The sequence below is a fragment of the Neoarius graeffei genome, chromosome 4 (genome assembly GCF_027579695.1).
Source record: "Neoarius graeffei isolate fNeoGra1 chromosome 4, fNeoGra1.pri, whole genome shotgun sequence".
Lineage (NCBI taxonomy): Eukaryota > Metazoa > Chordata > Actinopteri > Siluriformes > Ariidae > Neoarius > Neoarius graeffei.
This window is the reverse complement of record NC_083572.1, coordinates 633,326-705,414: the sequence shown is the minus strand read 5'-3', so window position 1 is coordinate 705,414 and position 72,089 is coordinate 633,326. Positions and strand designations below refer to the sequence as shown.

Here is a 72,089-nt window from a genome sequence, read left to right as displayed (position 1 = left end):
AGGCCCCTAATGAGTTTGTCGGTTTTCTTATTAGGGGCCAAGCAGCGAAGCTGGCGAAGGCCCCTAATGAGTTTGTCGGTTTTCTTATTATTATTATTATTATTATTATTATTATTATAGACAATTCAACTTTCTCCTTAGGGATGTCTATGGCAGCCCATAGAACCATACATAGGAAAATGCTCAAATTTGGCACACACATTCTGGACAGTCTCATGATTCTCCACAACAAATTCTAGGTCCCGACCCCCAACCCTCTAGCGCCACCAGCAGGTCAAAGTTGCAGGTACATTTCTGGTTGTAACTTTTGAACCGTTGGTCCGATTTTTAAAAACTTGGTATCCCTGGAATCCTTGGGTCAAGACGAATCCAAAGCACCCCATGACGTCATTTTCCGCCCATATAGTTTTCCCGCCATTTTGAATTTTGTGAAAATCAATTAAAATGCTTCTCCTCCCTCAATTTTGGACCAATTTCTCCCAAACTTGGTAAATGGCAACTTTGGACAAAGCTGCACAAGAAACTTACCCGGTTTTTAGAATTTCATAAGCGTTTGCCCGTGGCAGCCAATCAAATTTGGCTGCGCAGACGCCAAACAGGAAGTGTGCTCATATCTCGGCCGCACTTTGGAGTATCTTAACGAAACTTGGTGGCATTATGCCCCACCCATCCAAAAAGGGCCACAAAAAATTTGGAACAAATTGGCTGCTAGGGGGCGCTATAACTAGGAAAAATGACTTTTGGCTCATATCTCATGATGCCTTTTGGGTAGAAACAAAATTCCACTGCGTCTGGAATCCTTGCGTCAAGTCGAATCTATCGCACACTATGACGTCATATTCTGCCTTGAGGATTTTCCGCCATTTTGAATTTTGTTAAAATCAATGAAATTCTATGGCAACCCATAGAACCGTCTGACTAGAGGTTTTCAAATTTGGCACACTGATTCTAGGCTGTCTCAAGGGTCTTGTCAGCAAATTTCAGCTCACCACCTCAAACTCTCTAGCGCCACCAACAGGTCAAAGTTACAGGTACATTTCTGCTTGTTACTTTTGATCCGTACTTCTGATCGTCAAAATCTAAGTATCCATGGGATCCGTGGGTCAACACGAATCCAACGCACCCTATGACGTCATATTCCCCCTTATATATTTTCCGCCATTTTGAATTTTGTGAAAATCAATTAAAATGCTTCTCCTCCTTCAATTTTTGACCAATTCCTTCTAAACTTGGTATATGGCAACTTTGGATTAAGCTGCACATAAAACTTACCCGGTTTTTTGAATTTCGTAAGCGTTTGGCTGTGGCGGCCAATCAAATTTGGCCGTGCAGATGTGAAACAGGAAGTGTGCTCATATCTCGGCAGCCCTTTGACCTTTCTTAACCAAACTTGGTGGGATTATGCCCCACCCCTCCAAAAGGTCCCGTACCTCATTTGGTGCACATTGGCCATTAGGGGGCGCTATAACTTTCCAAAATGTATTTTGGCTCATATATCATTGAGCTCATATCTCAGCAGTCTTTTTGCACACACACACGCGCACACCTAGTACACTTGAAGTAATTTCAGCCATCACAGTCAATCGATTTTGACGGTGAAGCCGTGCATGCCTCTATCCATCTGGTTGGTGGTACATTTCTGCTTGTAAACACTTCCCGTGCGTGCCTCTGACCGTCTGCCTGGTCAGTTCTTTCTGTTGCCTTGGCAACTTAGGCTGGGTCACACTGCTTGGCCCCGCATTGCTGCTTGCAGCTATATTTATTATTATTATTATTATTATTATAGACAATTCAACTTTCTCCTTAGGGATGTCTATGGCAGCCCATAGAACCGTATGTAGGAAAATGCTCAAATTTGGCACACACATTCTAGACAGTCTCAGCATTCCCCACAACAATTTTTAGGTCCCGATCCCCAACCCTCTAGCGCCACCAGCAGGTCAAAGTTGCAGGTACATTTCTGCTTGTAACTTTTGAACCGTTGGTCCGATTTTCAAAAACTTGGTATCCCTGGAATCCTTGGGTCAAGACGAATCCAAAGCACCCCATGACGTCATTTTCCGCCCATATAGTTTTCCCGCCATTTTGAATTTTGTGAAAATCACTTAAAATGCTTCTCCTCCCTCAATTTTTGAGCAATTTCTCCCAAACTTGGTACATGGCAACTGTGGACTAAGCTGCACAAGAAACTTACCCGGATTTTAGAATTTCATAAGCGTTTGGCCGTGGCAGCCAATCAAATTTGGCTGCGCAGACGCCAAACAGGAAGTGTGCTCATATTTCAGCCGCCCTTTGGCGTATCTTAACGAAACTTGGTGAGATTATGCCCCACCCCTCCCGGAAGGAACACAAAAAAATTGGAACAAATTGGCTGCTAGGGGGCGCTATAACTAGGAAAAATGTCTTTTGGCTCATATCTCATGATGCGTTTGGGGCAGAAACAAAATTCCACTATCTCTGGAATCCTTGGGTCAAGACGAATCTATCGCACCCTATGACGTCATATTCTGCCTTGAGGATTTTCCGCCATTTTGAATTTTGTTAAAATCAATGAAATTCTATGGCAACCCATAGAACCGTCAGACGAGAGGTATTCAAATTTGGCACACTGATTCTAGGCTGTCTCAAGGTTCTTGTCACCAAATTTCAACTCACCACATCAAACTCTCTAGCGCCACCAACGGGTCAAAGTCGCAGGTACATTTCTGCTTGTTACTTTTGAACCATAGGTCTGATCGTCAAAAGCTTAGTATCGCTGGAATCGTTCCTTCAGTCCGAATCCAACGCTCCCTGTCTCGTCATATTCCACCTGGTAGATTTTCCGCCATTTTGAATTTTGTGAAAATCAATTAAAATGCTTCTCCTCCCTCAATTTTTGACCAATTTTTCCCAACCTTGGTACTTGGCAAGGATGGACGAAGCTGCACAAGAAACTTACCCGGTTTTTAGAATTTCTTATGCGTTTGGCCGTGGCATCCAATCAAATTTGGATGCGCAGACGCCAATCAGGAAGTGTGCTCATATCTCGGCCGTCCTTTGGCGTATCTTAACGAAACTTGGTGGCTTTATGCCCCACGCCACCCCAAAGGAAAACAAAACATTTGGACCAAATAGGCCGCTAGGGGGCGCTATAACTAGGAAAAATGATTTTTGGCTCATATCTCATGATGCGTTTTGGGCAGAAACAAAATTCCACTATCTCTGGAATCCTTCCGTCAAAACGAATCCAACACGCCCTATGGCGTCATATTCCACCAGGTAGATTTTCCAAAATTTTGAAATTTGTGAAAATCTATTAAAATCCTTCTCCTCCCTCAATTTTTGACCAATTTCTCCCAAACTTGGTAGATAGTAACTTTAGACTAACTGTCTGCCTGGTCAGTTCTTTCTGTTGCCATGGCAACTTAGGCTGGGTCACACTGCTTGGCCCCGCATTGCTGCTTGCAGCTATATTTAGGGGCCAAGCAGCGAAGCTGGCGAAGGCCCCTAATGAGTTTGTCGGTTTTCTTATTATTATTATTAGGGGCCAAGCAGCGAAGCTGGCGAAGGCCCCTAATGAGTTTGTCGGTTTTCTTATTATTTATTATTATTATTATTATTATTCAACTTTCTTCTCCTATGGGATGTCAATGGCAGCCCATAGAACCACACATAGGAAAATGCTCAAATTTGGCACACACATTCTAGACAGTCTCAGCATTCCCCACAACAATTTTTAGGTCCCCACCCCCAACCCTCTAGCGCCACCAGCAGGTCAAAGTTGCAGGTACATTTCTGGTTGTAACTTTTGAACCGTTGGTCCGATTTTCAAAAACTTGGTATCCCTGGAATCCTTGGGTCAAGACGAATCCAAAGCACCCCATGACGTCATTTTGCGCCGATATAGTTTTCCCGCCATTTTGAATTTTGTGAAAATCAATTAAAATGCTTCTCCTCCCTCAATTTTGGACCAATTTCTCCCAAACTTGGTAGATGGCAACTTTGGACTAAGCTCCACAAGAAACTTACCCGGTTTTTAGAATTTCATAAGCGTTTGGCCGTGGCAGCGAATCAAAATTGGAGGCGCAGACGCCAAACAGGAAGTGTGCTCATATTTCGGCCGCCCTTTGGCGTATCTTAACGAAACTTGGTGGGTTTATGCACCACCCCTCCATGAAGGACCCCAAAGAATTTGGAACAAATTGGCTGCTAGGGGGCGCTATAACTAGGAAAAATGTCTTTTGGCTCATATCTCATGATGCGTTTTGGCTAGAAACAAAATTCCACTGCCTATGGAATCCTTGGGTCAAGACGAATCTATCGCACCCTATGACGTCATATTCTGCCTTGAGGATTTTCCGCCATTTTGAATTTTGTTAAAATCAATGAAATTCTATGGCAACCCATAGGACCGTCTGACGACAGGTTTTCAAATTTGGCACACTGATTCTAGGCTGGCTCAAGGTTCTTGTCAGCAAATTTCAACTCACCACCTCAAACTCTCTAGCGCCAACAACAGGCCAAAGTTGCATGTACATTTCTGCTTGTTACTTTTGAACCGTATGTCTGATCGTCAAAGTCTGTGTATCGCTGGAATCCTTGGGTCAAAACGAATCCAACGCATCCTATGTCGTCATATTGCGCCTTGGATATTTTCCGCCATTTTGAATTTTGTGAAAATCAATTAAAATGCTTCTCCTCCTTCAATTTTTGGCCAATTCGTTCCAAACTTGGTATATGGCAACTTTGGACTAAGCTGCACATAAAACTTACCCGGTTTTTTGAATTTCATAAGCGTTTGGCCGTGGCAGCCAATCAAATTTGGCCGTGCAGATGCGAAACAGGAAGTGTGCTCATATCTCGGCGGCCCTTTGACCATTCTTAACCAAACTTGGTGGGATTATGCCCCACCCCTCCAAAAGGGCCCATACCACATTTGGTGCACATTGGCCATTAGGGGGCGCTATAACTTTCCAAAATGTGTTTTGGCTCATATATAATTGAGCTCATATCTCAGCAGTCTTTTAGCACACACACACACACACACACACACACACACACACACCTAGTACACTTGAAGTAATTTCAGCCATCACAGTCAATCGAATTTGACGGTGAAGCCGTGTATGCCTCTAACAATCTGGTTGGAGGTACATTTCTGCTTGTAAACACTTCCTGTGCGTGCCTATGACCGTCTGCCTGGTCAGTTCTTTCTGTTGCCATGGCAACTTAGGCTGGGTCACACTGCTTGGCCCCGCATTGCTGCTTGCAGCTATATTTATTATTATTAGGGGCCAAGCAGCGAAGCTGGCGAAGGCCCCTAATGAGTTTGTCGGTTTTCTTCTTCTTATTATTATTATTATTATTATTCATCTTTCTTCTCCTATGGGAAGTCAATGGCAGCCCATAGAGCCACACATAGGAAAATGCTCAAATTTGGCACACACATTTTAGACAGTCTCAGCATTCCCCATAACAATTTTTAGGTCCCGACCCCCAACCCTCTAGCGCCACCAGCAGGTCAAAGTTGCAGGTACACTTCTGCTTGTAACTTTTGAACCGTTGGTCCGATTTTCAAAAACTTGGTATCCCTGGAATCCTTGGGTCAAGACGAATCCAAAGCACCCCATGACGTCATTTTCCGCCCATATAGTTTTCCCGCCATTTTGAATTTTGTGAAAATCACTTAAAATGCTTCTCCTCCCTCAATTTTTGACAAATTTCTCCCAAACTTGGTAGATGGCAACTGTGGACTAAGCTGCACAAGAAACTTACCCGGATTTTAGAATTTCATAAGCGTTTGGCCGTGGCAGCCAATCAAAATTGGCTGCGCAGACGCCAAACAGGAAGTGTGCTCATTTTTCGGCCGCCCTTTGGCGTATCTTAACGAAACTTGGTGAGATTATGCCCCACCCCTGCATGAAGGAACCCAAAAAAATTGGAACAAATTGGCTGCTAGGGGGCGCTATAACTAGGAAAAATGACTTTTGGCTCATATCTCATGATGCGTTTGGGGTAGAAACAAAATTCCACTATCTCTGGAATCCTTGGGTCAAGACGAATCTATCGCACCCTATGACGTCATATTCTGCCTTGAGGATTTTCCGCCATTTTGAATTTTGTTAAAATCAATGAAATTCTATGGCAACCCATAGAACTGTCTGACTAGAGGTTTTCAAATTTGGCACACTGATTCTAGGCTGCCTCAAGGTTCTTGTCAGCAAATTTCAACTCATCATCTCAAACTGTCTAGCGCCACCAACAGGTCAAAGTTGCAGGTACATTTCTGCTTGTTACTTTTGAACCGTACTTCTGATCGTCAAAATCTAAGCATCTTTGGGATCCTTGGGTCAACCCGAATCCAACGCACCCTATGGCGTCATATTCCGCCTGGTATATTTTCCGCCATTTTGAATTTTGTGAAAATCAATTAAAATGCTTCTCCTCCCTCAATCTTTGACCAATTCCTTCCAAGCTTGGTAGATGGCAACTTTGGACTAAGCTGCACATAAAACTTACCCGGTTTTTCGAATTTCATAAGCGTTTGGCCGTGGCGGCCAATCAAATTTGGCAGTGCAGATGTGAAACAGGAAGTGTGGTCATATCTCGGCAGCCCTTTGACCTTTCTTAACCAAACTTGGTGGGATTATGCCCCACCCCTCCAAAAGGTCCCATACCACATTTGGTGCACATTGGCCATTAGGGGGCGCTATAACTTTCCAAAATGTATTTAGGATCATATATCATTGAGCTCATATCTCAGCAGTCTCTTAGCACACACACACACCTAGTACACTTGAAGTAATTTCAGGCATCACAGTCAATCGATTTTGACGGTGACACCGTGCATGCCTCTACCCATCTGGTTGGAGGTACATTTCTGCTTGTAAACACTTCCTGTGTGTGCCTCTGATCGTCTGCCTGGTCAGTTCTTTCTGTTGCCATGGCAACTTAGGCTGGGTCATGCTGCTTGGCCCCGCATTGCTGCTTGCAGCTATATTTATTATTCAACTTTCTTCTCCTATGGGATGTCAATGGCAGCCCATAGAACCACACATAGGAAAATGCTCAAATTTGGCACACACATTCTAGACAGTCTCAGCATTCCCCACAACAATTTTTAGGTCCCCACCCCCAACCCTCTAGCGCCACCAGCAGGTCAAAGTTGCAGGTACATTTCTGCTTGTAACTTTTGAACCGTTGGTCCGATTTTCAAAAACTTGGTATCCCTGGAATCCTTGGGTCAAGACGAATCCAAAGCACCCCATGAAGTCATTTTCCGCCCATATAGTTTTCCCGCCATTTTGAATTTTGTGAAAATCAATTAAAATGCTTCTCCTCCCTCAATTTTGGACCAATTTCTCCCAAACTTGGTAGATGGCAACTTTGGACTAAGCTCCACAAGAAACTTACCCGGTTTTTAGAATTTCATAAGCGTTTGGCCGTGGCAGCCAATCAAAATTGGAGGCGCAGACGCCAAACAGGAAGTGTGCTCATATTTCGGCCGGCCTTTGGCGTATCTTAACGAAACTTGGTGGGTTTATGCCCCACCCCTCCATGAAGGACCCCAAAGAATTTGGAACATATTGGCTGCTAGGGGGCGCTATAACTAGGAAAAAAGTCTTTTGGCTCATATCTCATGATGCGTTTTGGCTAGAAACAAAATTCCACTGCCTATGGAATCCTTGGGTCAAGACAAATCTATCGGACCCTATGACGTCATATTCTGCCTTGAGGATTTTCCGCCATTTTGAATTTTGTTAAAATCAATGAAATTCTATGGAAACCCATAGAACCGTCTGACGACAGGTTTTCAAATTTGGCACACTGATTCTAGGCTGGCTCAAGGTTCTTGTCAACAAATTTCAACTCACCACCTCAAACTCTCTAGCGCCAACAACAGGCCAAAGTTGCATGTACATTTCTGCTTGTTACTTTTGAACCGTATGTCTGATCGTCAAAATCTGTGTATCGCTGGAATCCTTGGGTCAAAACGAATCCAACGCATCCTATGCCGTCATATTCCGCCTTGTATATTTTCCGCCATTTTGAATTATGTGAAAATCAATTAAAATGCTTCTCCTCCCTCAATTTTTGACCAATTCCTTCCAAACTTGGTAGATGGCAACGGTGCACTAAGCTGCACAAAAAACTTACCCGGTTTTTCGAATTTCATAAGCGTTTGGCCGTGGCTGCCAATCAAACTTGGATGTGCAGACGCGAAACAGGACGTGTGCTCATTTCTCGGCAGCCCTTTGATCTTTCTTAACCAAACTTGGTGGGATTATGCCCCACCCCTCCATAAGTGCCCATACCACATTTGGTGCACTTTGGCCATTAGGGGGCGCTATAACTTTCCAAAATGTGTTTTGGCTCATATATAATTGAGCTCATATCTCAGCAGTCTTTTAGCACACACACACACACACACACACACACACACCTAGTACACTTGAAGTAATTTCAGCCATCACAGTCAATCAAATTTGACGGTGAAGCCGTGCATGCCTCTACCCATCTGGTTGGAGGTACATTTCTGCTTGTAAACACTTCCTGTGCGTGCCTATGACCGTCTGCCTGGTCAGTTCTTTCTGTTGCCATGGCAACTTAGGCTGGGTCACACTGCTTGGCCCCGCATTGCTGCTTGCAGCTATATTTAGGGGCCAAGCAGCGAAGCTGGCGAAGGCCCCTAATGTGTTTGTCGGTTTTCTTATTATTAGGGGCCAAGCAGCGAAGCTGGCGAAGGCCCCTAATGAGTTTGTCGGTTTTATTATTATTATTATTATTATTATTATTATTATTATTCAACTTTCTTCTCCTATGGGATGTCAATGGCAGCCCATAGAACCACACATAGGAAAATGCTCAAATTTGGCACACACATTCTAGACAGTCTCAGCATTCCCCACAACAATTTTTACCTCCCCACCCCCAACCCTCTAGCGCCACCAGCAGGTCAAAGTTGCAGGTACATTTCTGCTTGTAACTTTTGAACCGTTGGTCCGATTTTCAAAAACTTGGTATCCCTGGAATCCTTGGGTCAAGACGAATCCAAAGCACCCCATGACGTCATTTTCCGCCCATATAGTTTTCCCGCCATTTTGAATTTTGTGAAAATCAATTAAAATGCTTCTCCTCCCTCAATTTTGGACCAATTTCTCCCAAACTTGGTAGATGGCAACTTTGGACTAAGCTCCACAAGAAACTTACCCGGTTTTTAGAATTTCATAAGCGTTTGGCCGTGACAGCCAAACAAAATTGGAGGCGCAGACGCCAAACAGGAAGTGTGCTCATATTTCGGCCGGCCTTTGGCGTATCTTAACGAAACTTGGTGGGTTTATGCCCCACCCCTCCATGAAGGACCCCAAAGAATTTGGAAAATATTGGCTGCTAGGGGGCGCTATAACTAGGAAAAAAGTCTTTTGGCTCATATCTCATGATGCGTTTTGGCTAGAAACAAAATTCCACTGCCTATGGAATCCTTGGGTCAAGACGAATCTATCGCACCCTATGACGTCATATTCTGCCTTGAGGATTTTCCGCCATTTTGAATTTTGTTAAAATCAATGAAATTCTATGGAAACCCATAGAACCGTCTGACGACAGGTGTTCAAATTTGGCACACTGATTCTAGGCTGGCTCAAGGTTCTTGTCAGCAAATTTCAACTCACCACCTCAAACTCTCTAGCGCCAACAACAGGCCAAAGTTGCATGTACATTTCTGCTTGTTACTTTTGAACCGTATGTCTGATCGTCAAAATCTGTGTATCGCTGGAATCCTTGGGTCAAAACGAATCCAACGCATCCTATGCCGTCATATTCCGCCTTGTATATTTTCCGCCATTTTGAATTATGTGAAAATCAATTAAAATGCTTCTCCTCCCTCAATTTTTGACCAATTCCTTCCAAACTTGGTAGATGGCAACGGTGCACTAAGCTGCACAAAAAACTTACCCGGTTTTTCGAATTTCATAAGCGTTTGGCCGTGGCTGCCAATCAAACTTGGATGTGCAGACGCGAAACAGGACGTGTGCTCATATCTCGGCAGCCCTTTGATCTTTCTTAACCAAACTTGGTGGGATTATGCCCCACCCCTCCATAAGTGCCCATACCACATTTGGTGCACTTTGGCCATTAGGGGGCGCTATAACTTTCCAAAATGTGTTTTGGCTCATATATAATTGAGCTCATATCTCAGCAGTCTTTTAGCACACACACACACACACACACACACACACACACACACACACACACCTAGTACACTTGAAGTAATTTCAGCCATCACAGTCAATCGAATTTGACGGTGAAGCCGTGCATGCCTCTAACCATCTGGTTGGAGGTACATTTCTGCTTGTAAACACTTCCTGTGCGTGCCTATGACCGTCTGCCTGGTCAGTTCTTTCTGTTGCCATGGCAACTTAGTCTGGGTCACGCTGCTTGGCCCCGCATTGCTGCTTGCAGCTATATTTAGGGGCCAAGCAGCGAAGCTGGCGAAGGCCCCTAATGAGTTTGTCGGTTTTCTTATTATTATTATTATTATTATTATTATTCATCTTTCTTCTCCTATGGGAAGTCAATGGCAGCCCATAGAGCCACACATAGGAAAATGCTCAAATTTGGCACACACATTTGAGACAGTCTCAGCATTCCCCATAACAATTTTTAGGTCCCGACCCCCAACCCTCTAGCGCCACCAGCAGGTCAAAGTTGCAGGTACATTTCTGCTTGTAACTTTTGAACCGTTGGTCCGATTTTCAAAAACTTGGTATCCCTGGAATCCTTGGGTCAAGACGAATCCAAAGCACCCCATGACGTCATTTTCCGCCCATATAGTTTTCCCGCCATTTTGAATTTTGTGAAAATCACTTAAAATGCTTCTCCTCCCTCAATTTTTGACAAATTTCTCCCAAACTTGGTAGATGGCAACTGGGGACTAAGCTGCACAAGAAACTTACCCGGATTTTAGAATTTCATAAGCGTTTGGCCGTGGCAGCCAATCAAATTTGGCTGCGCAGACGCCAAACAGGAAGTGTGCTCATATTTCGGCCGCCCTTTGGCGTATCTTAACGAAACTTGGTGAGATTATGCCCCACCCCTGCATGAAGGAACAAAAAAAAATTGGAACAAATTGGCTGCTAGGGGGCGCTATAACTAGGAAAAATGACCTTTGGCTCATATCTCATGATGCGTTTGGGGTAGAAACAAAATTCCACTGCCTATGGAATCCTTGGGTCAAGACGAATCTATCGCACCCTATGACGTCATATTCTGCCTTGAGGATTTTCCGCCATTTTGAATTTTGTTAAAATCAATGAAATTCTATGGAAACCCATAGAACCATCTGACGACAGGTTTTCAAATTTGGCACACTGATTCTAGGCTGGCTCAAGGTTCTTGTCAGCAAATTTCAACTCACCACCTCAAACTCTCTAGCGCCAACAACAGGCCAAAGTTGCATGTACATTTCTGCTTGTTACTTTTGAACCGTATGTCTGATCGTCAAAATCTGTGTATCGCTGGAATCCTTGGGTCAAAACGAATCCAACGCATCCTATGCCGTCATATTCCGCCTTGTATATTTTCCGCCATTTTGAATTATGTGAAAATCAATTAAAATGCTTCTCCTCCCTCAATTTTTGACCAATTCCTTCCAAACTTGGTAGATGGCAACGTTGCACTAAGCTGCACAAAAAACTTACCCGGTTTTTCGAATTTCATAAGCGTTTGGCCGTGGCTGCCAATCAAACTTGGATGTGCAGACACGAAACAGGACGTGTGCTCATATCTCGGCAGCCCTTTGATCTTTCTTAACCAAACTTGGTGGGATTATGCCCCACCCCTCCATAAGTGCCCATACCACATTTGGTGAACTTTGGCCATTAGGGGGCGCTATAACTTTCCAAAATGTGTTTTGGCTCATATATAATTGAGCTCATATCTCAGCAGTCTCTTAGCACACACACACACACACACACACACACACACACACACACACACACCTAGTACACTTGAAGTAATTTCAGCCATCACAGTCAATCGAATTTGACGGTGAAGCCGTGCATGCCTCTAACCATCTGGTTGGAGGTACATTTCTGCTTGTAAACACTTCCTGTGCATGCCTATGACCGTCTGCCTGGTCAGTTCTTTCTGTTGCCATGGCAACTTAGGCTGGGTCACGCTGCTTGGCCCCGCATTGCTGCTTGCAGCTATATTTATTATTATTATTAGGGGCCAAGCAGCGAAGCTGGCGAAGGCCCCTAATGAGTTTGTCGGTTTTCTTATTATTATTATTATTATTATTATTATTCAACTTTCTTCTCCTATGGGATGTCAATGGCAGCCCATAGAACCACACATAGGAAAATGCTCAAATTTGGCACACACATTCTAGACAGTCTCAGCATTCCCCACAACAATTTTTAGGTCCCCACCCCCAACCCTCTAGCGCCACCAGCAGGTCAAAGTTGCAGGTACATTTCTGCTTGTAACTTTTGAACCGTTGGTCCGATTTTCAAAAACTTGGTATCCCTGGAATCCTTGGGTCAAGACGAATCCAAAGCACCCCATGACGTCATTTTCCGCCCATATAGTTTTCCCGCCATTTTGAATTTTGTGAAAATCAATTAAAATGCTTCTCCTCCCTCAATTTTGGACCAATTTCTCCCAAACTTGGTAGATGGCAACTTTGGACTAAGCTCCACAAGAAACTTACCCGGTTTTTAGAATTTCATAAGCGTTTGGCCGTGGCAGCCAATCAAAATTGGAGGCGCAGACGCCAAACAGGAAGTGTGCTCATATTTCGTCCGCCCTTTGGCGTATCTTAACGAAACTTGGTGGCTTTATGCCCCACCCCTCCATGAAGGACCCCAAAGAATTTGGAACAAATTGGCTGCTAGGGGGCGCTATAACTAGGAAAAAAGTCTTTTGGCTCATATCTCATGATGCGTTTTGGCTAGAAACAAAATTCCACTGCCTATGGAATCCTTGGGTCAAGACGAATCTATCGGACCCTATGACGTCATATTCTGCCTTGAGGATTTTCCGCCATTTTGAATTTTGTTAAAATCAATGAAATTCTATGGAAACCCATAGAACCGTCTGACGACAGGTTTTCAAATTTGGCACACTGATTCTAGGCTGGCTCAAGGTTCTTGTCAGCAAATTTCAACTCACCACCTCAAACTCTCTAGCGCCAACAACAGGCCAAAGTTGCATGTACATTTCTGCTTGTTACTTTTGAACCGTATGTCTGATCGTCAAAATCTGTGTATCGCTGGAATCCTTGGGTCAAAACGAATCCAACGCATCCTATGCCGTCATATTCCGCCTTGTATATTTTCCGCCATTTTGAATTATGTGAAAATCAATTAAAATGCTTCTCCTCCCTCAATTTTTGACCAATTCCTTCCAAACTTGGTAGATGGCAACGTTGCACTAAGCTGCACAAAAAACTTACCCGGTTTTTCGAATTTCATAAGCGTTTGGCCGTGCCTGCCAATCAAACTTGGATGTGCAGACGCGAAACAGGACGTGTGCTCATTTCTCGGCAGCCCTTTGATCTTTCTTAACCAAACTTGGTGGGATTATGCCCCACCCCTCCATAAGTGCCCATACCACATTTGGTGCACTTTGGCCATTAGGGGGCGCTATAACTTTCCAAAATGTGTTTTGGCTCATATATAATTGAGCTCATATCTCAGCAGTCTTTTAGCACACACACACACACACACACACACACACCTAGTACACTTGAAGTAATTTCAGCCATCACAGTCAATCGAATTTGACGGTGAAGCCGTGCATGCCTCTAACCATCTGGTTGGAGGTACATTTCTGCTTGTAAACACTTCCTGTGCGTGCCTATGACCGTCTGCCTGGTCAGTTCTTTCTGTTGCCATGGCAACTTAGTCTGGGTCACGCTGCTTGGCCCCGCATTGCTGCTTGCAGCTATATTTATTATTCAACTTTCTTCTCCTATGGGAAGTCAATGGCAGCCCATAGAACCACACATAGGAAAATGCTCAAATTTGGCACACACATTCGAGACAGTCTCAGCATTCCCCACAACAATTTTTAGGTCCCCAGCCCCAACCCTCTAGCGCCACCAGCAGGTCAAAGTTGCAGGTACATTTCTGCTTGTAACTTTTGAACCGTTGGTCCGATTTTCAAAAACTTGGTATCCCTGGAATCCTTGGGTCAAGACGAATCCAAAGCACCCCATGACGTCATTTTCCGCCCATATAGTTTTCCCGCCATTTTGAATTTTGTGAAAATCACTTAAAATGCTTCTCCTCCCTCAATTTTGGACCAATTTCTCCCAAACTTGGTAGATGGCAACTTTGGACTAAGCTGCACAAGAAACTTACCCGGTTTTTAGAATTTCATAAGCGTTTGGCCGTGGCAGCCAATCAAAATTGGAGGCGCAGACTCCAAACAGGAAGTGTGCTCATATTTCGGCCGGCCTTTGGCGTATCTTAACGAAACTTGGTGAGTTTATGCCATACCCCTCGCTGAAGGACCCCAAAAAATTTGGAACAAATTGGCTGCTAGGGGGCGCTATAACTAGGAAAAATGTCTTTTGGCTCATATCTCATGATGCGTTTTGGCTAGAAACAAAATTCCACTGCCTATGGAATCCTTGGGTCAAGTCGAATCTATCGCACCCTATGACGTCATATTCTGCCTTGAGGATTTTCCGCCATTTTGAATTTTGTTAAAATCAATGAAATTCTATGGAAACCCATAGAACCGTCTGACGACAGGTTTTCAAATTTGGCACACTGATTCTAGGCTGCCTCACGGTTCTTGTCAGCAAATTTCAACTCAGCATCTCAAACTCTCTAGCGCCAACAACAGGTCAAAGTTGCAAGTACATTTCTGCTTGTTACTTTTGAACCGTATGTCTGATCGTCAAAATCTTAGTATGGCTGGAATCCTTGGGTCAACCCGAATCCAACGCACCCTATGGCGTCATATTCCGCCTGGTATATTTTCCGCCATTTTGAATTTTGTGAAAATCAATTAAAATGCTTCTCCTCCCTCAATTTTTGACCAATTCCTTCCAAACTTGGTACATGGCAACTTTGGACTAAGCTGCACTAAAAACTTACCCGGTTTTTCGAATTTCATAAGCGTTTGGCCGTGGCTGCCAATCAAATTTGGCTGTGCAGACGCGAAACAGAAAGTGTGCTCATATCTCGGCAGCCCTTTGACCTTTCTTAACCAAACTTGGTGGGATTATGCACCACCCCTCCAAAATGGCCCATACCACATTTGGTGCACATTGGCCATTAGGGGGCGCTATAACTTTCCAAAATGTGTTTTGGCTCTTACATCATTGAGCTCATATCTCAGCAGTCTTTTAGCACAGACACACACACACACACACACCTAGTACACTGGAAGTAATTTCAGCCATCACAGTCAATCGAATTTGACGGTGAAGCCGTGCATGCCTCTAACCGTCTGGTTGGAGGTACATTCCTGCTTGTAAACACTTCCTGTGCGTGCCTATGACCGTCTGCCTGGTCAGTTCTTTCTGTTGCCATGGCAACTTAGGCTGGGTCACCCTGCTTGGCCCCGGATTGCTGCTTGCAGCTATATTTATTATTCATCTTTCTTCTCCTATGGGAAGTCAATGGCAGCCCATAGAGCCACACATAGGAAAATGCTCAAATTTGGCACACACATTTGAGACAGTCTCAGCATTCCCCACAACAATTTTTAGGTCCCCACCCCAAACCCTCTAGCGCCACCAGCAGGTCAAAGTTGCAGGTACATTTCTGCTTGTAACTTTTGAACCGTTGGTCCGATTTTCAAAAACTTGATATCCCTGGAATCCTTGGGTCAAGACGAATCCAAAGCACCCCATGACGTCATTTTCCGCCCATATAGTTTTCCCGCCATTTTGAATTTTGTGAAAATCAATTAAAACGCTTCTCCTCCCTCAATTTTGGACCAATTTCTCCCAAACTTGGTAGAAGGCAACTGTGGACTAAGCTGCACAAGAAACTTACCCGGATTTTAGAATTTCATAAGCGTTTGGCCGTGGCAGCCAATCAAAAGTGGCTGCGCAGACGCCAAACAGGAAGTGTGCTCATATTTCGGCCGCCCATTGGCGTATCTTAACGAAACTTGGGGAGATTATGCCCCACCCCTCCATGAAGGAACACAAAAAAATTGGAACAAATTGTCGGCTAGGGGGCGCTATAACTAGGAAAAATGACTTTTGGCTCATATCTCATGATGCGTTTGGGGTAGAAACAAAATTCCACTATCTCTGGAATCCTTGGGTCAAAACGAATCCATCGCACCCTATGACGTCATATTCTGCCTTGAGGATTTTCCGCCATTTTGAATTTTGTTAAAATCAATGAAATTCTATGGCAACCCATAGAACTGTCTGACTAGATGTTTTCAAATTTGGCACACTGATTCTAGGCTGCCTCAAGGTTCTTGTCAGCAAATTTCAACTCATCATCTCAAACTCTCTAGCGCCACCAACAGGTCAAAGTTGCAGGTACATTTCTGCTTGTTACTTTTGAACCGTACTTCTGATCGTCAAAATCTAAGTATCTATGGGTTCCTTGGGACAACACGAATCCAACGCACCCTATGGCGTCATATTCCGCCTGGTATATTTTCCGCCATTTTGAAATTTGTGAAAATCAATTAAAATGCTTCTCCTCCCTCAATCTTTGACCAATTCCTTCCAAACTTGGTACATGGCAACTTTGGACTAAGCTGCACATAAAACTTACCCGGTTTTTCGAATTTCATAAGCGTTTGGCTGTGGCGGCCAATCAAATTTGGCCGTGCAGATGTGAAACAGGAAGTGTGGTCATATCTCGGCAGCCCTTTGACCTTTCTTAACCAAACTTGGTGGGATTATGCCCCACCCCTCCAAAAGGTCCCATACCACATTTGGTGCACATTGGCCATAAAGGGGCGCTATAACTTTCCAAAATGTATTTAGGATCATATATCATTGAGCTCATATCTCAGCTGTCTCTTAGCACACACACACACACACACACACACACACACCTAGTACACTTGAAGTAATTTCAGGCATCACAGTCAATCGATTTTGACGGTGAAGCCGTGCATGCCTCTACCCATCTGGTTGGAGGTACATTTCTGCTTGTAAATACTTACTGTGTGTGCCTCTGACCGTCTGCCTGGTCAGTTCTTTCTGTTGCCTTGGCAACTTAGGCTGGGTCACGCTGCTTGGCCCCGCATTGCTGCTTGCAGCTATATTTAGGGGCCAAGCAGCGAAGCTGGCGAAGGCCCCTAATGAGTTTGTCGGTTTTCTTCTTATTATTATTATTATTAGGGGCCAAGCAGCGAAGCTGGCGAAGGCCCCTAATGAGTTTGTCGGTTTTCTTATTATTATTATTATTATTATTATTATTATTATTATTATTCAACTTTCTTCTCCTATGGGAAGTCAATGGCAGCCCATAGAACCACACATAGGAAAATGCTCAAATTTGGCACACACATTGGAGACAGTCTCAGCATTCCCCACAACAATTTTTAGGTCCCCAGCCCCAACCCTCTAGCGCCACCAGCAGGTCAAAGTTGCAGGTACATTTCTGCTTGTAACTTTTGAACCGTTGGTCCGATTTTCAAAAACTTGGTATCCCTGGAATCCTTGGGTCAAGACGAATCCAAAGCACCCCATGACGTCATTTTCCGCCCATATAGTTTTCCCGCCATTTTGAATTTTGTGAAAATCACTTAAAATGCTTCTCCTCCCTCAATTTTGGACCAATTTCTCCCAAACTTGGTAGATGGCAACTTTGGACTAAGCTGCACAAGAAACTTACCCGGTTTTTAGAATTTCATAAGCGTTTGGCCGTGGCAGCCAATCAAAATTGGCGGCGCAGACGCCAAACAGGAAGTGTGCTCATATTTCGGCCGCCCTTTGGCGTATCTTAACGAAACTTGGTGAGTTTATGCCATACCCCTCCATGAAGGACCCCAAAAAATTTGGAACAAATTGGCTGCTAGGGGGCGCTATAACTAGGAAAAATGTCTTTTGGCTCATATCTCATGATGCGTTTTGGCTAGAAACAAAATTCCACTGCCTATGGAATCCTTGGCTCAAGTCGAATCTATCGCACCCTATGACGTCATATTCTGCCTTGAGGATTTTCCGCCATTTTGAATTTTGTTAAAATCAATGAAATTCTATGGAAACCCATAGAACCGTCTGACGACAGGTTTTCAAATTTGGCACACTGATTCTAGGCTGCCTCACGGTTCTTGTCAGCAAATTTCAACTCAGCATCTCAAACTCTCTAGCGCCAACAACAGGTCAAAGTTGCAAGTACATTTCTGCTTGTTACTTTTGAACCGTATGTCTCATCGTCAAAATCTTAGTATGGCTGGAATCCTTGGGTCAACCCGAATCCAACGCACCCTATGGCGTCATATTCCACCTGGTATATTTTCCGCCATTTTGAATTTTGTGAAAATCAATTAAAATGCTTCTCCTCCCTCAATTTTTGACCAATTCCTTCCAAACTTGGTACATGGCAACTTTGGACTAAGCTGCACTAAAAACTTACCCGGTTTTTCGAATTTCATAAGCGTTTGGCCGTGGCTGCCAATCAAATTTGGCTGTGCAGACGCGAAACAGGAAGTGTGCTCATATCTCGGCAGCCCTTTGACCTTTCTTAACCAAACTTGGTGGGATTATGCAACACCCCTCCAAAATGGCCCATACCACATTTGGTGCACATTGGCCATTAGGGGGCGCTATAACTTTCCAAAATGTGTTTTGGCTCTTACATCATTGAGCTCATATCTCAGCAGTCTTTTAGCACAGACACACACACACACACACACACACCTAGTACACTGGAAGTAATTTCAGCCATCACAGTCAATCGAATTTGACGGTGAAGCCGTGCATGCCTCTAACCGTCTGGTTGGAGGTACATTCCTGCTTGTAAACACTTCCTGTGCGTGCCTATGACCGTCTGCCTGGTCAGTTCTTTCTGTTGCCATGGCAACTTAGGCTGGGTCACGCTGCTTGGCCCCGCATTGCTGCTTGCAGCTATATTTATTATTATTATTATTATTCAACTTTCTTCTCCTATGGGATGTCAATGGCAGCCCATAGAACCACACATAGGAAAATGCTCAAATTTGGCACACACATTCTAGACAGTCTCAGCATTCCCCACAACAATTTTTAGGTCCCCACCCCCAACCCTCTAGCGCCACCAGCAGGTCAAAGTTGCAGGTACATTTCTGCTTGTAACTTTTGAACCGTTAGTCCGATTTTCAAAAACTTGGTATCCCTGGAATCCGTGGGTCAAGACGAATCCAAAGCACCCCATGACGTCATTTTCCGCCCATATAGTTTTCCCGCCATTTTGAATTTTGTGAAAATCAATTAAAATGCTTCTCCTCCCTCAATTTTGGACCAATTTCTCCCAAACTTGGTAGATGGCAACTTTGGACTAAGCTCCACAAGAAACTTACCCGGTTTTTAGAATTTCATAAGCGTTTGGCCGTGGCAGCCAATCAAAATTGGAGGCGCAGACGCCAAACAGGAAGTGTGCTCCTATTTCGGCCGCCCTTTGGCGTATCTTAACGAAACTTGGTGGGTTTATGCCCCACCCCTCCATGAAGGACCCCAAAGAATTTGGAACAAATTGGCTGCTAGGGGGCGCTATAACTAGGAAAAATGTCTTTTGGCTCATATCTCATGATGCGTTTTGGCTAGAAACAAAATTCCACTGCCTATGGAATCCTTGGATCAAGACGAATCTATCGCACCCTATGACGTCATATTATGCCTTGAGGATTTTCCGCCATTTTGAATTTTGTTAAAATCAATGAAATTCTATGGAAACCCATAGAACCGTCTGACGACAGGTTTTCAAATTTGGCACACTGATTCTAGGCTGGCTCAAGGTTCTTGTCAGCAAATTTCAACTCACCACCTCAAACTCTCTAGCGCCAACAACAGGCCAAAGTTGCATGTACATTTCTGCTTGTTACTTTTGAACCGTATGTCTGATCGTCAAAATCTGTTTATCGCTGGAATCCTTGGGTCAAAACGAATCCAACGCATCCTATGCCGTCATATTCCGCCTTGTATATTTTCCGCCATTTTGAATTATGTGAAAATCAATAAAAATGCTTCTCCTCCCTCAATTTTTGACCAATTCCTTCCAAACTTGGTAGATGGCAACGGTGCACTAAGCTGCACAAAAAACTTACCCGGTTTTTCGAATTTCATAAGCGTTTGGCCGTGGCTGCCAATCAAACTTGGATGTGCAGACGCGAAACAGGACGTGTGCTGATTTCTCGGCAGCCCTTTGATCTTTCTTAACCAAACTTGGTGGGATTATGCCCCACCCCTCCATAAGTGCCCATACCACATTTGGTGCACTTTGGCCATTAGGGGGCGCTATAACTTTCCAAAATGTGTTTTGGCTCATATATAATTGAGCTCATATCTCAGCAGTCTTTTAGCACACACACACACACACACACACACACACACACACACACACACACACACACCTAGTACACTTGAAGTAATTTCAGCCATCACAGTCAATCGAATTTGACGGTGAAGCCGTGCATGCCTCTAACCATCTGGTTGGAGGTACATTTCTGCTTGTAAACACTTCCTGTGCGTGCCTATGACCGTCTGCCTGGTCAGTTCTTTCTGTTGCCATGGCAACTTAGGCTGGGTCACGCTGCTTGGCCCCGCATTGCTGCTTGCAGCTATATTTAGGGGCCAAGCAGCGAAGCTGGCGAAGGCCCCTAATGAGTTTGTCGGTTTTCTTATTATTATTATTATTATTATTATTATTATTCAACTTTCTTCTCCTATGGGATGTCAATGGCAGCCCATAGAACCACACATAGGAAAATGCTCAAATTTGGCACACACATTCTAGACAGTCTCAGCATTCCCCACAACAATTTTTAGGTCCCCACCCCCAACCCTCTAGCGCCACCAGCAGGTCAAATTTGCAGGTACATTTCTGCTTGTAACTTTTGAACCATTGGTCCGATTTTCAAAAACTTGGTATCCCTGGAATCCTTGGGTCAAGACGAATCCAAAGCACCCCATGACGTCATTTTCCGCCCATATAGTTTTCCCGCCATTTTGAATTTTGTGAAAATCAATTAAAATGCTTCTCCTCCCTCAATTTTGGACCAATTTCTCCCAAACTTGGTAGATGGCAACTTTGGACTAAGCTCCACAAGAAACTTACCCGGTTTTTAGAATTTCATAAGCGTTTGGCCGTGGCAGCCAATCAAAATTGGAGGCGCAGACGCCAAACAGGAAGTGTGCTCATATTTCGGCTGCCCTTTGGCGTATCTTAACGAAACTTGGTGGGTTTATGCCCCACCCCTCCATGAAGGACCCCAAAGAATTTGGAACAAATTGGCTGCTAGGGGGCGCTATAACTAGGAAAAATGTCTTTTGGCTCATATCTCATGATGCGTTTTGGCTAGAAACAAAATTCCACTGCCTATGGAATCCTTGGGTCAAGACGAATCTATCGCACCCTATGACGTCATATTCTGCCTTGAGGATTTTCCGCCATTTTGAATTTTGTTAAAATCAATGAAATTCTATGGAAACCCATAGAACCGTCTGACAACAGGTTTTCAAATTTGGCACACTGATTCTAGGCTGGCTCAAGGTTCTTGTCAGCAAATTTCAACTCACCACCTCAAACTCTCTAGCGCCAACAACAGGCCAAAGTTGCATGTACATTTCTGCTTGTTACTTTTGAATCGTATGTCTGATCGTCAAAATCTGTGTATCGCTGGAATCCTTGGGTCAAAACGAATCCAACACATCCTATGCCGTCATATTCCGCCTTGTATATTTTCCGCCATTTTGAATTATGTGAAAATCAATTAAAATGCTTCTCCTCCCTCAATTTTTGACCAATTCCTTCCAAACTTGGTAGATGGCAACGTTGCACTAAGCTGCACAAAAAACTTACCCGGTTTTTCGAATTTCATAAGCGTTTGGCCGTGGCTGCCAATCAAACTTGGATGTGCAGACGCGAAACAGGACGTGTGCTCATATCTCGGCAGCCCTTTGATCTTTCTTAACCAAACTTGGTGGGATTATGCCCCACCCCTCCATAAGTGCCCATACCACATTTGGTGCACTTTGGCCATTAGGGGGCGCTATAACTTTCCAAAATGTGTTTTGGCTCATATATAATTGAGCTCATATCTCAGCAGTCTTTTAGCACACACACACACACACACACACACACACACACACACACACCTAGTACACTTGAAGTAATTTCAGCCATCACAGTCAATCGAATTTGACGGTGAAGCCGTGCATGCCTCTAACCATCTGGTTGGAGGTACATTTCTGCTTGTAAACACTTCCTGTGCGTGCCTATGACCGTCTGCCTGGTCAGTTCTTTCTGTTGCCATGGCAACTTAGTCTGGGTCACGCTGCTTGGCCCCGCATTGCTGCTTGCAGCTATATTTATTATTCAACTTTCTTCTCCTATGGGATGTCAATGGCAGCCCATAGAACCACACATAGGAAAATGCTCAAATTTGGCACACACATTCTAGACAGTCTCAGCATTCCCCACAACAATTTTTAGGTCCCCACCCCCAACCCTCTAGCGCCACCAGCAGGTCAAAGTTGCAGGTACATTTCTGCTTGTAACTTTTGAACCGTTGGTCCGATTTTCAAAAACTTGGTATCCCTGGAATCCTTGGGTCAAGACGAATCCAAAGCACCCCAGGACGTCATTTTCCGCCCATATAGTTTTCCCGCCATTTTGAATTTTGTGAAAATCAATTAAAATGCTTCTCCTCCCTCAATTTTGGACCAATTTCACCCAAACTTGGTAGATGGCAACTTTGGACTAAGCTCCACAAGAAACTTACCCGGTTTTTAGAATTTCATAAGCGTTTGGCCGTGGCAGCCAATCAAATTTGGAGGCGCAGACGCCAAACAGGAAGTGTGCTCATATTTCGGCCGGCCTTTGGCGTATCTTAACGAAACTAGGTGGGTTTATGCCCCACCCCTGCATGAAGGACCCCAAAGAATTTGGAACATATTGGCTGCTAGGGGGCGCTATAACTAGGAAAAATGTCTTTTGGCTCATATCTCATGATGCGTTTTGGCTAGAAACAAAATTCCACTGCCTATGGAATCCTTGGGTCAAGACGAATCTATCGCACCCTATGACGTCATATTCTGCCTTGAGGATTTTCCGCCATTTTGAATTTTGTTAAAATCAATGAAATTCTATGGAAACCCATAGAACCGTCTGACGACAGGTTTTCAAATTTGGCACACTGATTCTAGGCTGGCTCAAGGTTCTTGTCAGCAAATTTCAACTCACCACCTCAAACTCTCTAGCGCCAACAACAGGCCAAAGTTGCATGTACATTTCTGCTTGTTACTTTTGAACCGTATGTCTGATCGTCAAAATCTTTGTATCGCTGGAATCCTTGGGTCAAAACGAATCCAACGCATCCTATGCCGTCATATTCCGCCTTGTATATTTTCCGCCATTTTGAATTATGTGAAAATCAATTAAAATGCTTCTCCTCCTTCAATTTTTGACCAATTCCTTCCAAACTTGGTAGATGGCAACGGTGCACTAAGCTGCACAAAAAACTTACCCGGTTTTTCGAATTTCATAAGCGTTTGGCCGTGGCTGCCAATCAAACTTGGATGTGCAGACGCGAAACAGGACGTGTGCTCATATCTCGGCAGCCCTTTGATCTTTCTTAACCAAACTTGGTGGGATTATGCCCCACCCCTCCATAAGTGCCCCTACCACATTTGGTGCACTTTGGCCATTAGGGGGCGCTATAACGTTCCAAAATGTGTTTTGGCTCATATATAATTGAGCTCATATCTCAGCAGTCTTTTAGCACACACACACACACACACACACCTAGTACACTTGAAGTAATTTCAGCCATCACAGTCAATCGAATTTGACGGTGAAGCCGTGCATGCCTCTAACCATCTGGTTGGAGGTACATTTCTGCTTGTAAACACTTCCTGTGCGTGCCTATGACCGTCTGCCTGGTCAGTTCTTTCTGTTGCCATGGCAACTTAGGCTGGGTCACCATGCTTGGCCCCGCATTGCTGCTTGCAGCTATATTTATTAAACTTTCTTCTCCTATGGGATGTCAATGGCAGCCCATAGAACCACACATAGGAAAATGCTCAAATTTGGCACACACATTCTAGACAGTCTCAGCATTCCCCACAACAATTTTTAGGTCCCCACCCCGAACCCTCTAGCGCCACCAGCAGGTCAAAGTTGCAGGTACATTTCTGCTTGTAACTTTTGAACCGTTGGTCCGATTTTCAAAAACTTGGTATCCCTGGAATCCTTGGGTCAAGACGAATCCAAAGCACCCCATGACGTCATTTTCCGCCCATATAGTTTTCCCGCCATTTTGAATTTTGTGAAAATCAATTAAAATGCTTCTCCTCCCTCAATTTTGGACCAATTTCTCCCAACCTTGGTACATGGCAACTTTGGACTAAGCTCCACAAGAAACTTACCCGGTTTTTAGAATTTCTTAAGCGTTTGGCCGTGGCAGCCAATCAAATTTGGAGGCGCAGACGCCAAACAGGAAGTGTGCTCCTATTTCGGCCGCCCTTTGGCGTATCTTAACGAAACTTGGTGGCTTTATGCCGCACCTCTCCATGAAGGACCCCAAAGAATTTGGAACAAATTGGCTGCTAGGGGGCGCTATAACTAGGAAAAATGTCTTTTGGCTCATATCTCATGATGCGTTTTGGCTAGAAACAAAATTCCACTGCCTATGGAATCCTTGGGTCAAGACGAATCTATCGCACCCTATGACGTCATATTCTGCCTTGAGGATTTTCCGCCATTTTGAATTTTGTTAAAATCAATGAAATTCTATGGAAACCCATAGAACCGTCTGACGACAGGTTTTCAAATTTGGCACACTGATTCTAGGCTGGCTCAAGGTTCTTGTCAGCAAATTTCAACTCACCACCTCAAACTCTCTAGCGCCAACAACAGGCCAAAGTTGCATGTACATTTCTGCTTGTTACTTTTGAACCGTATGTCTGATCGTCAAAATCTGTGTATCGCTGGAATCCTTGGGTCAAAACGAATCCAACGCATCCTATACCGTCATATTCCGCCTTGTATATTTTCCGCCATTTTGAATTATGTGAAAATCAATTAAAATGCTTCTCCTCCCTCAATTTTTGACCAATTCCATCCAAACTTGGTAGATGGCAACGTTGCACTAAGCTGCACAAAAAACTTACCCTGTTTTTCGAATTTCATAAGCGTTTGGCCGTGGCTGCCAATCAAACTTGGATGTGCAGACGCGAAACAGGATGTGTGCTCATATCTCGGCAGCCCTTTGATCTTTCTTAACCAAACTTGGTGGGATTATGCCGCACCCCTCCATAAGTGCCCATACCACATTTGGTGCACTTTGGCCATTAGGGGGCGCTATAACTTTCCAAAATGTCTTTTGGCTCATATATCATTGAGCTCATATCTCAGCAGTCTTTTAGCACACACAGACACACACCTAGTACACTTGAAGTAATTTCAGCCATCACAGTCAATCGAATTTGACGGTGAAGCCGTGCATGCCTCTAACCATCTGGTTGGAGGTACATTTCTGCTTGTAAACACTTCCTGTGCGTGCCTCTGACCGTCTGCCTGGTCAGTTCTTTCTGTTGCCATGGCAACTTAGGCTGGGCCACACTGCTTGGCCCCGCATTGCTGCTTGCAGCTATATTTAGGGGCCAAGCAGCGAAGCTGGCGAAGGCCCCTAATGAGTTTGTCGGTTTTCTTATTATTATTATTATTAGGGGCCAAGCAGCGAAGCTGGCGAAGGCCCCTAATGAGTTTGTCGGTTTTCTTATTATTATTATTATTATTAGGGGCCAAGCAGCGAAGCTGGCGAAGGCCCCTAATGTGTTTGTCGGTTTTCTTATTATTATTAGGGGCCAAGCAGCGAAGCTGGCGAAGGCCCCTAATGAGTTTGTCGGTTTTCTTATTATTATTATTGGGGGCCAAGCAGCGAAGCTGCGAAGGCACCCATAGTGATTCTATTGTTTCTTATTATTATTATTATTATTATTATTATTATTATTATTATTATTATTATTATTATTATTCAGTCCACTTCCGCCTCTGCAAGTCTATGGCAGCCCATAGAACCGTCTGGTAAAAAGTTTTGAAATTTGGCACACTGATTCTAGACATTCTCAACATTCCTCTCAGCAAATTTCAGGCCTCTATCTCAAAGCCTCTAGCGCCACCAACAGGTCAAAGTTGCAGGTACATTTCTGCTTGTAACTTTTGAACCGTTGGTCTGATTTTCAAAACCTTGGTATCCCTGGAATCCTTGGGCCAAGACGAATCCAACGCACCCCATGACGTCATTTACCGCCCATATACTTTTCCCGCCATTTTGAATTTTGTGAAAATCAATTAAAATGTTTCAACTCCCTCAATTTTTTACCAATTTCTCCCAAACTTGGAAGATAGCATAATTGGACCAACCTGCACAAAAGTTATACCCGGTGATTTGAATTTCATAAGCGTTTGGCCGTGGCAGCCAATCAAATTTGGCTGCGCAGATGCAAAACAGGAAGTGCACTCATATCTCGGTGGCCCTTTGGCCTCTCTTGACGAAACTTGGTGGCATTATGCGAAACCCCTTCCCAAAGGGCCACAAAAAATTTGGCCCAAATTGGACGCTAGGGGGCGCTATAACTAGGAAAAATGTCTTTTGGCTCATTTCTCATGATGCGTTTTGGCTAGAAAGAAAATTCAACTATATCTGGAATCCATGGGTCAAGACGAATCCATCGCATCCTATGATGTCATATTCTGCCTTGAGGATTTTCCGCCATTTTGAATTTTGTTAAAATCAATGAAATTCTATGGCAACACATAGAACCATCTGACTAGAGGTTTTTAAACTTGGCACACTGATTCTAGGCTGCCTCAAGGATCTTGTCACCAAATTTCAACTCAGCACCTCAAAGTCTCTAGCGCCACCAACAGGTCAAATTCGCAGGTACATTTCTGCTTGTTACTTTTGAACCATACGTCTGATCATCAAAATCTTAGTATCGCTGGAATGCTTGGGTCAGACCGACTACAACGCACCCTGTCTCGTCATATCACACCCAGTAGATTTTCCGCCATTTTGAATTATGTGAAAATCAATTAAAATGCTTCTCCTCCCTCAATTTTTGAACAATTTCTCCCAAACTTGGTAGATGGCAACTGGGGACTAATCTGCACAAGAAACTTACCCGGTAATTAGAATTTCCTAAGCGTTTGGCTGTGGCAGCCAATCAAATTTGGCTTGCAGATGCAAAACAGGAAGTGTGCTCATTTCTCGGCCACCCTTTGGCCTATCTTAACAAAACTTGGTGGCCTTATGCAGCACCCCTCCCCAAAGGGCAGCAAAAAATTTGGAACAAATTGGCTGCTAGGGGGCGCTATAACTAGGAAAAATGTCTTTTGGCTCATATCTCATGATGCGTTTTGGGTAGAAACAAAATTCTACTATCTCTGGAATCCATGGGTCAAGACGAATGCATCGCACCCTATGCCGTCATATTCTGCCTTGAGGATTTTCCGCCATTTTGAAATTTGTTAAAATCAATGAAATTAGATGGCAACCCATAGAACCGTATGACTAGAGGTTTTCAAATTTTTCAGACTGATTCTAGGCTCCCTCCAGGGTCTTGTCACCAAATTTCAACTCACCACCTCAAACTCTCTAGTGCCACCAACAGGTCAAATTCGCAGGTACATTTCTGGTTGTTACTTTTGGAACATACGTCTGATCGTCAAAATCTTAGTCTTTCTGGAATGCTTCCGTCAAAATGAATCCAACGCGCCCTGTTTCGTCATATTGCACCTGGTAGATTTTCCGCCATTTTGAATTATGTGAAAATCAATTAAAATGCTACTCCTCCCTCAGTTTTTGACCATTTTTTCCCAAATTTGGTCCATAGCAACTGTGGATGAAGCTGCACAAGAATCTTACACGGATTTTCGAATTTCATAAGCGTTTGGCCGTGGCAGCCAATCAAATTTGGCTGCACAGACGCGAAAGAGGATGTGTGCTCACATCTCGGCCGCACTTTGGCAGATCTTAACGAAACTTGGTGGCATTATGCTAGACACAACCAGAAAGGTCCCCAAAAAACTTGGACCAACTTGGCCGCTAGGGGGCGCTATAACTAGCAAAAACGAATTTTGGCTCATATCTCATGATACGTTTGGGCTAGAAACAAAATTCCACTAGCTCTGGAATCCTTGGCTCAAGCCGAATCCATCGCACCCTATCACGTCATATTCACCCTTTAGGATTTTCCGCCATTTGGAATTTTGTAAAAATCAATTAAAATGCTTCTCCTCCCTCAATTTTTCACCAATTTCTCCCAAACTTGGTAGATAGCAACTTTGGACTAAGCTCCACAAGGGCATTACCTGGCCCAAGTGCATTCTGCTGGCCTTACGACTCGGCCCATATGCTGCGTGGCCCCCACATTGCTGCTTGCAGCTATATTTATTATTATTATTATAGACAATTCAACTTTCTCCTTAGGGATGTCTATGGCAGCCCATAGAACCATACGTAGGAAAATGCTCAAATTTGGCACACACATTCTGGACAGTCTCATGATTCTCCACAACAAATTCTAGGTCCCCAGCCCCAACCCTCTAGCGCCACCAGCAGGTCAAAGTTGCAGGTACATTTCTGCTTGTAACTTTTGAACCGTTGGTCCGATTTTCAAAAACTTGGTATCCCTGGAATCCTTGGGCCAAGACGAATCCAAAGCACCCCATGACGTCATTTTCCGCCCATATAGTTTTCCCGCCATTTTGAATTTTGTGAAAATCAATTAAAATGCTTCTCCTCCCTCAATTTTGGACCAATTTCTCCCAAACTTGGTAAATGGCAACTGTGGACCAACCTGCACAAGAAACTTACCCGGATTTTAGAATTTCTTAAGCGTTTGCCCGTGGCAGCCAATCAAAGTTGGCTGCGCAGACGCCAAACAGGAAGTGCGCTCATATCTCGGCCGCCCTTTGGAGGATCTTAACGAAACTTGGTGGCATTATGCCCCACCCATCCAAAAAGGGCCACAAAAAATTTGGAACAAATTGGCTGCTAGGGGGCGCTATAACTAGGAAAAATGACTTTTGGTTCATATCTCATGATGCCTTTTGGGTAGAAACAAAATTCCACTGCCTCTGGAATCCTTGCGTCAAGTCGAATCTATCGCACCCTATGACGTCATATTCAGCCTTGAGGATTTTCCGCCATTTTGAATTTTGTTAAAATCAATGAAATTCTATGGCAACCCATAGAACCGTCTGACTAGAGGTTTTCAAATTTGGCACACTGATTCTAGGCTTCATCAAGCTTCTTGTCAGCAAATTTCAGCTCACCACCTCAAACTCTCTAGCGCCACCAACAGGTCAAACTTACAGGTACATTTCTGCTTGTTACTTTTGATCCGTACTTCTGATCGTCAAAATCTAAGAATCCATGGGATCCGTGGGTCAACACGAATCCAACGCACCCTATGATGTCATATTCCGCCTTGTATATTTTCCGCCATTTTGAATTTTGTGAAAATCAATTAAAATGCTTCTCCTCCTTCAATTTTTGACCAATTCCTTCCAAACTTGGTATATGGCAACTTTGGACTAAGCTGCACATAAAACTTACAAGGTTTTTCGAATTTCATAAGCGTTTGGCTGTGGCGGCCAATCAAATTTGGCCGTGCAGATGTGAAACAGGAAGTGTGCTCATATCTCGGCAGCCCTTTGACCTTTCTTAACCAAACTTGGTGGGATTATGCCCCACCCCTCCAAAAGGTCCCATACCTCATTTGGTGCACATTGGCCATTAGGGGGCGCTATAACTTTCCAAAATGTATTTTGGCTCATATATCATTGAGCTCATATCTCAGCAGTCTTTTAGCGCACACACACACACACACACACACACACACACACACACACACACACACAGTACACTTGAAGCAATTTCAGCCATCACAGTCAATCGATTTTGACGGTGAAGCCGTGCATGCCTCTACCCATCTGGTTGGAGGTACATTTCTGCTTGTAAACACTTCCCCTGCGTGCCTCTGACCGTCTGCCTGGTCAGTTCTTTCTGTTGCCTTGGCAACTTAGGCTGGGTCACACTGCTTGGCCCCGCATTGCTGCTTGCAGCTATATTCTTATTATTATTATTATTATTAGGGGCCAAGCAGCGAAGCTGGCGAAGGCCCCTAATGAGTTTGTCGGTTTTCTTATTATTATTATTATTATTATTAGGGGCCAAGCAGCGAAGCTGGCGAAGGCCCCTAATGAGTTTGTCGGTTTTCTTATTATTATTATTATTATTATTATTATTCAACTTTCTTCTCCTATGGGATGTCAATGGCAGCCCATAGAACCACACATAGGAAAATGCTCAAATTTGGCACACACATTCTAGACAGTCTCAGCATTCCCCACAACAATTTTTAGGTCCCCACCCCCAACCCTCTAGCGCCACCAGCAGGTCAAAGTTGCAGGCACATTTCTGCTTGTAACTTTTGAACCGTTGGTCCGATTTTCAAAAACTTGGTATCCCTGTAATCCTTGGGTCAAGACGAATCCAAAGCACCCCATGACGTCATTTTCCGCCCATATAGTTTTCCCGCCATTTTGAATTTTGTGAAAATCAATTAAAATGCTTCTCCTCCCTCAATTTTGGACCAATTTCTCCCAAACTTGGTAGATGGCAACTTTGGACTCAGCTCCACAAGAAACTTACCCGGTTTTTAGAATTTCGTAAGCGTTTGGCCGTGGCAGCCAATCAAAATTGGAGGCGCAGACGCCAAACAGGAAGTGTGCTCATATTTCGGCCGGCCTTTGGCGTATCTTAACGAAACTTGGTGGGTTTATGCCCCACCCCTCCATGAAGGACCCCAATGAATTTGGAACAAATTGGCTGCTAGGGGGCGCTATAACTAGGAAAAATGTCTTTTGGCTCATATCTCATGATGCGTTTTGGCTAGAAACAAAATTCCACTGCCTATGGAATCCTTGGGTCAAGACGAATCTATCGCACCCTATGACGTCATATTCTGCCTTGAGGATTTTCCGCCATTTTGAATTTTGTTAAAATCAATGAAATTCTATGGAAACCCATAGAACCGTCTGACGACAGGTTTTCAAATTTGGCACACTGATTCTAGGCTGGCTCAAGGTTCTTGTCAGCAAATTTCAACTCACCACCTCAAACTCTCTAGCGCCAACAACAGGCCAAAGTTGCATGTACATTTCTGCTTTTTACTTTTGAACCGTATGTCTGATCGTCAAAATCTGTGTATCGCTGGAATCCTTGGGTCAAAACGAATCCAACGCATCCTATGCCGTCATATTCCGCCTTGTATATTTTCCGCGATTTTGAATTATGTGAAAATCAATTAAAATGCTTCTCCTCCCTCAATTTTTGAACAATTCCTTCCAAACTTGGTAGATGGCAACGTTGCACTAAGCTGCACAAAAAACTTACCCGGTTTTTCGAATTTCTTAAGCGTTTGGCCGTGGCTGCCAATCAAACTTGGATGTGCAGACGCGAAACAGGACGTGTGCTCATATCTCGGCAGCCCTTTGATCTTTCTTAACCAAACTTGGTGGGATTATGCCCGACCCCTCCCTAAGTGCCCATACCATATTTGGTGCACTTTGGCCATTAGGGGGCGCTATAACTTTCCAAAATGTGATTTGGCTCATATATAATTGAGCTCATATCTCAGCAGTCTTTTAGCGCACACACACGCACACACACACACACACACACACACACACACCTAGTACACTTGAAGTAATTTCAGCCATCACAGTCAATCGAATTTGACGGTGAAGCCGTGCATGCCTCTAACCATCTGGTTGGAGGTACATTTCTGCTTGTAAACACTTCCTGTGCGTGCCTATGACCGTCTGCCTGGTCAGTTCTTTCTGTTGCCATGGCAACTTAGGCTGGGTCACGCTGCTTGGCCCCGCATTGCTGCTTGCAGCTATATTTATTATTATTATTATTCATCTTTCTTCTCCTATGGGAAGTCAATGGCAGCCCATAGAGCCACACATAGGAAAATGCTCAAATTTGGCACACACATTTTAGACAGTCTCAGCATTCCCCATAACAATTTTTAGGTCCCGACCCCCAACCCTCTAGCGCCACCAGCAGGTCAAAGTTGCAGGTACACTTCTGCTTGTAACTTTTGAACCGTTGGTCCGATTTTCAAAAACTTGGTATCCCTGGAATCCTTGGGTCCAGACGAATCCAAAGCACCCCATGACGTCATTTTCCGCCCATATAGTTTTCCCGCCATTTTGAATTTTGTGAAAATCACTTAAAATGCTTCTCCTCCCTCAATTTTTGACAAATTTCTCCCAAACTTGGTAGATGGCAACTGTGGACTAAGCTGCACAAGAAACTTACCCGGATTTTAGAATTTCATAAGCGTTTGGCCGTGGCAGCCAATCAAAATTGGCTGCGCAGACGCCAAACAGGAAGTGTGCTCATTTTTCGGCCGCCCTTTGGCGTATCTTAACGAAACTTGGTGAGATTATGCCCCACCCCTGCATGAAGGAACCCAAAAAAATTGGAACAAATTGGCTGCTAGGGGGCGCTATAACTAGGAAAAATGACTTTTGGCTCATATCTCATGATGCGTTTGGGGTAGAAACAAAATTCCACTATCTCTGGAATCCTTGGGTCAAGACGAATCTATCGCACCCTATGACGTCATATTCTGCCTTGAGGATTTTCCGCCATTTTGAATTTTGTTAAAATCAATGAAATTCTATGGCAACCCATAGAACTGTCTGACTAGAGGTTTTCAAATTTGGCACACTGATTCTAGGCTGCCTCAAGGTTCTTGTCAGCAAATTTCAACTCATCATCTCAAACTGTCTATCGCCACCAACAGGTCAAAGTTGCAGGTACATTTCTGCTTGTTACTTTTGAACCGTACTTCTGATCGTCAAAATCTAAGCATCTTTGGCATCCTTGGGTCAACCCGAATCCAACGCACCCTATGGCGTCATATTCCGCCTGGTATATTTTCCGCCATTTTGAATTTTGTGAAAATCAATTAAAATGCTTCTCCTCCCTCAATCTTTGACCAATTCCTTCCAAGCTTGGTAGATGGCAACTTTGGACTAAGCTGCACATAAAACTTACCCGGTTTTTCGAATTTCATAAGCGTTTGGCCGTGGCGGCCAATCAAATTTGGCAGTGCAGATGTGAAACAGGAAGTGTGGTCATATCTCGGCAGCCCTTTGACCTTTCTTAACCAAACTTGGTGGGATTATGCCCCACCCCTCCAAAAGGTCCCATACCACATTTGGTGCACATTGGCCATTAGGGGGCGCTATAACTTTCCAAAATGTATTTAGGATCATATATCATTGAGCTCATATCTCAGCAGTCTCTTAGCACACACACACACCTAGTACACTTGAAGTAATTTCAGGCATCACAGTCAATCGATTTTGACGGTGACACCGTGCATGCCTCTACCCATCTGGTTGGAGGTACATTTCTGCTTGTAAACACTTCCTGTGTGTGCCTCTGATCATCTGCCTGGTCAGTTCTTTCTGTTGCCATGGCAACTTAGGCTGGGTCATGCTGCTTGGCCCCGCATTGCTGCTTGCAGCTATATTTATTATTCAACTTTCTTCTCCTATGGGATGTCAATGGCAGCCCATAGAACCACACATAGGAAAATGCTCAAATTTGGCACACACATTCTAGACAGTGTCAGCATTCCCCACAACAATTTTTAGGTCCCCACCCCCAACCCTCTAGCGCCACCAGCAGGTCAAAGTTGCAGGTACATTTCTGCTTGTAACTTTTGAACCGTTGGTCCGATTTTCAAAAACTTGGTATCCCTGGAATCCTTGGGTCAAGACGAATCCAAAGCACCCCATGACGTCATTTTCCGCCCATATAGTTTTCCCGCCATTTTGAATTTTGTGAAAATCAATTAAAATGCTTCTCCTCCCTCAATTTTGGACCAATTTCTCCCAAACTTGGTAGATGGCAACTTTGGCCTAAGCTCCACAAGAAACTTACCCGGTTTTTAGAATTTCATAAGCGTTTGGCCGTGGCAGCCAATCAAAATTGGAGGCGCAGACGCCAAACAGGAAGTGTGCTCATATTTCGGCCGGCCTTTGGCGTATCTTAACGAAACTTGGTGGGTTTATGCCCCACCCCTCCATGAAGGACCCCAAAGAATTTGGAACAAATTGGCTGCTAGGGGGCGCTATAACTAGGAAAAATGTCTTTTGGCTCATATCTCATGATGCGTTTTGGCTAGAAACAAAATTCCACTGCCTATGGAATCCTTGGGTCAAGACGAATCTATCGCACCCTATGACGTCAAATTCTGCTTTGAGGATTTTCCGCCATTTTGAATTTTGTTAAAATCAATGAAATTCTATGGAAACCCATAGAACCGTCTGACGACAGGTTTTCAAATTTGGCACACTGATTCTAGGCTGGCTCAAGGTTCTTGTCAGCAAATTTCAACTCACCACCTCAAACTCTCTAGCGCCAACAACAGGCCAAAGTTGCATGTACATTTCTGCTTGTTACTTTTGAACCGTATGTCTGATCGTCAAAATCTGTGTATCGCTGGAATCCTTGGGTCAAAACGAATCCAACGCATCCTATGCCGTCATATTCCGCCTTGTATATTTTCCGCCATTTTGAATTATGTGAAAATCAATTAAAATGCTTCTCCTCCCTCAATTTTTGACCAATTCCTTCCAAACTTGGTAGATGGCAACGTTGCACTAAGCTGCACAAAAAACTTACCCGGTTTTTCGAATTTCATAAGCGTTTGGCCGTGGCTGCCAATCAAACTTGGATGTGCAGACGCGAAACAGGACGTGTGCTCATATCTCGGCAGCCCTTTGATCTTTCTTAACCAAACTTGGTGGGATTATGCCCCACCCCTCCATAAGTGCCCATACCACATTTGGTGCACTTTGGCCATTAGGGGGCGCTATAACTTTCCAAAATGTGTTTTGGCTCATATATAATTGAGCTCATATCTCAGCAGTCTTTTAGCACACACACACACACACACACACACACACCTAGTACACTTGAAGTAATTTCAGCCATCACAGTCAATCGAATTTGACGGTGAAGCCGTGCATGCCTCTAACCATCTGGTTGGAGGTACATTTCTGCTTGTAAACACTTCCTGTGCGTGCCTATGACCGTCTGCCTGGTCAGTTCTTTCTGTTGCCATGGCAACTTAGGCTGGGTCACGCTGCTTGGCCCCGCATTGCTGCTTGCAGCTATATTTATTTATTATTATTATTCATCTTTCTTCTCCTATGGGAAGTCAATGGCAGCCCATAGAGCCACACATAGGAAAATGCTCAAATTTGGCACACACATTTGAGACAGTCTCAGCATTCCCCACAACAATTTTTAGGTCCCCACCCCAAACCCTCTAGCGCCACCAGCAGGTCAAAGTTGCAGGTACATTTCTGCTTGTAACTTTTGAACCGTTGGTCCGATTTTCAAAAACTTGATATCCCTGGAATCCTTGGGTCAAGACGAATCCAAAGCACCCCATGCCGTCATTTTCCGCCCATATAGTTTTCCCGCCATTTTGAATTTTGTGAAAATCACTTAAAATGCTTCTCCTCCCTCAATTTTTGACCAATTTCTCCCAAACTTGGTAGAAGGCAACTGTGGACTAAGCTGCATAAGAAACTTACCCGGATTTTAGAATTTCATAAGCGTTTGGCCGTGGCAGCCAATCAAAATTGGCTGCGCAGACGCCAAACAGGAAGTGTGCTCATATTTCGGCCGCCCATTGGCGTATCTTAACGAAACTTGGGGAGATTATGCACCACCCCTCCATGAAGGAACACAAAAAAATTGGAACAAATTGTCAGCTAGGGGGCGCTATAACTAGGAAAAATGACTTTTGGCTCATATCTCATGATGCGTTTGGGGTAGAAACAAAATTCCACTATCTCTGGAATCCTTGGGTCAAAACGAATCCATCGCACCCTATGACGTCATATTCTGCCTTGAGGATTTTCCGCCATTTTGAATTTTGTTAAAATCAATGAAATTCTATGGCAACCCATAGAACTGTCTGACTAGATGTTTTCAAATTTGGCACACTGATTCTAGGCTGCCTCAAGGTTCTTGTCAGCAAATTTCAACTCATCATCTCAAACTCTCTAGCGCCACCAACAGGTCAAAGTTGCAGGTACATTTCTGCTTGTTACTTTTGAACCGTACTTCTGATCGTCAAAATCTAAGTATCTATGGGTTCCTTGGGACAACACGAATCCAACGCACCCTATGGCGTCATATTCCGCCTGGGATATTTTCCGCCATTTTGAAATTTGTGAAAATCAATTAAAATGCTTCTCCTCCCTCAATCTTTGACCAATTCCTTCCAAGCTTGGTACATGGCAACTTTGGACTAAGATGCACATAAAACTTACCCGGTTTTTCGAATTTCATAAGCGTTTGGCCGTGGCGGCCAATCAAATTTGGCCGTGCAGATGTGAAACAGGAAGTGTGCTCATATCTCGGCAGCCCATTGACCTTTCTTAACCAAACTTGGTGGGATTATGCCCCACCCCTCCAAAAGGTCCCATACCACATTTGGTGCACATTGGCCATAAGGGGGCGCTATAACTTTCCAAAATGTATTTAGGATCATATATCATTGAGCTCATATCTCAGCTGTCTCTTAGCACACACACACACACACACACACACCTAGTACACTTGAAGTAATTTCAGGCATCACAGTCAATCGATTTTGACGGTGAAGCCGTGAATGCCTCTACCCATCTGGTTGGAGGTACATTTCTGCTTGTAAATACTTCCTGTGCGTGCCTCTGACCGTCTGCCTGGTCAGTTCTTTCTGTTGCCTTGGCAACTTAGGCTGGGTCAAACTGCTTGGCCCCGCATTGCTGCTTGCAGCTATATTTATTAGGATGCAGTGCTGCAGCACAGCAACCTATGGGCTCCCCTAGGGGAGCCCATAGGTTGCAGTGCAAAGCACTGCAACTATTGTTCTTCTACGTATTTCTTCTTCTTATTATTATTCCTACGCAAATTTTGATTTCGAATAACTCAATAACCGTACGTCGCACACAGACAAACAATATATCAAAACGTGCGGCTCGATCAGACTCGCTATGCTATTACTTTTCTCTATAGAATACGATTTTTTCGCGACGTAGTCGCGAAAAAATCGCCCCAAAAAACCCCATTCATTTCTATGGAATTAATTGAAAAAAAAGCACTTTTTCAATGTTTTTCAAACATCCACTGCTCTGGCATGCTTTCACCTAGAGACATGATTCAAACTCTAAAACGTAGGAAAACTTCTCCTCTGTGGATCTGGCATTCAACTTTTCTGCTAGGTTTTACACTTTCGGATCAGGCCCGGTTCAAACGCCATGTGGTTTCTGGGAGAAAATCCGGCTTTTAAATGGGTGTCTATTGCGTTACACACCAGTGAGGGTCGTTAAACTTAGAGTGTAGGCGGCTTCAAAAAAAAGGTCAAACTTTCTCGCTTAAACTCCGTTTTCAGCCACAAATTTCACTCTACAGACATTATTTTCTCAAAAGTAGTAGGAAAACTTGTCCTGATTCACACAATGTGTCTACCTAAACGGTAGGATTTACGGTTTTTGAATGACAAGCCTCAAAGTGAGGAGAGCACAGGTGAGCGGCCTCATTGACTCCCAGTATAAATGTTGCTGAACAGTCACTCGTTTTTAACTCCCTGTAGCGTCCTCATTTTTAACAATACAAACAAAAAAATACATCATTTTATTCAGGAGACCCTTCTAGCGCTCACTGTGAAAGAATTTTGTGAATAGCTGCTTCCGTTGTCGAGTTATTTGTCATTGTTCGAGGCCTGGTCCTTCATACAAAAACAGTAGAAAACTCCAGCCCTTGTGTGTCAGCCTCACCTTAGCCGCCCACTTTATTAGGAACACTTCTGTTCGTACATACAAACTACAAACACTCTTCTTAGAGTTTAGAGTTTATTTTATTTTTAAAAGGGACAGTGCACAAATTAAACATTATCCTTGTGTTAAGGACAGATGTCTGTCCCAGGTTATAGCAGTACATGCAAACAAACAGTACATTACTTTTCTCTATAGAATACGATTTTTTCGCGACGTAGTCGTGAAAAAATCGCCCCAAAAAACCCCATTCATTTCTATGGAATTAATTGAAAAAAAAGCACTTTTTCAACGTTTTTCAAACATCCGTTGCTCTGGCATGCTTTCACCTAGAGACATGATTCAAACTCTAAAACGTAGGAAAACTTCTCCTCTGTGGATCTGGCATTCAACTTTTCTGCTAGGTTTTACACTTTCGGATCAGTCCCGGTTCAAACGCCATGTGGTTTCTGGGAGAAAATCCGGCTTTTGAATGGGTGTCTATTGCGTTACACACCAGTGAGGGTCTTTAAGCTTAGAGTGTAGGCGGCTTCAAAAAAAAGCTCAAACTTTCTCGCTTAAACCGTGTTTTCAGCCACAAATTTCACTCTACAGACATGATTTTCTCAAAAGTAGTAGGAAAACTTGTCCTGATTCACACAATGTGTCTACCTACACGATAGGATTTACGGTTTTTGAATGACAAGCCTCAAAGTGAGGAGAGCACAGGTGAGCGGCCTCATTGACTCCCAGTATAAACGTTGCTGAAAAGTCACTCGTTTTTAACTCCCTGTAGCGTCCTCATTTTTAACAATACAAACAAAAAAAGACATCATTTTATTCAGGAGACCCTTCTAGCGCTCACTGTGAAAGAATTTTGTGAATAGCTGCTTCCGTTGTCGAGTTATTTGTCATTGTTCGAGGCCTGGTCCTTCATAAAAAAAACAGTAGAAAACTCCAGCCCTTGTGTGTCAGCCTCACCTTAGCCGCCCACTTTATTAGGAACACTTCTGTTCGTACATACAAACTACAAACACTCTTCTTAGAGTTTAGAGTTTATTTTATTTTTAAAAGGGACAGTGCACAAATTAAACATTATCCTTGTGGTAAGGACAGATGTCTGTCCCAGGTTATAGCAGTACATGCTAATTTCCGCCTGTCGTCGGTTTTTTTATACTCTTGAATAGCTCTTCTTCATGACGACAACCGGAAGTGTCGCCAGTCGCCAAAATTTCACAGTCGCCAAAATTTCATCATCCCATCATGCAGATGGATGATACGTTAAATATTAAGTTATTACTGAAAAACTATTGATTAAAAAAACAAAGACACTGTGAAATGCTCCTATAAACAACTTTACCAATATAAAAGATTACCAGGACTACAAAAATGCAGAAAAATAGAAGCAGAGAGGGGAGGGGCTGCTCTCTCTCTCTCAAACAATGCTTAGGTCATGGTATGATGAAATTTTGGCGACGCCAGTCGCCAAAATTTCATAGTCACCAAAATTTCTTCATCCCATCATGCAGATGGATGATATGTTAAATATTAAGTTATTACTGAAAAACTATTGATTAAAAAAACAAAGACACTGCAAAATGGTCCTATAAACAACTTTACCAATATAAAAGATTACCAGGACTACAAAAATGCAGAAAAATAGGAGCAGAGAGGGGAGGGGCTGCTCTCTCTCTCTCTCAAACAATGCTTAGGTCATAGTATGATGAAATTTTGGCGACGCCAGTCGCCAAAATTTCATCGTCGCCAAAATTTCATCATCTCATCATACAGATGGATGATATGTTAAATATTAAGTTATTACTGAAAAACTATTGATTAAAAAAACAAAGACACTGCGAAATGGTCCTATAAACAACTTTACCAATATAAAAGATTACCAGGACTACAAAAATGCAGAAAAATAGGATGAAATTTTGGCGACGCCAGTCGCCAAAATTTCATCGTCGCCAAAATTTCATCATCTCATCATACAGATGGATATGTTAAATATTAAGTTATTACTGAAAAACTATTGATTAAAAAAACAAAGACACTGCGAAATGGTCCTATAAACAACTTTACCAATATAAAAGATTACCAGGACTACAAAAATGCAGAAAAATAGGAGCAGAGAGGGGAGGGGCTGCTCTCTCTCTCTCAAACAATGCTTAGGTCATAGTATGATGAAATTTTGGCGACGCCAGTCGCCAAAATTTCATCGTCGCCAAAATTTCATCATCTCATCATACAGATGGATGATATGTTAAATATTAAGTTATTACTGAAAAACTATTGATTAAAAAAACAAAGACACTGCGAAATGGTCCTATAAACAACTTTACCAATATAAAAGATTACCAGGACTACAAAAATGCAGAAAAATAGGCTTTACTTGTCCAAATGCACCTGTTGGTTCAAAAGTTAAAGTGTATAGAACCTCACAGCACAACATGAAGTTAACTTAAAATATAATATAAATGCCTCAGCTTTCATGTAAGAAAAAAAAACTATTAATACTAGTACTGTGTACAGGCAGTCTCTCCTGAAGACTAAATTAAACAATAATTATAAACTAATAAAATAAATGGCTCAGGCTGCATAGAAGAAAAAAAAACAATTTGAACAGAACCTCAGTATGATGCTGAAGCTGCCTAAACAATGGAAAATAAAATACCATTTTGGCAAAAATGTTGGCATCCAGTAATTTCTTGTATTAAGAAAAAAATAATGTAAAGTGCACACAGTCCACTGTAAACATCACACACTTTCAGTAACAGAATTTAAGCCTACATAAACACTAACTCGCCCATGCAGCGTTGCCAGATACTGTTGACATTTTCCAGCCCAAAATAATGTTCAAAACCCGCCAAAATGCACTTAAACTCGCCCAAATGGGCGGGATCCCCCTCAATCTGGCAAGCCTGCGCAGGATACCAACCAATCTGGCAACCCAGCGCACATACTGTTTCTCTTGAACGTCTCCATCATGTAGCCCGCGAATTAATCAGCCATCTGATTTGACAATACACGTTTGAAAACAGATGACGTCTACAGGAGGACTCTGATTGGACAGTCCTGTGCGCGTGTCCGCCCGTCATATAAAAACCCTGAGTTTAAATTTTTTCGCTCCCGTTCTCTCTGAACTCATCACAGGTAGGTGAAAATGTTTAATTTTCATAGTGACTGAGAAAGAATAAGAAAGAGCGCGCAGTGCCTGCGGAGTTTTATCAGTAAGCTTTTTTAATTTTTAAATTTCGTAGCATTATGCTCCATTGCATGCTGAATTGTTACAGCAGCGTATGTACAATATAATGTCATCTTTCACAAAAGTGAGATTATTGAAGATAGATATTGTTCTGTCATTATTCCGGAAATGTATTTAATTATTTATGGGCGTGAGTTTATATAAAAGCATAGCTGCGCTAAAAGCTAACGGTGACTGTGCGTTTTCTATATGAAAACATTGAGCCAAGCCCAAAGCTAACAGCGCTAATTGTGCTGATATGAATACATCTTTAACAAAAGTGAGATTATTGAAGGTAGAGATTAATCTCTGGTTATTTTACGGTTGGTTTGTTTCTATCCATGAACCGAGCTAAAACCTAACGGAGCTGAGGCCGAGCGGCTCGAGCCGGCGCCATTTTAAACCGACAAGCAAACAAGCCTCGATCCATAGGTATACATAGAAGACTAGATGCCTCGTCCCCGTTGCCCGTCAATGAAGTCGAACGTCCGCACATGGCGGCCATCTTCCCTCAGACAGCTGGCTTACCCATTACATTGTGTTGGTAGCGATATGTACTTTTCAGATGACCGTAACTTCCTCAAATTTCAATCGATATTCAAACGGTTTGGTTTGTTATATAAAAAAAAAAACACAAACGGAAGTATGTATTTATGATATTAATGATGAATAATCATTTTATGTTTTAAACAAATGCATGCTGAAATTCCTCTGCTGTGAGAAGCCTAACACTGCATACTTATGGATTACTGCGGCCTTAGGACAAATAACCACACAATTTATTTCCAATTTTTAGTGAAAATATTTTTACATGTGATAGGGCCGTAGGGGAAGCTAAAGTTAAATAAACAGCTTACTCACTTCTGAAACTTCAGAAATACTTCATCCACCTCAAAAACCTAATGCAAACTCACATCATAGCATAATAATAACAAATGTAAACTCACATCATAGCAAAAATAACAAATGCACTGCCCGAGTAAGTAATAGTATAAAACAGTGACAGCGACTCACGGTAGTTTGTGACCAAAAAAAGCATTTAATTAATCACGTGGTTATACTTCCAAGGATAAAAAGATATCTTTACATTTACAAAAAGAACATTCAAAGCTGATTATCATGTCAAAGTCAATATATGTTAGCACAGAAGATTGAAATTTCATTTGACTAGGCTCCAATGTGCAGTTAAAATAAAACTAAACATACTGATATAAACATCTACAATTAAAACACACACAGACACACACATCATCTTGTCATCAAAGTCAGTACTTTGATTTCCTGTAAATCATAATGCGAGTGCTGGGCTGTGCTTGCGTAAGTCTTCATACCCCTGGAAAATTTTTATACTGTATATTTGCCTAATGCCCTTTACTGCTTTGTTGTGCTTCTGTCTCATGCTGTTGTTCTGGAAGGAAAGGGTTGTCATCTTGGCAATGTGGTGGAGTCTAAGCTTAAAAAATAGGGACACAACCAGTGTTTTCAATTAACCAACCCGAAAATGAAAACCATGTGCAAGTGCAACTTCAGTTATTGAAAATATTATCTCAAGACCTTCCATGTAAAATTACTTGGTGCTACGAGCTAGCCTAGCATGAAACACAACTTTGACTAAAAGCTGCAGTAAGTCGTTTTTGAAGAGAAAAGGTACGATTTTAGCATGTTCAAGCACCCAGAATTACAACCACATTAATAATGTTTTAAGAAATCAAACCATTTGTATATACGTCAAAATTTCAGCGAGATAAGAGTATAAACATTTAAGCACCTCAATGGTCTTACCTCAGTTCACTGCAAATTCTGTGGAAAAGCTTGTCTGTGGTAAGATGACCGCCCTGTGCGGACGTCCTGGAATACGCGGTGAGGCATCTAGTCTTCTATGTATATCTATGCCTCGAGCTGTCGCCATTTTAAACCGACAAGCCTCGAGCTGTCGCCATTTTAGGAAAAGTCATAAAATTAAGTTAAAAAAGAACCCTTAACTCTGCTGTTAAACAGTTTCGGGTCATTTTTGACCCGAAGACATTAGGAGGGTTAAACAAAATTCAGGTTATTGAAGATAAACTCATGAATTTGGGCTGGATCTTTCTTTAATTTAAACTGCCGTTTACATGAAAGCTGAAAGCTATATATTTATCTGTATATTCAGACTAGTGTTGTATTAAACTGTGGTAAAATGTTAAATATGATTGATAAACTGTGATTAAATGTTTTGGTATGGAGTTAAAATGTATACTGCCTAAGTGTAATGTATTTAACAGCCTATAGTGATTAAATGGAGAAGGGAGCATTTTCATGCATGACTACTTTGACTTTTAGTAATTAATGTACATTTAATGTACATTTTGGTGATAATTCCGCACATTTGCTGAAGTTAGTAGTATTTTATTTGTGGGGGATATTTATAGTGTTTATAGTGTATTTGTCTTGAGGGGGGAAAAAGTTTACTGATAAGTCAACAGGCACTGCTCTGTGCTCACACTCTCACTCTCACACACACACCATGAAAATAAACATGTTTAACGTGTGTTACGCTGTTGGATTGTTGCTCACACTGAGTCCAAGTAACAGAAGAACATTTCTATTTTTATTGCAGGTTTTCTTTGATTTGTGATCAGAGGTTCGTACGTACTTCACGACTGAGACTGATCATCGCCCTCAAGACTCATCGCACTCAAGACTCATCGCACTCAAGTCATCCTCAAGACTCCCGGAGCAGATTTGTTCACACTCACACCATCACATTTTATATAAAATATATTAGGTTATCTTAGATAATTTAAGTTAAGTAGTTAAGGTAGGTTAGGGTTTAGGTCACTTAAACTTTGCAAGAAGTTTTTTCTTTTTTTTTTCTTTTTTTTTTTTGTCTTCTGTCCAGCAGGATGCCAAGGAAGGGGAGGAGGTCTGAGGCGGCCAGGCGCCGATGGAGTAAGCTCGCCCTGGAGGAGCCGACTCCCTCCACTTTCCCCCTGAAGGTATTTACACAGTAGATAAGCTTCTGTGTCACAACTGTCTGCATGAAAATAACTGTAGAAATGTCACATCAATCGCTTTCTTTTTAACTGCCAAGTTCTGTATGTCTGCCATGTCTTTGATGTTAATGTTTCATCAGACGGTGTCCCCCCCGGCCGGAGAGGAGCCTTCCACAGGGTCGAGGACCAGGGAGACCCACCCCCCCTGCTCCCGAGCTCCAGTCAGCAACGTATGTTCATATGAGACATTGTCTGAGGTTTAATGTATTTTGTATTACTTTTTAAATTTTTATTGTATTTTGTTTGAACTTGTCTTTGTCTTATGCTTATTATTTTATCTTTCATCAGTTGGTTGGATCTTCACCCCCAGCCAAGCCTTTCTGGAGCACGGGAGATGTCCTTCCCAAAGTTCGGCCATGTGAGTATCCACCTGTTTTATCCCTAAATGATCAATAAATTAATTCATCAATATTAAGCTTTTTAAACTGGTTTTCTGTACTGTTTTACTCATATAAACGAGTGATTTCTTGACATTTCCTGGTTTTTCATTTAAATAATACCGTTATCTGCTTTGTCTTTTACTAAACAGGCCGCGGTACCGGGTTCCGCCATCGGGTGCTGAGGTGGCCAACTTCAAAGCTCACAGGACGGAGCCACAAGTTGGTCATCCCGCCGGAGTCTCCTCACAAGAAGGTGTTATTGTCCAGTTTATGAAGAAAGCAATTGATCTTGAGAGGAATTAATGATTTTCATGCTAAAGAAATTTTCTTTGTTGTTGCAGTTCGTTCTGATTGTCGGGGACTCCCACCTGCGGTCCATTGCGGACGGTTTCGCCGTGATGCCAGAGGGTAAGTTCTCGTTTGGCGTCATGTCGACCCCTGGGGCCCACGCTGCTCAGCTGCGGACGGAGGTCCTGCATGCTGATCTTCCTCGGGCCCCTGCTGCGGTCTGTGTTCTTGCCCCCAGCAACAACCTGACGGCGAGCAGGACCATCGAGGAGGCAGCCGTCGACTATGCAAGTTTCCTCACTGCTGTGAGGAGCCGCTGGCCGGAGGTACGTGTTTTTTCATGTCTCTCTTGTCCTGTATTTGTAGTAGTTTGACAACACTAGAGATACGTTTAATCTCAGAGTAATCAATGTATGAGCTTTTAATGTGTAGTTATTGTAATGTGTGATTTTGAATGAAAATGCCGATTGTTAACGAACATGTTTTGTTTTCTACAGGTTTTTGTGCTGGACTTCCCCCCCCGCCTGCAGGAGGATGAGATGTACCAGGTTCTCCTGCGCCAAGAGTACCACCGCGTGACAGCTCGTATGGGTGTGTAAAAATATCATGTCAATAAAACAAGAACAAGAAATGTACTTAATGTCTGTGACATAGTAATGAACATAGTCATAATGCATGTGTGGATGTTGTAATGACTTATGTTTTTCGTTTTTATATTTTTAGGTGTGAGGTACTTCTCTGTGGCGGAGCACTTCCCCCTTACGCGCTTGGAGCTGTGGAGCAGAGACGGCGTAAGTAGAATGTCTGTGATAGAAAAAGTCTAATTTGTTATAATTTCTCGTGCTGACATGAACCAGTCAACACGAGCTACTTTTTGTAGTTGAACTTTGTCTGTAAATGGATTTGTGTTGTCATGTCTGCAGGTTCACCTGAGTGACCGTGAAGGGATGGGCATCCTCACCCAGCTGCTGTGGGCCGCGACGGAGCAGTTCCTCAAGACACCACCACCTCCCCCGGTGTCTCCCACTCCTTCACAGCCACTTGGGAAGGTATCTCCTAAGCTGGTTGTGAAGGGCGAGGTATGTGCTCCTCTGTCTCCTGACCCCTTCCAGTGGAAGGTCGTTGGTCGGAGAAGCAAGGTTAGTAAAGTTTATTATATTGTGTGTTTACATGTGTTTGGGTACATTTTGGTGAACGGGTTCACAGTTGTAATTAAAAAGCATCTATTTAATCAAATGTGATGTGAACTTTCCCAGTCGCAGGTTCCTGGTCAGGCCAGCGTGGCGCAGCAGCAGGTGAGTGACTTTTTTTTATTTTTTTAACAATAAGTTAACTGGTTAATATTTAAAGTTTGTATATTTGACCAGACAAATATTCATGCGGGTGTTTTTTTTTTTTTTTGTCTTTCACAGGAGGAGTCCTTCCTCCCACTGAACCCAGTGTGGTTCAGTAGCACGATCCTTCGTGCTGTGGAGGAGGTGTCTCCTTCTCGGCTGTCTGGCGTGGAGGACTGCAGGTCTCCTCCAGCGAGCAAGAAGGTAAATTGTCTGACGTCTCTTCTCGGCTGTGTTCTAAAGTTTCTCCTTGTTCTACAGTTACTGATGCTATGTTTTATTTGATGGTGCAGGTGGCCTCCCCAGCGGCAGCCAGGCGTCGTAGGACCTCAGAGAGACGCCCCCCCCACCACCAGTCTCCTGTGAACAACGTATGTTACACAACTGACACACACAGTGAATGTTTACAGTTGACACGGTGTCTTCATGGAAACATAACTAGACTGTCTGAATTTTGATGTATTTGTTCTCATCTGTCGACAGCTGGTTGGATCCCCTCCAATCAGGCTGTCACAGAGACTGGAGGACGACGCCCCCTCCAGCCCGGTTCCTCGGTCCAGGACCACGGACGGACCATCCCCCCGCACCCAAATTTCAGTGACCAACGTATGTTACTCTCTGCCACAACAGACACAATCTCACACAGAACACACACTGTGCTCACTGAGACATGAAGTTTAACGTGTTTGTTCTCGTGTGTCAACAGCTGATGGAGTCCCCTCCAGTCAGGTTGTCCTGCAGTTTGGGTGATCCGGAGACCCCCTGCTGTTCCCCGGTTGCGAAGGTAAATATTATTCCTATTAAGTAAAGTTCATAATGTCATTAAAGTCTTCATTTTATCAAATTGTTTTCAGGTGCCCAGGATGAAGACTCCTTCACCGGCTGGACCATCCAAGACCATTAAAGATGTGGCCCATCAGTCTCCTCGCCCAGCTAAGGTATTTACTCCACAGTTGACACAGAACGTTTACTGTAAAATCAGCTGTAACTACATTAAACTGGTTCATTTAACATCTGATAGCATTATCTTTCTCTGCACACAACACAAATGTCAGTGAGAAATTGAAATACACTTGGAAAAGTTTTCTTCTATCAACTTGGTGCGTTGTTTCCTCATGTCTAAATATTAATTGGAGTTATGACTTATCACAGACATGGACACCATTTCCCTCATCGACTTCCTGGCCCTGGATAATCGGCGATGGACTCTCCAGCTCCCCTGCTAAAGAGGTCAGGACATTTATATTCGGGTTTATCGTGGGTTTAATAAAGTGCTTGTGTGTGTGTGTGGTTTATTTCAACTCAAATGCATAAAAAGACCTTTTTAGGAAGAAATAATTCAGAGTAGTATAGTCTAAACAGTTTATGGTTTTATTAATTGTTTAAAGATAAACACAAGTAATGGTACAGAGGTTTTCTAAATATGATCTTGGTAAAATTAAGTTAATAATACTGGTCAGAAAACCTCTGTACTTGTAAAGTCAACATCCTGCAGTGTCAGTGTGGTGAAGGTAGTAGCCTCCTTTAAAGGTCCTTTAAATCCTCCTTTAAACTTTATTCTAGAAGACCATGGGACAAAGGAGAAACCACGATGGTCTCAACATGTTTAAATTTTAAACAAGGAATAATGTAATGTAATGTGTAGCCAAATATACTTGCCATAACATGTAAGATTGTGCCAGCTTTTTTATAGATTTATTTAATTGACCTGACAAACTTGCTGAAAATGTTCTACAACAGTTTGTAATGTGATTAGTTACGACTGCTGCTATTACTACTAGTAGTAATAAAGTTAACAGTATTAATAACAATGCTGGCAATAATGGGTAGTAACTACTAGTAAGACTAATAACTAATTGTGACTAACTTAGTAATAATTAACCTTTTAACATCTTTACAGGCGAGCGTCAAGGTAAGTGTGACGGTAAGTGGGGGTCAGTCTGTTGTTGTTAGGGCTAGCCACAGTCAGGCAGACATGAGGTACAGTGAATTCTCTAGAAATCATCAGTGTTCCTGCATGTCCCTGACTTTTCTCGCTTTTGAGAATGAGGGTGATCACTTTAACACGGCTGCCCTCGATAGAGTGCTGGCACAGGGAGATTCACTGTACGTAGCAGTGAAACAACAGCTGATCCTGGAGAGAAGATACAATGATGACCATCTTAGCGTTGAGGAAATGCCAAAACAAGTCCTGACAGACACAAATATGTACAATGTCCATATGTCCGACATTAAATGTGGACTTGTCAAAGCCAGCAGCAACGGAAACCAGGGTCTCCTTTCCCTTGCTGAAGAGCTTCAGTGTCTGTCAGGTCATGTTAGGCATGCGTTCATCATTGTATCTCCAGAGGTTATTGCAGTTTTCCGTGACAAATCAGGGAGGTATGGCGTGTTTGATTCACATGCCAGAAATTCAGCAGGTCTACCAGACCACAACGGAACTGCAATCATGAAGACCTTCACTGAAATCAGTGACCTGGCTGAGCACCTGCTCAAACTCTTTGCAGATCGTGGACCTTTTGCCACCTATGAGTTGGTGCTTGTGTCATTTGAAGCCGTCGGTTCCAGTGAATGTCTTCAGCAATCGTTGGTAGAAAAAGTCTCCAGGACAGCTCTCCCTCCAACAAACGAAAATATCTTAAAACTCGGTAAAACCCAGCGACAAAAGGCCAGAAGAAGAAGTAGCAGCAAAGAGCAACATGCACCAGTGTGCCATGTTGTCCAAAAAAAAGGAAGCTCGGTATATGAAAAAAATAAGTATGACAAGTGCCCGGAATTTGGAATTAAAAAAATGGAAGCAGACAAAAAATATTCACAAGACAGTAATCGTAGGAAACGACGGTTATTGTCTTTCAGACGTTATTATTTAAAAGTTCAAAGAAAAAAGAGCGTATTAATTATCCAGAGATATAAGGAAGATCCTGCTTTTCAGAGTAGACAAAAACAGTACATTAAAGACAAGTATAAGGCGGATCCTGCTTTTCAGAGTAGACAGAAACAGTACAGTAAAGATAAGTATAAGGCGGATCCTGCTTTTCAGAGTAGAAAGAAATTGTATATGACGACGAAGTACAAATCGCACCAAAGCTTTAGGCAAAAGAAAAAGGAGTGTTTCTATGCTAGGTACCACAGTGATCCTGAGTTTAGGTTACGCTGTATCAAACGCTGTAGCCAGCGCAGCGTAACCAAACTGTCCACAGATGCTACTTTTTGCATCTTTAGCAAGATGCAGAGGGCATTAAGGATCAAGCGAAAATATAGGAAGCTAGTGCCCCACACCCCCCGCCATTCGCAGGCCGTGATTAACCCTGTGATGGAAGCCGCCATCACAGCATTTCGCGAGCTAATTCGTCGTGGACCAACGTGCGTTTGTACGGTGTGCAACAGAGCAATGTTTCCTAATCAGGTTAAATTGTGCAATAGGGGAAAGTACACCCAAAAACCCAGAGTGGCCGCAGCCTGCTTAACAGGCAAGTACGTCCATTTTTGTGACGACGACTGCTCTGAACATTGCTCTGTTGCACAAGAGCGACTGCAGGAGTGGATCTGTAACACGTGTGACAGCCACTTGAAGAGAGGACGCATGCCACCAATAGCCACCGCAAACCGACTGGAGTTGGCACCGATCCCCCCGGAGTTGGCTACGCTCAACGTGCTCGAGAGGCAGCTTATTGCCAAAATACTGCCTTTCGCCAAGGTTATCGCTCTGCCCAAAGGACAGCAAAAAGCAGTCCGCGGAGCTGTTGTGTGCGTTCCATCAGAGATGGAAGCGACTGTCAACAGTCTCCCAAGACCCAGATCGGAAGCGCAGCTACTTCAAGTTAAATTAAAGAGGCGCATTAACTATAAGGGCTACCAGCACTTCTATACTGTTAACATGAAAAATGTTTTAGCTGCCCTGGCCACGCTTAAAAAGATGCATTCTGAGTATCAGGATGTATCCATTAACGACAGTGCCACTTTTGACGAGTCGGTCGATCAAGACGACTCGCAGCACAATGTTGCTGATGCTGCGCAGCCGGAGCAGCATCAGGGAGACATTGAGGCTGGCATAGACCTCGAGGAGGTTTTTAGTAGTCAGAACGACCCGGACCCCGATAGACGTCGTCAGCCCAAGGAAGCTGACGAAGAGGAGGAGGAGCTTAGACCTGGCCTGACTCTGGACACGTGTATGCAGCCGCCTGACATCGCGCAGGAAATTCTTACGTATGGCGATGGAATATTTAGCGTTGCCCCCGCCCAGGGCAACAAACCAGTAGGGTTCTTCGCCATACCGAAACTAGAAGCCATGGCTTTCCCTGTGCAATTCCCGACAGGAGAGAACACACTGGATGAACCCAGAACCTTCTCGCTCTCACCTAGCATGTATTTTAATTGCAGGCTGTTTGCTGCTGATACATGTTTTGCTAGCGACCAAACGTATCTTTTCTTTGCGCAGTTTGTCACAGAAACGCACCTGGCGACAAACAGCATGTCGATTCAAATGCGCAAAGGCAGGTCCAGAGCTGCAGATGGCCGTCATATTAACAACCTCATGCTCCTGGACCGAGACGAGGTGCAACGGCTCATTATGAGCCAAGACGCAACTCGGTTTATGCAACCTCTTCGAGGCACCCCGGCTTATTGGACAAAAACGCTCAAAGATGTCCACGCCATGGTCCGGCAAATTGGCAAACCCACGTTTTTTGCCACGTTCTCCGCTGCCGAGATGAGATGGCCTGAGGTCATAGAGGTCATAAAAGCTCAGCAGGGAGAACTAGGGGACTTTTCAGAGCTCGACTGGAAAGCGAAATGCGACATTCTGCGGAGCAACCCCGTAACGGTGATGCGCATGTTTGAAAAGCGAGTCGATGCTCTGATGACCAACCTTATCCTCTCACCAGCACAGCCCATTGGTGAAGTAGAGGATTACTTTTATAGGGTTGAGTTCCAAGCTAGAGGAAGTCCCCATATACACATGCTGATTTGGATAAAAAACTCACCCAAATTTGACGACGCCTCTGACGACGAAGTAGCGGCGTTTATAGATCGCTACATCTCGTGTGAGATGCCTGACCCCGAGACAGACCTGGAGCTCCACGGAATTGTCTCGGAGGTTCAGGTGCACAGCAGGAACCATTCCAAGTCCTGCAAAAAAGGCAACGTTGCCTGTAGGTTTGGCTTCCCTAAACTGCCCGTGGATGAAACCTTCATCACTAGGCCCCCCGTTGTTCGCCCCTCTGGAGTTTTAGACGAAAACCAAGACGAGGCTGCTGCTAGAGAACGTAGGGAGAAGCGGGCAATCGCTAAGAAGCGAAAGAAAGCCAAAGCCAAGCTTCAGCAAGTTAGAGACTTGCTCATGGATGCAGGCGCTTCATTTAGCAGCTTGACGGAGTTGCTCGACCGATGCGGTTTGACGCGTAAGCAGTACCGTAAGCTCTTCGACCGCGCCGCGAACAGCAACGTCGTGGTCCTGAAGCGGCATCCGAATGACTGCTGGGTTAATCAGTACAACCCAGACCTGCTTCGTGCCTGGAACGCCAACATGGACATTCAGTACGTCGTGGATGACTACAGCTGCATCATGTACATGATGTCCTATGTGTCAAAGCCAGAGCATGAGATGACTCAATTCCTTAAGAACGTCATCAAAGATGTAAAACAGTCCAACGTAAATGAGCGTGACGAAATGAAGCAGATTATGCAGGCCTATGTTAAACATAGAGAGGTCAGCGCTCAAGAGGCTGTTGCTCGCACCTGCAGCTTGCGTCTGAAGAGGTGCTCCCGCTCCGTTGTGTTCCTTCAGACCGACGAGGAGGGTCTGAAGATGAGTCACCCTATTGGCAGACTCAAGCAAATGGAGCCGGGTTCGGAGGAGGTGTGGATGTCGGGCCTGCCTGACAAATACGCCTACAGGCCTGTCGAGCCGGAGTTCGAGCACATGTGCATGGCCGAGTTTGCGTCGGAGTACAGGGTGCTGTACGGGCAGCAAACTGAAAGTAGAAGCGGCATCCCCCTCTTACACAACATGGGCTTTGTTCAGAAGAGGACTGGGAAACCAGCAATTATTAGATTTCCTCGCTTCTCAGAGCAGAAAACACCTGAGAAGTTCTATAGAAGACTGCTCAAGCTTTATCTCCCACACAGATCCGATGACGACCTGAGAGATGAAGCACACCCGACCTACGAGCAGTTTTATAAGTGTGGCCAAAAGTATGGCGTGCGTGTCCGAGCCATCATAGACCGCAACAAACAACGCTATGAAGGTCAAGGCCGGAAGCTTGACGAAGCGTTGGAACAGTATCGGGTGCACGGCCCTATAGTTAATGAATTGGACTGTTATGCGCCTGAAGTAGAGGCAGACCGGTTAGAGTGTCTTGCAGAGCGAGAACCTGACGACGAGCGTGAAGGCCAAGAAGAAGTTCCTGAATACGAAGTCAAAGACGGGAGGAGCTCCATGCCTAGGATAGAAGCGCCGCAGTTGAGTCCAGACTTTGTGAGAAAAATGTATCAAAGTCTGAACGAAACACAGGCTTCTATCTTCTACAGCATACGTCAGTGGTGCTTTGAACTTGTGTGGGGTTGCGACGTCGAGCCGTTTTATTACTTTTTGACCGGGGGAGCTGGCTGTGGTAAATCGCACGTAATCAAGTGCGTTCACCAGGAGGCAACGAGGATTCTGCGTGAGCTCCCCAGATTCCGGGACCATGCAGACATGTCCCAGCCTGCGGTGCTGCTGACCGCCTTCACTGGCACAGCAGCCTTCAACATCGCTGGCGTGACGTTGCACTCCGTCCTCAAACTGCCAAGATCCTTGAAGCCACCGTATCAAGGTCTTGGAAACGCCCTTGATGAAGTCAGAGCGGCGCTATCCAACGCGGAGATTCTCATCATTGACGAGATCTCCATGGTTTCCAAAGAGCTGTTTGCCTATGTCAACTGGCGTTTTCAACAGATCCGAGGAAACAAGAAGCCGTTCGGAGGAATTTCTGTCCTTGCTGTAGGTGACTTTTATCAGTTGCCGCCTCCCGGTAGAGCCAAGCCGCTGTGTGTGTACGAGGAGACGGAGTTTGATCTCTGGAAGGATCACTTCAAAATGGTCATCCTTACAGAGATCATGCGACAGAAGGACGATCGGGCTTTTGCTGAGCTCTTGAACCGCCTGAGAGTGAAGCAAAAGCGCGATCCTTTGAGCGACGAAGATAGAGGGTTGCTCACACAGGCAGTGGCCGACGTCAAGGATTGTCCAGTTGATAGGCTACACATATACGCCACCAACAAAGAAGTTGACCGTCACAACTCCGCCACTGTAGCCTCCCTCCACGAGGATGCCATCGACATCGCAGCTCAGGATTACCGTAAAATTCCTACGACCGGCTGCATGACGATGGTGTTCGCCGTTAAAGGTAACCAGCGAGACTTGCCTGACAACATAATGGCTGCTCAAGGAGTACGCGTTATGTTGACCAGGAATCTCGACGTGGAGGACGGAATTGTTAACGGAACATTCGGAACCATCTCACACATTGTGATGACGGAGCGTGAGCCAAAATATGTAAAGTTGATTGGACTCCAGCTGGACAATCCCACAGCAGGACAGAGATTCCGCAAAAAGATCTTGGGTCCCTCAGACAATCTGGCCTATATTGAAAGGTCTGAGGAGAACCTGAGCAGCAAAAAAGGCGTTGTTCGTCGCCAGTTCCCCATGAAGTTGGCTTTTGCCTGTACGGCCCACAAAGTACAAGGCATGACGATGGCGTCGGCGGTTGTGTGCCTGAAACGCATCTTCGAACCGGGCATGGCTTATGTAGCTCTAAGCCGCACAACCTCGCTGGGAGGTCTGACCGTCTGCGACTTCGACGAGAAGAAGATCTACGCCGACCCCGAGATCAAGATGGCTATGGAAAGTATGCCTCGAGCGTCTTTCCAGAGCTGTAGACCGTTGTTGAGTTTTCTTCAATCCATGCAACAAACTCCAAAGGTTTTGACAATTGTCCACCACAACACTCAGGGTCTGCCATGTCACATGGTGGACCTGAGAGCGCATCACGAGCTCCAACGAGCGGATGTGCTTTGCCTTACAGAGACACATTTGTCGGGGTCTTCTGTAGCTGAAATTTTTCAATTGGAGGGGTATGCCATGTTCCCACGTAGCAGACAGCTGTCTTACAACAGCTGTGTGGACATGGCTAAAAAAGATGGAGGTGGAGTTGCAGTGTACTGCAGAGACTATGTGCAAGCAGAGCCTCGCAGGTACATGCAACAGGTCACGGATTTGGAGTTTGTTGTTGTTAAAATCAAGGCTCCGGTCAAAGTACTATTGGCGACGGTTTACAAACCGCCAAATTTTCAATTAGGAATCTTTCTCCAAAATTTGAAAAACCTCTTGGACTCATTGGCCATTTTAAATCACCAGCCCATTGTTGTTTGTGGCGATTTTAATGAGGATCTTCTTTCGAAAGGAAAAAAAAGCATCAAAGACTTATTTCAGTCCAGAGGTTACACTCAATTAATTAAAGAGTCCACCACCGAGAAGAACACGCTGATTGACCACATTTATATTTCACATCCTGATAAGTGTCTTCAATCAGGTGTTCTCCAAACGTACTACAGTTACCACAGTCCGGTTTATTGTATTTTGACCGACTAAGCCTCTCTAGCCAACACATGATCCATAGAAAAGTTCGAGTTTCTGTATCCTGTAAGGTGTGTGTGTGTGTGTGTGTGTGTGTAATGCATATGTAGTTTCTAGGCACTCCTTGAGCCTGGTCAAGGAGTAGTTTATCGTCACTGTTATTGTACTCTCTCTGTAAAGTGTTAATTGACCTTAAATTTTTTTTTTTGTAAAAAAAAAAACCCTTCACATTGTTTCATTTTGTCATAACTTGTCTGCGTGGGCGTTTTTCTTATTTAATTGTTTTTCATATACGTGTTTCAGGTCACTCATTCAGTTTGTTCAATGAGTGCCCAGCTTTTCAATTGTGTAGTTTTAAGTTATTGTTAAGACTAATCATTGTAGTGGCATGTGTTGGCTGGAAATGGTTGAATCTTATGTAAATGCAGTGTAATTGTATTTATTTATGTAATAAAGGGCTCCGCATTATCTTGTCATTTACTGAGCTGCTGAGAATGGCGGTCAATTTAAAATGTTATGGAATTGGCTTAGCTAATGTAATGTTATGTAATCTTGTATTGTAATGTTGCTTTATGTAAAATCAAGCTGAATGTCAACAAGGTCCATCACAAGGTAAGTATCTCTCTTCCTTTGAATTATTCACTCGCGTTTGAGTAATGTAACTAAATCCCCCTCCCTTTCTCTTCTTCAGGCTCTCTACTGTCCATGTTCAAAAGCAGGAGTATCTCACAGCAGAGTGAGGAGGAAATGAAGAGGACCACAGCTGATCTCGTGCCAGTGGGGACAGCAACCGATCACAAAAAAGCAAAGAAATATTTCATAACTTTTGAGCAATGTTTTAACACAATGCATTGAAACCTGTAACTTATGTCTTGTTGTTTTTTAATCTGGGAACATATGTAGGATGAAGACCTCCAGAAGACTATAGCAGCTCACTCTCCAGTGAAGACAGCAACCCAGCAGAAGAACGTAAGGGATATTTAGCATTGTATCTTCATTGATTTGTATATCAAACAACACTTTGAAAAGTGCACCTGACTAATGAATACTGTTTTAATGTTACAGGAAGAACAAGACTCAGGAAGAAGACCTCCAGAAGATTCCCCCCCCCCCCTTTTATCTTTAGTTTCCTGATTGGTTCGGTTGTCTTGTCTGCTTCTTAGATTAGTTCTCATTGTATTTAGTAGGGAGGATACACACCAGGTCCTAGGGCCTGTGATTAGTTGACCGGTAGTACCTAATCTGCTTTTTGTTGCTACAGTAATGCTTTTATGCCTGAGGACTACAGTTGACTTGTTAACTTGAGTGCAGTCCTAAAGTTTCCATCAATGAAACTGTCTTCATGTTAAACTGTTCATGTTGTTGTTGCCCAAATGAGGATGGGTTCCCTTTTGAGTCTGGTTCCTCTCGAGGTTTCTTCCTCATGTTGTTGTCTGAGGGAGTTTTTCCTTGCCACCGTCGCCACAGGCTTGCTCATTGGGGATAGATTAGTGACAGAATTAGCTCATGTTTTAAGTTGTTCAAATTCTGTAAAGCTGCTTTGCGACAATGTTTGTTAAAAGCGTTAGACTTATGTTGATTTTTGCTGACTCATCGGGTGTTTTTCAATGCCTTGGTTGTTTGCTTGTGTTTTATGGAAAAATAAACCAAATATCTGCTGCAAAATGTCTGTTTATGGTTTTATTATTGCTTGCTAGGTATTAGCATGTTAGCTAGCTGTTAGCATCGTAGCCTCATAGTAAGTCACACATTCACACAGTACAGTACTCTTCCTGTGAAAGACAAAAAACCCACATGTATATTTGACCAGACAAATATTCAAACTTTAAATATTAACCAGTTAACTTATTGTTAAAAATAAATAAAAATCTCACCTGCTGCTGCGCCACGCTGGCCTGACCAGGAACCTGCGACTGGGAAAGTTCACATCACATATTTGATAGTCCTGGTAAGCTTTTATATTGGTAAAGTTGTTTATAGGACCATTTCTCAGTGTCTGTTTTTTTAATCAATAGTTTTTCAGTAATAACTTGATGTTTAACATCAATTTTGTAGCCTCATAGCAAGTCACACATTCACAGCTAGCTTGCATGAGTGACCAAATTGCTTCGCGCACTGCATCCTCTCACAATTTCCCCCGGGGAATTGTCCGGTCTAGTTAGGATGCAGTGCTGCAGCACAGCAACCTATGGGCTCCCCTAGGGGAGCCCATAGGTTGCAGTGCAAAGCACTGCAACTATTGTTCTTCTACGTGTTTCTTTTTATTATTATTTTTATTTTTATTTTTATTATTCCTACGCAAATTTTGATTTCGAATAACTCAATAACCGTACGTCGCACACAGACAAACAATATATCAAAACGTGCGGCTCGATCGGACTCGCTATGCTATTACTTTTCTCTATAGAATACGATTTTTTCGCGACGTAGTCGCGAAAAAATCGCCCCAAAAAACCCCATTCATTTCTATGGAATTAATTGAAAAAAAAGCACTTTTTCAATGTTTTTCAAACATCCACTGCTCTGGCATGCTTTCACCTAGAGACATGATTCAAACTCTAAAACGTAGGAAAACTTCTCCTCTGTGGATCTGGCATTCAACTTTTCTGCTAGGTTTTACACTTTCGGATCAGGCCCGGTTCAAACGCCATGTGGTTTCTGGGAGAAAATCCGGCTTTTGAATGGGTGTCTATTGCGTTACACACCAGTGAGGGTCGTTAAACTTAGAGTGTAGGCGGCTTCAAAAAAAAGCTCAAACTTTCTCGCTTAAACCGTGTTTTCAGCCACAAATTTCACTCTACAGACATGATTTTCTCAAAAGTAGTAGGAAAACTTGTCCTGATTCACACAATGTGTCTACCTAAACGATAGGATTTACGGTTTTCGAATGACAAGCCTCAAAGTGAGGAGAGCACAGGTGAGCGGCCTCATTGACTCCCAGTATAAACGTTGCTGAAAAGTCACTCGTTTTTAACTCCCTGTAGCGTCCTCATTTTTAACAATACAAACAAAAAAATACATCATTTTATTCAGGAGACCCTTCTAGCGCTCACTGTGAAAGAATTTTGTGAATAGCTGCTTCCGTTGTCGAGTTATTTGTCATTGTTCGAGGTCTGGTCTGTAGTAAAACACAGCCCAAAATTCAAGACCTTGTGTGTTTTAGCTCATTGACATGCATTATAAACGGGATAGAAAAGTCACTCGTTTTTAAATCGCTCTAGTGTCGTTATTTTTAAGAGTACAAACAAAAAAATACATAATTTTATTCAGGAGACCCTTCTAGCGCTCACTGTGAAAGAATTTTGTGAATAGCTGCTTCCGTTGTCGAGTTATTTGTCATTGTTCGAGGTCTGGTCTGTAGTAAAACACAGCACAATATTCAAGACCTTGTGTTTCTTAGCTCATTGACTCACATTATAAACGTGAGTGAAAAGTCACTCGTTTTTAAATCGCTCTAGTGTCGTTATTTTTAAGAGTACAAACAAAAAAATACATCATTTTATTCAGGAGACCCTTCTAGCGCTCAGTGTGAAAGAATTTTGTGAATAGCTGCTTCCGTTGTCGAGTTATTTGTCATTGTTCGAGGTCTGGTCCGTAGTAAAACACAGCACAATATTCAAGACCTTGTGTGTCTTAGGTCATTGACACACATTATAAACATGAGTGAAAAGTCACTCGTTTTTAAATCGCTCTAGTGTCGTTATTTTAAAGAGTACAAACAAAAAAATACATCATTTTATTCAGGAGACCCTTCTAGCGCTCAGTGTGAAAGAATTTTGTGAATAGCTGCTTCCGTTGTCGAGTTATTTGTCATTGTTCGAGGTCTGGTCCGTAGTAAAACACAGCACAATATTCAAGACCTTGTGTTTCTTAGCTCATTGACTCACATTATAAACGTGAGTGAAAAGTCACTCGTATTTAAATCGCTCTAGTGTCGTTATTTTTAAGAGTACAAACAAAAAATTACATCATTTTATTCAGGAGACCTTTCTAGCGCTCACTGTGAAAGAATTTTGTGAATAGCTGCTTCCGTTGTCGAGTTATTTGTCATTGTTCGAGGCCTGGTCCTTCATAAAAAAAACAGTAGAAAACTCCAGCCCTTGTGTGTCAGCCTCACCTTAGCCGCCCACTTTATTAGGAACACTTCTGTTCGTACATACAAACTACAAACACTCTTCTTAGAGTTTAGAGTTTATTTTATTTTTAAAAGGGACAGTGCACAAATTAAACATTATCCTTGTGTTAAGGACAGATGTCTGTCCCAGGTTATAGCAGTACATGCTAATTTCCGCCTGTAGTCACTTTGGTCATACTCTTGAATAGGTCTTCTTCATGATGGCTGCTGTCTCGAGCACACACACGATCATTGCATTGAAACATCATTGCGGGTCACACGTTCACGGCCAGCGAACGTGCGTGAGCGAATTGCTTCGCGCACTGCATCCTCTCACAATTTCCCCCGGGGAATTGTCCGGTCTAGTGTTATATTTGTTACTCTTCCTACACAAATTTTGATTTCGAGTAACACAATAACCGTACGTCACACACAGACAAACAATGTATCAAAACGTGCGGCTCGATCGGACTCGCTATGCTATTACTTTTCTCTATAGAATACGATTTTTTCGCGACGTAGTCGCGAAAAAATCGTCCAAAAAAAACCCATTCATTTCTATGGAATTAATTGAAAAAAAAGCACTTTTTCAACGTTTTTCAAACATCCGCTGCTCTGGCATGCTTTCACCTAGAGACGTGATTCAAACTCTAAAACGTAGGAAAACTTCTCCTCTGTGGATCTGGCCTTCAACTTTTCTGCTAGGTTCTACACTTTCGGATCAGTCCCGGCTCAAACGCCATGTTGGTTCCGGGAGAAAATCCGGCTTTTTATGGGTGTCTATTGCGTTACACACCAGTGGACCTCGTTAAGCTCAGAGTGGAGAGAGGTTCAAAAAAAAGGTCAAACTTTCTCGCTTAAACTCTGTTTTCAGCCACAAATTTCACTCTACAGACATGATTTTCTCAAAAGTAGTAGGAAAACTTGTCCTGATTCACACAATGTGTCTACCTAAACGATAGGATTTACGGTTTTTGAATGACAAGCGTCAAACTGAGGACAGGGCAGCTGACAGGCTTCATTGAAACCCATTGTAAACGTGAGAGAAAAGTCACTCGTTTTTAAATCGCTCTAGTGTCATTATTTTTAAGAGTACAAACAAAAAAATACATAATTTTATTCAGGAGACCCTTCTAGCGCTCAATGTGAAAGAATTTTGTGAATAGCTGCTTCCGTTGTCGAGTTATTTGTCATTGTTCGAGGTCTGGTCCGTAGTAAAACACAGCACAATATTCAAGACCTTGTGTGTCTTTGCTCATTGACACACATTATAAACGGGATAGAAAAGTCACTCGTTTTTAAATCGCTCTAGTGTCGTTATTTTAAAGAGTACAAACAAAAAAATACATCATTTTATTCAGGAGACCCTTCTAGCGCTCACTGTGAAGGAATTTTGTGAATAGCTGCTTCCGTTGTCGAGTTATTTGTCATTGTTCGAGGTCTGGTCCTTCATAAAAAAAACAGTAGAAAACTCCAGCCCTTGTGTGTCTTTGCCTCACCTTAGCCGCCCACTTTATTAGGAACACTTCTGTTCGTACATACAAACTACAAACACTCTTCTTAGAGTTTAGAGTTTATTTTATTTTTAAAAGGGACAGTGCACAAATTAAACATTATCCTTGTGGTAAGGACAGATGTCTGTCCCAGGTTATAGCAGTACATGCTAATTTCCGCCTGTAGTCACTTTTTGTTTTACTCTTGAATAGCTCTTCTTCATGATGGCTGCTGTCTCGAGCACACACACAATCATTGCATTGAAACATCATTGCGGGTCACACATTCACGGCCAGCAAACACGCGTGACCGAATTGCTTCGCGCACTGCATCCTCTCACAATTTCCCCCGGGGAATTGTCCGGTCTAGTGTTATATTTGTTACTCTTCCTACACAAATTTTGATTTCGAGTAACACAATAACCGTACGTCGCACACAGACAAACAATGTATCAAAACGTGCGGCTCGATCGGACTCGCTATGCTATTACTTTTCTCTATAGAATACGATTTTTTCGCGACATAGTCGCGAAAAAATCGTCCAAAAAAACCCCATTCATTTCTATGGAATTAATTGAAAAAAAAGCACTTTTTCAACGTTTTTCAAACATCCGCTGCTCTGGCATGCTTTCACCTAGAGACGTGATTCAAACTCTAAAACGTAGGAAAACTTCTCCTCTGTGGATCTGGCATTCAACTTTTCTGCTAGGTTCTACACTTTCGGATCAGTCCCGGGTCAAACGCCATGTGGTTTCTGGGAGAAAATCCGGCATTTGAATGGGTGTCTATTGCGTTACACACCAGTGGACCTCGTTAAGGTCAGAGTGGAGAGAGGTTCAAAAAAAAGGTCAAACTTTCTCGCTTAAACTCTGTTTTCAGCCACAAATTTCACTCTACAGACATGATTTTCTCAAAAGTAGTAGGAAAACTTGTCCTGATTCACACAATGTGTCTACCTAAACGATAGGATTTACGGTTTTTGAATGACAAGCCTCAAAGTGAGGAGAGCACAGGTGAGCGGCCTCATTGACTCCCATTATAAACGTTGCTGAAAAGTCACTCGTTTTTAACTCCCTGTAGCGTCCTCATTTTTAACAATACAGACAAAAAAATTACATCAGTCTATTCAGGAGACCCTTCTAGCGCTCACTGTGAAAGAATTTTGTGAATAGCTGCTTCCGTTGTCGAGTTATTTGTCATTGTTCGAGGCCTGGTCCTTCATAAAAAAAACAGTAGAAAACTCCAGCCCTTGTGTGTCTTAGCCTCACCTTAGCCGCCCACTTTATTAGGAACACTTCTGTTCGTACATACAACCTACAAACACTCTTCTTAGAGTTTAGAGTTTATTTTATTTTTAAAAGGGACAGTGCACAAATTAAACATTATCCTTGTGGTAAGGACAGATGTCTGTCCCAGGTTATAGCAGTACATGCTAATTTCCGCCTGTAGTCACTTTGGTTATAGTCTTGAATAGCTCTTCTTCATGACGGCTGCTGTCTCAAGCACACACACGATCATTGCATTGAAACATCATTGCGGGTCACACATTCACGGCCAGCGAACATGCGTGACCGAATTGCTTCGCGCACTGCATCCTCTCACAATTTCCCCCGGGGAATTGTCCGGTCTAGTTAGGATGCAGTGCTGCAGCACAGCAACCTATGGGCTCCCCTAGGGGAGCCCATAGGTTGCAGTGCAAAGCACTGCAACTATTGTTCTTCTACGTATTTCTTCTTCTTCTTATTATTCCTACGCAAATTTTGATTTCGAATAACTCAATAACCGTACGTCGCACACAGACAAACAATATATCAAAACGTGCGGCTCGATCGGACTCGCTATGCTATTACTTTTCTCTATAGAATACGATTTTTTCGCGACGTAGTCGCGAAAAAATCGCCCCAAAAAACCCCATTCATTTCTATGGAATTAATTGAAAAAAAAGCACTTTTTCAATGTTTTTCAAACATCCACTGCTCTGGCATGCTTTCACCTAGAGACATGATTCAAACTCTAAAACGTAGGAAAACTTCTCCTCTGTGGATCTGGCATTCAACTTTTCTGCTAGGTTTTACACTTTCGGATCAGGCCCGGTTCAAACGCCATGTGGTTTCTGGGAGAAAATCCGGCTTTTGAATGGGTGTCTATTGCGTTACACACCAGTGAGGGTCGTTTAGCTTAGAGTGTAGGCGGCTTCAAAAAAAAGGTCAAACTTTCTCGCTTAAACTCCGTTTTCAGCCACAAATTTCACTCTACAGACATGATTTTCTCAAAAGTAGTAGGAAAACTTGTCCTGATTCACACAATGTGTCTACCTAAACGATAGGATTTACGGTTTTTGAATGACAAGCCTCAAAGTGAGGAGAGCACAGGTGAGCGGCCTCATTGACTCCCAGTATAAACGTTGCTGAAAAGTCACTCGTTTTTAACTCCCTGTAGCGTCGTCATTTTTAACAATACAAACAAAAAAATACATCATTTTATTCAGGAAACCCTTCTAGCGCTCACTGTGAAAGAATTTTGTGAATAGCTGCTTCCGTTGTCGAGTTATTTGTCATTGTTCGAGGCCTGTCCCTTAGCAAAATTCAGCAGACACCTGACAAACTCTTGTGTGTGTTTTTTAACCTGCTCAGGCCCTTTACCATGCCGACTGGCTTCAGTAAGCGAGCACAGAGGGGAGGGGCCGGCTGTCTCAAGCACACACATGAATCATGGCATTGTAGCTTCATAGCAGGTCACACAACCGTACGTCGCACACAGACAATATATCAAAACGTGCGGCTTGATTGGACTCGCTATGCTATTACTTTTCTCTACAGAATACGATTTTTTCGCGACGTAGTCGCGAAAAAATCGTCTCAAAAAACCCCATTCATTTCTATGGAATTAATTGAAAAAAAAGCACTTTTCCAACGTTTTTCAAACATCCGCTGCTCTGGCATGCTTTCACCTAGAGGCATGATTCAAACTCTAAAACGTAGGAAAACTTCTCCTCTGTGGATCTGGCATTCAACTTTTCTGCTAGGTTCTACACTTTCGGATCAGTCCCGGGTCAAACGCCATGTGGTTTCTGGGAAAAAATCCGGCTTTTGAATGGGTGTCTATTGCGTTACACACCAGTGGACCTCGTTAAGGTCAGAGTGGAGAGAGGTTCAAAAAAAAGGTCAAACTTTCTCGCTTAAACTGTGTTTTCATCCACAAATTTCACTCTACAGACATGATTTTCTCAAAAGTAGTAGGAAAACTTGTCCTGATTCACACAATGTGTCTACCTAAACTGTAGGATTTACGGTTTTTGAATGACAAGCCTCAAAGTGAGGAGAGCACAGGTGAGCGGCCTCATTGACTCCCAGTATAAACGTTGCTGAAAAGTCACTCGTTTTTAACTCCCTGTAGCGTCCTCATTTTTAACAATACAAACAAAAAAATACATCATTTTATTCAGGAGACCCTTCTAGCGCTCACTGTGAAAGAATTTTGTGAATAGCTGCTTCCGTTGTCGAGTTATTTGTCATTGTTCGAGGCCTGGTCCTTCATAAAAAAAACAGTAGAAAACTCCAGCCCTTGTGTGTCAGCCTCACCTTAGCCGCCCACTTTATTAGGAACACTTCTGTTCGTACATACAAACTACAAACACTCTTCTTAGAGTTTAGAGTTTATTTTATTTTTAAAAGGGACAGTGCACAAATTAAACATTATCCTTGTAGGAAAACTTGTCCTGATTCACACAATGTGTCTACCTAAACGATAGGATTTACGGTTTTTGAATGACAAGCGTCAAACTGAGGACAGGGCAGCTGACAGGCTTCATTGAAACCCATTGTAAACATGAGAGAAAAGTCACTCGTTTTTAAATCGCTCTATTGTCGTTATTTTTAAGAGTACAAACAAAAAAATACATCATTTTATTCAGGAGACCCTTCTAGCGCTCACTGTGAAAGAATTTTGTGAATAGCTGCTTCCGTTGTCGAGTTATTTGTTATTGTTCGAGGCCTGGTCCTTCATAAAAAAACAGTAGAAAACTCCAGCCCTTGTGTGTCTTAGCCTCACCTTAGCCGCCCACTTTATTAGGAACACTTCTGTTCGTACATACATACTACAAACACTCTTCTTAGTGATTAGAGTTTATTTTATTTTTAAAAGGGACAGTGCACAAATTAAACATTATCCTTGTGGTAAGGACAGATGTCTGTCCCAGGTTATAGCATTCATTCATTCATTCATTCATTCATTATCTCTAGCCGCTTTATCCTTCTACAGGGTCGCAGGCAAGCTGGAGCCTATCCCAGCTGACTACGGGCGAAAGGCGGGGTACACCCTGGACAAGTCGCCAGGTCATCACAGGGCTGACACATAGACACAGACAACCATTCACACTCACATTCACACCTACGGTCAATTTAGAGTCACCAGTTAACCTAACCTGCATGTCTTTGGACTGTGGGGGAAACCGGAGCACCCGGAGGAAACCCACGCGGACACGGGGAGAACATGCAAACTCCGCACAGAAAGGCCCTCGCCGGTCCCGGGGCTCGAACCCAGGACCTTCTTGCTGTGAGGCGACAGTGCTAACCACTACACCACCGTGCCGCCCAGGTTATAGCAGTACATGCTAATTTCCGCCTGTAGTCACTTTGTTCATGCTCTTGAATAGCTCTGCTTCATGATGGCTGCTGTCTAGAGCACACACACAATCATTGCATTGAAACATCATTGCGGGTCACACATTCACGGCCAGCGAACATGCGTGACCGAATTGCTTCGCGCACTGCATCCTCTCACAATTTCCCCCGGGGAATTGTCCGGTCTAGTGTTATATTTGTTACTCTTCCTACACAAATTTTGATTTCGAGTAACACAATAACCGTACGTCGCACACAGACAAACAATGTATCAAAACGTGCGGCTTGATCGGACTCGCTATGCTATTACTTTTCTCTATAGAATACGATTTTTTCGCGACGTAGTCGCGAAAAAATCGTCCAAAAAAACCCCATTCATTTCTATGGAATTAATTGAAAAAAAAGCACTTTTTCAACGTTTTTCAAACGTCCGCTGCTCTGGCATGCTTTCACCTAGAGACGTGATTCAAACTCTAAAACGTAGGAAAACTTCTCCTCTGTGGATCTGGCTTTCAACTTTTCTGCTAGGTTCTACACTTTCGGATCAGTCCCGGGTCAAACGCCATGTGGTTTCTGGGAGAAAATCCGGCTTTTGAATGGGTGTCTATTGCGTTACACACCAGTGGACCTCGTTAAGGTCAGAGTGGAGAGAGGTTCAAAAAAAAGGTCAAACTTTCTCGCTTAAACTCTGTTTTCAGCCACAAATTTAACTCTACAGACATGATTTTCTCAAAAGTAGTAGGAAAACTTGTCCTGATTCACACAATGTGTCTACCTAAACGATAGGATTTACGGTTTTTGAATGACAAGCCTCAAAGTGAGGAGAGCACAGGTGAGCGGCCTCATTGACTCCCAGTATAAACGTTGCTGAAAAGTCACTCGTTTTTAACTCCCTGTAGCGTCCTCATTTTTAACAATACAAACAAAAAAATACATAATTTTATTCAGGAGACCCTTCTAGCGCTCACTGTGAAAGAATTTTGTGAATAGCTGCTTCCGTTGTCGAGTTATTTGTCATTGTTCGAGGCCTGGTCCTTCATAAAAAAAACAGTAGAAAACTCCAGCCCTTGTGTGTCAGCCTCACCTTAGCCGCCCACTTTATTAGGAACACTTCTGTTCGTACATACAAACTACAAACACTCTTCTTAGAGTTTAGAGTTTATTTTATTTTTAAAAGGGACAGTGCACAAATTAAACATTATCCTTGTGTTAAGGACAGATGTCTGTCCCAGGTTATAGCAGTACATGCTAATTTCCGCCTGTAGTCACTTTGGTCATACTCTTGAATAGGTCTTCTTCATGATGGCTGCTGTCTCGAGCACACACACGATCATTGCATTGAAACATCATTGCGGGTCACACGTTCACGGCCAGCGAACGTGCGTGAGCGAATTGCTTCGCGCACTGCATCCTCTCACAATTTCCCCCGGGGAATTGTCCGGTCTAGTATTCATTTTGTTACACTACTTTTTACTCCTACGCATATTTTGATTGCTAATAACTCACTAACCGTTCATCTGACACAGGCAGGCCTTATATCAAAACGTGCGGCTCGGTCGGACTCGGCGTGCTATTACTTTTCCCGATATTCAGTCAAGCCCTCTAGCGCCACCAATGGCTCAAGTCTCAAGCACATTTCTGCTTGTAACTTTTGAACCGTTTGTCCGAATTTCGAAAACTTGGTGTCCCTGTAATCCTTGGGGCCAGTCGAATCCAACGCACCCTATGACGTCATTTTCCGCCCGCCTACTTTTCCCGCCATTTTGAAATTATTCTTATTCATCTTCCATGCAAGTTTTTGATTGCGAATAACTCATTAACCGTACCTAGTACGTAGTAGGTCACGCGACGTAGTCACGAAAAAATCGCCCCAAAAAACCCCATTCATTTCTATGGAATTAATTGAAAAAAAAGCACTTTTTCAACGTTTTTCAAACATCCGCTGCTCTGGCATGCTTTCACCTAGAGACATGATTCAAACTCTAAAACGTAGGAAAACTTCTCCTCTGTGGATCTGGCATTCAACTTTTCTGCTAGGTTTTACACTTTCGGATCAGGCCCGGTTCAAACGCCATGTGGTTTCTGGGAGAAAATCCGGCTTTTGAATGGGTGTCTATTGCGTTACACACCAGTGAGGGTCGTTAAGCTTAGAGTGTAGGCGGCTTCAAAAAAAAGGTCAAACTTTCTCGCTTAAACTCTGTTTTCAGCCACAAATTTCACTCTACAGACATGATTTTCTCAAAAGTAGTAGGAAAACTTGTCCTGATTCACACAATGTGTCTACCTAAACGATAGGATTTACGGTTTTTGAATGACAAGCCTCAAAGTGAGGAGAGCACAGGTGAGCGGCCTCATTGACTCCCAGTATAAACGTTGCTGAAAAGTCACTCGTTTTTAACTCCCTGTAGCGTCCTCATTTTTAACAATACAAACAAAAAAATACATCATTTTATTCAGGAGACCCTTCTAGCGCTCACTGTGAAAGAATTTTGTGAATAGCTGCTTCCGTTGTCGAGTTATTTGTCATTGTTCGAGGCCTGGTCCTTCATAAAAAAAACAGTAGAAAACTCCAGCCCTTGTGTGTCAGCCTCACCTTAGCCACCCACTTTATTAGGAACACTTCTGTTCGTACATACAAACTACAAACACTCTTCTTAGAGTTTAGAGTTTATTTTATTTTTAAAAGGGACAGTGCACAAATTAAACATTATCCTTGTGTTAAGGACAGATGTCTGTCCCAGGTTATAGCAGTACATGCTAATTTCCGCCTGTAGTCACTTTGGTCATACTCTTGAATAGGTCTTCTTCATGATGGCTGCTGTCTCGAGCACACACACGATCATTGCATTGAAACATCATTGCGGGTCACACATTCACGGCCAGCGAACATGCGTTAGCGAATTGCTTCGCGCACTGCATCCTCTCACAATTTCCCCCGGGGAATTGTCCGGTCTAGTGTTATATTTGTTACTCTTCCTACACAAATTTTGATTTCGAGTAACACAATAACCGTACGTCGCACACAGACAAACAATGTATCAAAACGTGCGGCTCGATCGGACTCGCTATGCTATTACTTTTCTCTATAGAATACGATTTTTTCGCGACGTAGTCGCGAAAAAATCGTCCAAAAAACCCCATTCATTTCTATGGAATTAATTGAAAAAAAAGCACTTTTTCAACGTTTTTCAAACTTCCGCTGCTCTGGCATGCTTTCACCTAGAGACATGATTCAAACTCTAAAACGTAGGAAAACTTCTCCTCTGTGGATCTGGCATTCAACTTTTCTGCTTGGTTTTACACTTTCGGATCAGGCCCGGTTCAAACGCCATGTGGTTTCTGGGAGAAAATCCGGCTTTTGAATGGGTGTCTATTGCGTTACACACCAGTGAGGGTCGTTAAGCTTAGAGTGTAGGCGGCTTCAAAAAAAAGCTCAAACTTTCTCGCTTAAACCGTGTTTTCAGCCACAAATTTCACTCTACAGACATGATTTTCTCAAAAGTAGTAGGAAAACTTGTCCTGATTCACACAATGTGTCTACCTAAACGATAGGATTTACGGTTTTTGAATGACAAGCCTCAAAGTGAGGAGAGCACAGGTGAGCGGCCTCATTGACTCCCAGTACAAACGTTGCTGAAAAGTCACTCGTTTTTAACTCCCTGTAGCGTCCTCATTTTTAACAATACAAACAAAAAAATACATCATTTTATTCAGGAGACCCTTCTAGCGCTCACTGTGAAAGAATTTTGTGAATAGCTGCTTTCGTTGTCGAGTTATTTGTGATTGTTCGAGGCCTACTCCTTAGCAAAACACAGCAGACAGACACCTGACAAAATCTTGTGTGTGTATCTTAACCTGCTCAGGCCCTTCACCATGCCGACTGGATTCAGTAAGCGAGCACAGAGGGGAGGGGCCGGCTGTCTCAAGCACACACATAAATCATGGCATTGTAGCTTCATAGCAGGTCACACAACCATACGTCGCACACAGACAAACAATATATCAAAACGTGCGGCTCGATTGGACTCGCTATGCTATTAATTTTCTCTACAGAGTGTAAACAGTTTGAAAAAAAAAGCTCAAACTTTCTCGCTTAAACCGTGTTTTCACCCACAAATTTCACTCTACAGACATGATTTTCTCAAAAGTAGTAGGAAAACTTGTCCTGATTCACACAATGTGTCTACCTAAACGATAGGATTTACACTTTTTGAATGACAAGCCTCAAACTGAGAGGAGGGCAGCCGACAGGCCTCACCTTAGCCGCCCACTTTATTAGGAACACTTCTGTTCGTACATACAACCTACAAACACTCTTCTTAGAGTTTAGAGTTTATTTTATTTTTAAAAGGGACAGTGCACAAATTAAACATTATCCTTGTGGTAAGGACAGATGTCTGTCCCAGGTTATAGCAGTACATGCTAATTTCCGCCTGTAGTCACTTTGTTCATGCTCTTGAATAGCTCTTCTTCATGACGGCTGCTGTCTCAAGCACACACACAATCATTGCATTGAAACATCATTGCGGGTCACACATTCACGGCCAGCGAACATGCGTGACCGAATTGCTTCGCGCACTGCATCCTCTCACAATTTCCCCCGGGGAATTGTCCGTTCTAGTTAGGATGCAGTGCTGCAGCACAGCAACCTATGGGCTCCCCTAGGGGAGCCCATAGGTTGCAGTGCAAAGCACTGCAACTATTGTTCTTCTACGTGTTTCTTTTTATTATTATTATTTTTATTTTTATTTTTATTATTCCTACGCAAATTTTGATTTCGAATAACTCAATAACCGTACGTCGCACACAGACAAACAATATATCAAAACGTGCGGCTCGATCGGACTCGCTATGCTATTACTTTTCTCTATAGATTGCGATTTTTTCGCGACGTAGTCGCGAAAAAATCGCCCAAAAAAACCCCATTCATTTCTATGGAATTAATTGAAAAAAAAGCACTTTTTCAACGTTTTTCAAACATCCGCTGCTCTGGCATGCTTTCACCTAGAGACGTGATTCAAACTCTAAAACGTAGGAAAACTTCTCCTCTGTGGATATGGCATTCAACTTTTCTGCTAGGTTTTACACTTTCGGATCAGGCCCGGTTCAAACGCCATGTGGTTTCTGGGAGAAAATCCGGCTTTTGAATGGGTGTCTATTGCGTTACACACCAGTGAAGGTCATTATCTTAGAGTGTAGACAGTTTGAAAAAAAAGGTCAAACTTTCTCGCTTAAACTCTGTTTTCAGCCACAAATTTCACTCTACAGACATGATTTTCTCAAAAGTAGTAGGAAAACTTGTCCTGATTCACACAATGTGTCTACCTAAACGATAGGATTTACGGTTTTTGAATGACAAGCCTCAAAGTGAGGAGAGCACAGGTGAGCGGCCTCATTGACTCCCAGTATAAACGTTGCTGAAAAGTCACTCGTTTTTAACTCCCTGTAGCGTCCTCATTTTTAACAATACAAACAAAAAAATACATCATTTTATTCAGGAGACCCTTCTAGCGCTCACTGTGAAAGAATTTTGTGAATAGCTGCTTCCGTTGTCGAGTTATTTGTCATTGTTCGAGGCCTGGTCCATAGCAATTTACAGCAGACACCTGACATAATCTTGTGTGTGTTTCTTAACTCTCCTGTTCAGGCCCATCACCATGCCAATTGGGGCCAGTGACGGGGCAGAGGGAAAAGCTGTCTCAAGCACACACACATCATGCTCAAAATTTCAAACTTAAACTGTTTTCAGCCACAAATTTCACACTACAGACATAATTTTCTCAAAAGTAGTAGTCACACTTGTCCCAAAAAAACCCCATTCATTTCTATGGAATTAATTGAAAAAAAAGCACTTTTTCAACGTTTTTCAAACATCCGCTGCTCTGGCATGCTTTCACCTAGAGACGTGATTCAACCTCTAAAACGTAGGAAAACTTCTCCTCTGTGGATCTGGCATTAAACTTTTCTGCTAGGTTCTACACTTTCGGATCAGTCCCGGCTCAACCGCCATGTGGTTTCTGGGAGAAAATCCGGCTTTTGAATGGGTGTCTATTGCGTTACACACCAGTGAAGGTCATTATCTTAGAGTGTAGACAGTTTGAAAAAAAAGGTCAAACTTTCTCGCTTAAACTCTGTTTTCAGCCACAAATTTCACTCTACAGACATGATTTTCTCAAAAGTAGTAGGAAAACTTGTCCTGATTCACACAATGTGTCTACCTAAACGGTAGGATTTACGGTTTTTGAATGACAAGCCTCAAAGCGAGGAGAGCACAGGTGAGCGGCCTCATTGACTCCCAGTATAAACGTTGCTGAAAAGTCACTCGTTTTTAACTCCCTGTAGCGTCCTCATTTTTAACAATACAAACAAAAAAATACATCATTTTATTCAGGAGACCCTTCTAGCGCTCACTGTGAAAGAATTTTGTGAATAGCTGCTTCCGTTGTCGAGTTATTTGTCATTGTTCGAGGCCTGGTCCTTCATAAAAAAAACAGTAGAAAACTCCAGCCCTTGTGTGTCAGCCTCACCTTAGCCGCCCACTTTATTAGGAACACTTCTGTTCGTACATACAAACTACAAACACTCTTCTTAGAGTTTAGAGTTTATTTTATTTTTAAAAGGGACAGTGCACAAATTAAACATTATCCTTGTGTTAAGGACAGATGTCTGTCCCAGGTTATAGCAGTACATGCTAATTTCCGCCTGTAGTCACTTTGGTCATACTCTTGAATAGGTCTTCTTCATGACGGCTGCTGTCTCGAGCACACACACGATCATTGCATTGAAACATCATTGCGGGTCACACATTCACGGCCAGCGAACATGCGTGAGCGAATTGCTTCGCGCACTGCATCCTCTCACAATTTCCCCCGGGGAATTGTCCGGTCTAGTTAGGATGCAGTGCTGCAGCACAGCAACCTATGGGCTCCCCTAGGGGAGCCCAT

General features: G+C 43.2%; 1 protein-coding gene across 2 annotated transcripts; it reads left to right on the top strand.

The window, feature by feature from the left end:
- The first annotated feature begins 41,076 nt into the window (after window positions 1-41,076).
- On the top strand, window positions 41,077-56,581 carry LOC132884683 (uncharacterized). 2 transcript variants are annotated; one of them, XR_009654476.1, is made up of 19 exons: window positions 41,077-41,177; window positions 43,865-44,243; window positions 44,381-44,470; window positions 44,589-44,658; window positions 44,830-44,933; window positions 45,022-45,294; window positions 45,466-45,559; window positions 45,692-45,759; window positions 45,892-46,107; window positions 46,225-46,263; window positions 46,381-46,506; window positions 46,596-46,673; window positions 46,786-46,908; window positions 47,009-47,086; window positions 47,157-47,240; window positions 47,455-47,532; window positions 48,203-55,693; window positions 55,820-55,885; window positions 55,982-56,581. XR_009654476.1 is itself a non-coding variant. In XM_060918530.1 (17 exons), exons 2-17 carry the CDS (start codon window positions 44,151-44,153, stop codon window positions 54,929-54,931), a joined length of 8,343 nt encoding a protein of 2,780 aa, XP_060774513.1. In that variant the 5' UTR covers window positions 41,077-41,177; window positions 43,865-44,150; the 3' UTR covers window positions 54,932-55,701. The 2 variants fall into 2 exon arrangements, 1 of the variants encoding a protein (XP_060774513.1); XM_060918530.1 differs by lacking the exons at window positions 55,820-55,885; window positions 55,982-56,581 and having other exon boundaries at window positions 48,203-55,701.
- Window positions 56,582-72,089: the final 15,508 nt, after the last annotated feature.

Bases quoted from the DNA above. Each gene is read 5' to 3' on its own strand.
- LOC132884683 (XM_060918530.1), top strand. From the start codon at position 44,151: ATGCCAAGGAAGGGGAGGAGGTCTGAGGCGGCCAGGCGCCGATGGAGT. The intron at 44,659-44,829 runs GTGAGTATCCAC...TTTACTAAACAG, and splicing joins CCTTCCCAAAGTTCGGCCAT to GCCGCGGTACCGGGTTCCGC. The intron at 47,533-48,202 runs GTCAGGACATTT...ACATCTTTACAG, and splicing joins CCAGCTCCCCTGCTAAAGAG to GCGAGCGTCAAGGTAAGTGT.